Source organism: Rhinatrema bivittatum, chromosome 9 (assembly GCF_901001135.1).
Source record: "Rhinatrema bivittatum chromosome 9, aRhiBiv1.1, whole genome shotgun sequence".
NCBI classification, from domain to species: Eukaryota; Metazoa; Chordata; class Amphibia; order Gymnophiona; family Rhinatrematidae; genus Rhinatrema; species Rhinatrema bivittatum.
Genome location: NC_042623.1, coordinates 265,820,178 through 265,892,266, shown reverse-complemented (window position 1 = coordinate 265,892,266; position 72,089 = coordinate 265,820,178). Strand labels below are relative to the sequence as shown.

Here is a 72,089-nt window from a genome sequence, read left to right as displayed (position 1 = left end):
TTCCTTCAGAACTCTGGGGTGTATACCATCTGGTCCACGTGATTTACTACTCTTCAGTTTGTCAATCAGGTCTACCACATTTTCTAGGTTCACCGTGATTTGGTTCAGTCCATCTGAATCATTACCCATGAAAACCTTCTCCATTACGGGTACCTCCCCAACATCCTCTTCAGTAAACACCGAAGAAAAGAAATCATTTTATTCTTTCCGCGATGGCCTTATGTTCTCTAAGTGCCCCTTTAACCCCTCGATCATATAACGGTCCAACTGACTCCCTCACAGGCTTTCTGCTTCGGATATATTTAAAAACATTTTTACTGTGAGTTTTTGCCTCCACGGCCAACTTCAAATTCTCTCTTAACCTGTCTTATTGCCAACGTTTATGCATTTTCCTATTTTCTTCTGTTGGATCCTTCTTCCAATTTTTGAATGAAGATCTTTTGGCTAAAATAGCTTCTTTCACCTCCCCTTTTAACCATGCTGGTAATCGTTTTGCCATCTTTCCACCTTTCTTAATGTGTGGAATACATCTGTACTGTGCTTCTAGGAGAGAAAGGAAGGATTCAAGTGGGAGGCTAGGTGGGAGAGGATCAGAGAAGGGACTTCAGGAGAAGCTGGTAAGAGGAAAGGTACTCTGGGAGGGATCAAAGGTGGGGGAAGAAGGGCAGGAGAGAAGGCTTTCAGAAAAGGGCCATAAGAGGAGAAGACCAGTGAAGAGAACCACAGGGAGAGATAGCAGGAGGGAAGGCACTAGGGATGGAGTCATGGGGGAAAGGCAGGAGGGAGAGGTGAATGCGATGGGTCATGAAGACATGGGGACAGACATCTGACATGGTCAAAGAAGGAGGTGGGAGGGATGGACCTTCATCAGTGATAGTTTTGAAATCCGTGCATATAAAGTCTGTGGTGCCACCAGCCCATGATTGTTCAAAAGTACAATCTGTGGGGAATGTCCCTTTCAAAATTCACTTGCAGGTTCATGGGTGCAAAATATAATAGGTTGACTGCTGGAAAGGGAGAGAAACTAAAGGAGTGTGTGAGAGACGGGTAAGTTAGCAGCTATGGGGGAAAGAGGATAGTGAGAAGGCACTTGCAATAGTGAGAGAGACTGGTGGGAAGGGCTTGGGGAGAGACCAGTATAGGTCTGGCAGGAAGGGGAAGGAGAGTGGTGGAGAGAGAGACAGCTAAGGGAAAGTTTGTAAAAATGCATTGGGATGAGAGAGATTGGGGGGAAAGATCTGGGGTTGAGATACTGTTGGGGGTGGGGCTGGGTGGAAGTGGGAAGGGAGAAAATTATGTAGAAGGGCTGAGACAGAGAGCCTGGGGGAAGACTGGTGATGAGGATGGACTTGGGGGGGAGAGGAATTGGTGGAGGGATTGAGGGAAAGAGACTGATGCGGAGTGACTGGTGGTGGGAAACAAGACTATGTACAGTATGGAGCTCCCTAAAACTTTAGGATGTTGAAAAGGGCTCCCCATACTTAAAAAGGTTAAGAACCCCATCCTAGTGAATGGCATTTTAACCACTGCTAGAGACAGAAGTAGCAGCTGTTGAAATACTTATCTTTATATATAGTACTTCTGGATATACACAGTACTGTACAATGAAGATACATATTCAGGTATAATATATCTCTGCTCCATACAGTTTATAATCTAAGTGGGTGCCTGAAGCAATTGGAGATATATTGACTTGCCCAAGGTTGCAAAGAGTGGCAGTGAGAAAACCAGGATTTGAACCTTGCTATTTTGGTTCTAACCCATTACTTCTAACCACTAGGCCAATCTTTCTTCTGTTGGGAGGACCTTGGAGTCTTAACTGGCTCATAATATTGAAACAGATTTGTAAAATAGTTCAGGCCAAATATGTTGAGACAGCATGTTTGTTTACTATAAATAACTTCCGTAGACAGCAGGATGAATTAGCTATGACATATAGTGACATCATCTGATGGCACCAAACTGACCTATTTCTCTAAACCCAATAAAGTGTTACTACTGAACATTTGTGGGATATCCTGTGTGCCCACTGCCTCATGAGTGAGCTTAGCTTTAGTGAGATATCCGACTCTCCATGGAGGCAGGCGGGTATTAAGCATGGCTAATTCATCGTGCTTTTTATAGAGAATCCTGTTTACGGTATATAAAATTGCATTCTCTGTGGATAAGCAAAGCTGAATTAACCCTGACATGTGGAGAGTCCCATGCTGAGGGTTATGTGCGGAGCCTGTTGTGATGATTTTCAGTTTTTTTCAGGTCTCTTTTTATGACTTCTCAACCATCTCTTTTCATAAAAACTGCTGCCTTAAACTCAGTACCTGGCTCCACCCATTTAAGATGTCGCCTGCCTGCCCCTATCAAATAGAGCCGTATGGATGCCTGGAATTGAAAGTACTTTGTGTGAAGCATGTTTTGATGATTTTCTGTTCTTTGCAGGTCTGTTTTTATCATTTCTCAACCCTCTCCTTTCACAAAACCGCTGCCTTAGTTGAAATCTATCTCTGCCCATTTGTGATTTCAACTGCCCACCCCATCAAATAGAACTACGCCAATGCTGAAGGCACCAGGCACTGGAGTGGACTGTACCTCTGTCACACACCAAATAGCACAAAAAAGGAGCATGCTCCTTTGCGCGCACCTCCATGCAAACTTTAGGTGGACTTTATCAGTCTCTTTTCATTCACTTTCAGCTAATTCTGCAGCATCAGTCTTTTTTGTTCTTGCTTTCTCCAATGTATTATTTATTTATTTATTTATTTTATTTATTTAATTTTATATACCGGCAACCGTTTGCACATCGTGCCGGTTTACAGATAACTTAAAACAAGGATATATATAGGCAAAGCCTTTACAAGGAACATTGTTTAACCTAGAACATAGTAACAGATCAATAACTAAATAAATAGGGGAGGGAGGGGAGGGGGTGGTCGAGACAAAAAGGGGGGGGGGCAGGGGGGGTGAAGACGGAAACGTGAGGAGAAAATATGTACAGGGAAACAATGAACAAGTGGTATGTACATAGGTTGTGTGCAATATTTGAAAATGCGCAAGGGCAACAGTGAAAGGGGTAAGAAGATATGTACGGTGCTAATAAGAGATAGATTATTGTGTGCATGATAAGTGAGGGGTTTGTGGTTGTCTTGAGGGGATGGGTGTAGGTCCTGTGGTAGGGGTGTTAGTACTAGTACTAGATGGAGGTTGGGTTAAGGTGTTTATAGGTGGTGAAGGTGATTGGGGGTATGCTTGGAGGAAGAGCCAGGTTTTGAGTTTCTTTTTAAAGGTGGGTGTGGAGGTTTCGGTGCGAAGGTCAAGTGGCATGGAGTTCAACAGGGAAGGGCCTGCGAGGGAAAGGGCCCTATTGGTGGTGGAGATGAGTCTTGTGGATTTTATAGATGGGGGGATAAGAGTTCCACGAAGGGAGGAGCGTGTAGGTCTTGTGGAGGTACGAGGGAGGAAAGGTGGGCTTAACCAGTTGTAGTGTTCATTAGTAATACTTTTGTGGATGAGGGTAAGGGTCTTGTATAGGATGCGTGAATGGATGGGCAGCCAATGGAGGTTGATGAGGGTGGGGGTAATGTGGTCTTTCTTCTTGACATTAGAGAGGATGCGTGCAGTAGCGTTTTGAAGGAGTTGGAGAGGTCTGAGGTGGGTGGCAGGGAGTCCAAGTAAGAGTGCGTTACAGTAATCGATTTTTGAAAAAATTAGTGATTGGAGTACTGTGCGGAAGTCATGGAAGTAGAGGAGGGGTTTGAGTTTTTTGAGGGTTTGGAGTTTGAAATAGCAACTGCTAACGATAGATTTGATATATGGTTTGAAGGTTAGTTGGTTGTCAAGTATAACACCCAAGTTTCTTGTGTCGGAGATAAAGTTAGGAGTCTGAAGCGTGGAGGGACAGGGTATGGGTGCATGTTTGGAGGAGATGAGGAGGAGTTCAGTTTTCTGAGGGTTGAGGGCTAAGTGCATGTCGGTGAGAAGTTGGTTAATGGAAGTGAGAATGGTGTCCCATCTAAGTAGAGCAGTGAGTACAGTATCTGTGAAAGGAATGAGTATTTGCACATCATCTGCATAGATGAAGTGTGTAATACCAAGGTTAGAAAGGAGGTTTGTGAGGGGGAGCATGTAAATGTTGAATAGCGTGGAAGAGAGGGAGGATCCTTGGGGGACGCCACAGTCGAGATTAACAGGGGGGGATGTGAAATTATCAATGAGGACTGTGTAGGTGCGGTTTTGGAGGAAGGACTTTATCCAGGAGAGGGCAGTACCTGAGATTCCTATACTGGTGAGAGTGTTGATAAGGATGTTATGATTTACAGTATCGAAGGCGGTGGAAATATCTAGCATGGCAATGAGATAGGATTTACCGGCATCCATTCCTTTGATGATGGTGTCTGTGAGGGAAAGGAGTAGGGATTCGGTACTCAGTATTAAGCCTGCCTTTTCTTTCTCTTTACCTAACTTGACCTCCTGTTACAATGCTTTTCCTTCTCAAGTTAAATGTGCCTTTATTAATGCCAGCTCAGTTGTTAACAGATCTTCTTTGATATTGGACCTCTAAATCGCCCACGATTTACATCATCTCTGTATATCAGACACCTGGTTGTAACCTGGTGACAGCAAGCATGTCCATCTAACTTTTTTTTTTTGTTGCATGTGGAAAAGCCTAGGGTATTGCACTGTTCTCACATGTGTCTCTAAACGTAAGGAGCTATCTCTGAAAATATACACAGTTAAGGAACATCAATTTCTTCAGCTACACAAGAACTCCAATTGTAATTTATTATTAATTTCCCATCCCCGTTCCAATGACCAGTCAATAAGTTTATGACTTGATTCTTCTGATCAATGAAGGAGCAATGTGACGCACCCATTTGCTTCTTCTGGGCAATTTCAATCTGCATGAAGATGACCCAGAAAATTCTATTGTGTCTCAGTATCTTTCATCTCTGACTCAGTAGCTACATAAGGAAGATCTCATTTTGGACCTAATTTTTTCCTCAGACAAGATTAAATTATTGACAAATATTAAGGGATGGATTTTAAAAGGGTTACGCGCTTAAGTTAAGCACGTAACCCTTAAAAACCCCCTTGCGCGCACCAAGCCTATTTTGCATAGGCTCGGCAGCGTGCGCAAGCCCTGGGATGCACGTAAGTCCCGGGGCTTTGCTAGGGGGGCGTGTCGGGGGCTGTGTCGGGGGGGGGGCAGCGCAACGTTCGGGGCGTTCTGGGGGGCGTTCCGGGAGGCATGGTGCCAGCTCGGGGTCATTCAGGGGGGTGTGACCGAGGCCTCCGGACCAGCCCCCGGGTCGGGTGATGGCGTGGCAGCGTAACTTGTGCGATAAAGGTAGGGGGGGAGGTTTAGATAGGGCCGGGGGGTGGGTTAGGTAGGGAAAGGGAGGGGAAGGTGTGGGAGGGTGGGGGTGGTGGAAGGAAATTTCCCTCCGAGGCCGCTCCAATTTCAGAGCGGCCTCAGAGGGAACGGGCAGCGCGCTCAGAGCTTGGCGCGCACAAGTTGCCCAAATGTGCACCCCCTTGAGCGCGCCAACCCCGGATTTTATAAGAGACGCGCGGCTATGCGCGTATCTTATAAAATCCAGCGTACTTTTGTTCGCGCCTGGTGCGCAAACAAAAGTACGCGCGTGCGCTGTTTTTTAAAATGTACCCCTAAAGCTTTTACTTCTAATACTTGGACCAATCATGTCGCAATCATATTTTTCTTAAATTTTTAGCATCTCAGACCACACATGCGCTGAAAGGAAAATACCATTTAGAAGGATTCAAGATCTAAATCTTGATGAATTAGCTCCTGCTCTTGATTTTCCATCAGATTTTGCAAACCTCTCTTCAGAAGAAACATGGAACATGAGCTAAGTAAGGCACTGGATTTACAGTAATTGTCCTGATTAATACATAACCTGCAAGCAAGATAACGAATCCTCTTGATATTACCCAGGCTTGAAAATCCTTAAACAGCATTTTAGACATTCAGAGAGGAACTGGTAAAGTCATGTTTCTTGAGCATGAATTTATGGTTAAGAGCAATATCAAGCACTATCTTCTTTCCATCAAGAAAGATAAAAAGACATTTTTACAATAAAACTGATTCCCAAATTACAATATTAAAATAGCTTGAGAGACACAAATCCAGTCAAGTACAACACACTTTTATTATAAATTCTTCAACATTAAGAAACCGTTTTATTAACATAAATCAGTTTTAAAACAAATATCAATTCAGTTCTGTAAAAAATACCTACAGCTTTTCTATTAGAGCTCTCTATGTATACACACCATAAAACCACTTCCACAGCTTTAAACTTCACAACTTAAACATTCACACTACACCCAGAACTCTCCATACAACAAATAAAAAACATATTTAATATTACAAATACAATCGTGATAATGTTGAGATTACTTACCTGATAATCTCCTTTTCCTTAGTGTATGCAGATGGACTCAAAACAAGTGGGATATAGTGTGCTCGTGCTAGCAGTTGGAGACGGATCTGACGTCAGCACGGGTACATATAACCCCACAGGAAGTGTAGCAAATCAGTAATCTTCCTTGCAAAAGCTTTTATGGATATATGTGTGACTGACTGATCGTTTAAATGAACAGGATTACCCATACCAATTGATGGTAGCTGGAGACCGCCAGTGTTCTCAACCGGAAGGCGTCAAAACCCGGCAGGGTGGAAGCCCTATATAAGCAAACATGGCTTACCGTGAGTCGGCGAATCCCCATGTATACCGGCAGCCGGGCGGGATGCTGAGTCCATCTGCATACACTAAGGAAAAGGAGATTATCAGGTAAGTAATCTCAACATTTCCTAGCGTGTAGCAGATGGACTCAAAACAAGTGGGATGTACAAAAGCTACTCCCGGACTGGGTGGGAGGCTGCCCTCGCAAATGCTGTGTCCTCCCTGGCCTGAACGTCCAGATGGTAGAATCTGGAGAAGGTATGGAGGGAGGACCACGTCGCCACTTTACATATCTCTGCAGGTGACAGCATCCTAGTTTCTGCCCAAGAGGCCGCCTGCGCTCTGGTAGAATGAGCCTTGACCTGTAGAGGCGGTGGTTTTCCCGCCTCTACGTAGGCCGCCTTGATAACTTCTTTGATCCAGCGGGCAATGGTTGGCCGTGCGGCCGCTTCCCCTTGCTTCTTCCCACTGTGAAGGATGAACAGGTGGTCCGTCTTTCGTACTGCTTCTGACATTTCCAAGTATCTGGCCAGTATTCTGCCGATGTCAAGATGACGCAGTATTCGACCTTCTTCTGACTTCTTCAAACCTTCCGTGGTAGGCAAGGATATGGTTTGGTTGAGGTGAAATTGGGAGACTACTTTGGGTAAGAAGGAAGGAACCGTGCGAAGATGGATAGCCTCAGGAGTGATTCAGAAGAACGGATCACGGCAGGACAGTGCTTATAGCTCTGAGATGCGGCGTGCGGAACATACAGCCAGCAAGAACACCATCTTCAAGGTTAACAAACGGAGGGACAGGCCTCGAAGGGGTCTGAAGGCGGATTCCGCTAGAAATTCCAACACTAGGTTGAGGTTCCACAGGGGCACCGGCCACTTCAGTGGCGGGTGAATGTGTTTGACTCCTTTCAGGAAACGTGAAACATCTGGGTGTGTGGCGATGCTGTTGCCATCACTCCGGGGACCGTAGCAGGATAGCGCTGCCACTTGAACTTTGATGGAACTGAGGGACAGACCCTTCTGAAGTCCATCTTGCAGGAAATCCAAAATGGTAGGGATCTTAGCAGCATGTGGATTGTGCCGTGAGTTTCGCACCAGGCTTCAAATACTCTCCAGATCCTTATATATGTTAGTGATGTGGAGAACTTGCGTGCTCGGAGGAGGGTCTCTATTACCAGCCCAGTTTCTTCAATCTAGCCCTCTCAAGGGCCAGACCATAAGAGAGAATTGAGCTGGATCCTCGTGGAGGATGGGACCTTGCCTCAGCAGGTCCCTGTGTGGAGGCAGGGGTAGTGGATTCTCTGCCAGTAGTCTTCTCATGTCTGCGTACCAGGGTCTTCTTGGCCAGTCCGGTGCCACTAGAAGAACTAGGCCTCTGTGCCGCTGAATCTTGTGTATAATGGTGCCCAGCAGGGGCCATGGAGGAAAGCCATATAGCAGGATTCCCTGAGGCCATGGCTGTACCAGGGCATCGATCCCCTGGAATAGAGGATCCCGCCTGTGGCTGAAATAACTGGGTACTTGAGCGTTGGACCTGTCCGCTAGTAAGTCCATGCCCGGCGTCCCCCACAAATCCACAATCATCTGGAAAGCTGAGGGCGACAGCTGCCATTCCCCTGGATGCAGGCTTGCTCTGCTGAGGAAGTCTGCCGCGGCGTTGTCCTTCCCGGCGATGTGGATGGCGGATATGTCCTGGAGATTTGCTTCCGCCCAAGTCATCAGGGGGGCTATTTCTAAGGATACCTGTTGGCTTCTGGTTCCACCCTGTCAGTTGATGTATGCCACCGTGGTGGCATTGTCTGACATCACTCTGACCACTCTGTTGCGAAGTCTGTGGGCAAATCGCAGGCACGCTAGCCTGACTGCCCTTGCCTCTAGTCAGTTGATGTTCCACCCCGACTCTTCTCTGTTCCACCGCCCTTGGGCGGTGAGTTCTTCGCAATGTGCTCCCCATCCGTTCAGGCTGGCATCTGCAGTGAGCAGGGTCCAGGTTGGGGAGGACATTCTTGACTCCCGGCTCATGTGGCCGGGCTGCAACCACCACCGTACCTGATTCCGCACTCTGGCTGGTAGAGGTAGGTGTGTGGTGTAGTTCTGTGATCGTGGGCTCCACCAAGATAGGAGGGCGCGTTGTAATGGTCTCATATGAGCCCGCACCCATGGTATCACTTCCAGAGTGGATGCCATAAGGCCTGTAAGTGGGCCGGGTGGCGCTCAGCAGGGCTTTTAGACGATTCCGGAGCTTTGATCTTCTCTTGGAGGTCAGGCTGACCCTGTCTTCCTGGGTGTCGAATCGGACTCCTAGGTATTCCAGCGACTGAGAAGGCTGTAGGGAACTCTTGTTCAAGTTTACAACCCATCCTAGGCTTTCCAGAAGAGCTATAACTCTGTTGGTTGCCTGGCGGCTCTCCTCTGGTGACTTCGCCCGGATCAGCCAATCGTCCAGGTAGGGATGGACGAGGATTCCCTCCTTCCTGAGGGACGCTGCCACTACTATTATGACCTTGGTAAAGGTCCGCGGTGCGGTGGCTAACCCGAAGGGTAAAGCTCGGAACTGGAAGTGCTGATCCAGGACCTTGAAGCGTAAATAGCGCCAATGATCCCGATGGATTGGGATATGCAGGTAGGCTTCCGACAGATCTAGGGATGTGAGAAACTCCCCTGGCTGTACTGAATTTTTGACAGCCCTCAGAGTTTCCATGCGAAAGCTGGGGACCCGTAGGTATCGGTTGACTGACTTGAGGTCCAGGACGGGTCGGAAAGTGCCCTCCTTCTTGGGAACGATGAAATAAATGGAATAATGCCCAGAATTCATTTCCCTTGCAGGCACTGGTATTATGGCTTTTAGGGATAGGAGCCTCCGCAAAGTGACTTCTAGGGCCGTCCTCTTGATGGGCGAACAAGGAGATTCCACAAACCTGTCCGGCGGAAGCCGAAGAAAATCCAGGTAATACCCCTCTCGGATGATGGCGAGGACCCACTGATCTGAGGTAATCGTGGCCCACCTGTGGTAGAAGAGGTACAGCCTGCCCCCTATGGCTGTGACCCCCGGATGGGTCGGCTGATTGTCATTGTGGGGTACGGCCGGGACCCGAACCTGAGCCGGTTCCCCTCTTGTTGTGCTTAGGCCGAAAGGACTGGTTCCTGGCCTGCGAACGAGGTGCTTGGTAGCGAGTCCTGTAAGGGTTGAAGCGCTGAGAGTTTCTACCTCTGGATGGTCTGGGGAAGGGGCGCTGGTTCCTCCTTGACCGGTCTTCTGGTAGACGGGGTAATGGAGAGACGCCCCATTTATTGGCCAGTTTCTCAAGGTCACTGCCGTACAGGAGGGATCCCTCAAAGGGCATTCTCCTTGACAATAATAACATACTGTACCCTTCACAACACGGCTTCCGAAAACACTACAGCACTGAGCATTACTTCTCTCACTAACAGACAACATACTAAGAGGTTTTGATAACAGTAAACATTATATCCTTATAATGCTCGACTTATCTGCAGCCTTTGATACAGTAAACCACAAAATACTACTAAAAAGACTTGAAGAAATTGGATTATGTGACAAAACAATAAACTGGTTCAGATCCTACCTAAACAACAGGTTCTTTCAAGTCCAGATAAAAACACATTATCAGAAAAATTTAAACTTGAAACAGGAGTACCTCAGGGTTCAGCACTGTCTGCTACCCTCTTTAACGTATATATGCTACCCTTATGTCATCTGCTGGCAGGCCTAGGGATAATACATTACATTTACGCAGATGACATTCAATTAATTCTACCAATAGACGACACAATTGAAAAAACATTAAGTCTAGCTAACATGTACCTAGACATAATTAAACAACTACTAAACCAGATGGAACTGGTTATCAACATTGACAAAACTGAATTTCTTCACCTTGAGAGAAAACATACTAAAATCATTCAAACACCGATAACCCTAAGAAATAACCAAAAAATTGAGCTAGCCGAAAAAGTAAGGAATCTGGGAGTAATAATGGACCCAGAAATCAACCTGAAGCAACACATATCTATAAAAGTAAGAGAAGGCTACGCAAAACTTATGGTCCTCAGAAGATTGAAACCATTACTCACACCTGCCCACTTCAGAACAGTATTGCAAACACTTATCTTTTCTAGCACTGACTACTGCAACGCACTCTTACTAGGACTCCCAAGCACATCGATAAGACCACTTCAGATACTTCAAAATACTGCAGCCAGAATACTAACGGGAAAAAAGAGGAGGAACCATATAACCGAAACTCTAGCAGACTTACATTGGTTACCCATCGAATACAGGATAAAATACAAAGCCTTATGCACCATACACAAACTAATATATGATAAAGAAGCAGACTGGCTAAACACAGCCTTACGAGTACACGTTCCACAAAGAAACCTCCGCTCAGCAAACAAAGCACTACTAACAATCCCTTCAGTAAAGTCAGCAAAATTAACCCAAGTGAGAGAAAGGGCTTTATCATTGGCTGGGCCCATACTATGGAACACAATGCCACCCAAACTCAGATTACAGAATAATCTCAAAACTTTTAAGAAAAATCTAAAAACATGGCTCTTTAAAAAAGCCTTCACTAAAGAGTGTGTAGGGTAGAGAATGAAAGTACAAGGTATTGCAGATGAGAATGAATTTACTCAATCCTACATTTAAGAAGTAATATTTCAAAGCGATAGTAACTCAATAATATACCTGGACGTGACCAACATTACTCAAATAATGATTTTATTTTTGAAATTGTAACCGAACTTTATTGGCACCTGTTAGAATGTAAGATATCCTACATTTACTTACCTTAGTCTATGTGCCTATTTGTAAACCGTTGCGATGGTATATAACTTAGCGACGGTATAGAAAAGTTTTTAAATAAATAAATAAATAAATAAATTCTCGTGAGGCGCGTCTTGGAGGAGGAGTCGGCCGACCAATTACGTAGCCAGAGCTGTCTCCTGGCCGCCACTGAGGATGACACTCCCTTGGCTGCCGTACGGACTAGGTCGGAGGCTGCATCAGTGAGGAATGAGAGAGCTGATTCCATTTCTTCTCCCGGGGTGTGGCTCCTAGCCTGTGATAAACAGGAACGTGTCACCACGGTGCAGCAGGTCGCAATCCGTAGGGACATGGCTGCTACCTCAAAGGCTTGTTTCAGAATGGTGTCCATGCACCGGTCATGTGTATCCTTGAGGGCCTTTCCCCCCTCCACCGGAATGGTGGTGCGCTTCACAATTGCGCTAACCATGGCGTCTACCTGGGGGCACGCCAGCTTTTCCTTGGTTGCCGGGTCTAAGGGATACATGCCAGCCAAGGCCCGACCCCCTTTGAATGAGGCCTCCGGCGTATTCCATTCCAGATCGATTAACTGCTGAGCTACTTGTAGGAGGGGAAAATGGTGAGACGTTTGGCGCAGGCCCTCCAACAGGGGGTTCATTTTCGGTTCCTCTGGGGCATCGTGGCCCGGAAGAGCCAGTTCCGACAGGCATTGAGAGATCAGGCCTGGGAGATCCCCTCTCAAAAAGAAGCGCCTCATGGTCCGATATGGTTCAACCCCCGAGGGAAGTTCACCCTCCTCGGGGGACTCGTCGTCTTCCTCAGGGCAATCTGAATCCCCATAAGTGGGGGTTTCGGGTGGCGCATGGCCGTGCCTAGGCCTTGAGGGTCCAGGAGCCGGGTCATCCGGTATGTATGGATCCGCTCGGGGAGCAGCCTGCATTGAGACAAAGGCATGAATCCCCTTGAATAATTCCACCCAGGAGAGCGAAGCAGGATCTGGTCTGAGGGGTACCAGGTCCCTCGGGGTCCTCGGCTGCTCGCTACTGCCGGCTAGGTCCGGGGTGTTCCCTGAGGAACTGGCAAGTACACTGGGCTGTGACCGGTTCTGGCCTGGCACTCCCAGGGCCTCTTCACATTGGGCACATAGGGAGTCTGCTTCCTCGCTCTGTGTGGCTCTGAGGTTGCATGCCGAGCAGAGGCTCATGCCTGATGTTGGAGGGGCCAACTCCGCTGATGCCTGGGCTCTCTTACGCTCCATGTGCGTCTAGGAATGGACGCTTATCAGCGGGCGCCTATGACCGTGCGCCTAACAGCTGGCGCCTAACGCCGTGCGCGTAACAGCGTGCGCCTAACAACGAGCAGCCAACCAATCAGGCAGAAAAATGGCGACCTCCGTGGCGGATTGCCACCTAGGCAGACTCTGCAAAGCCTCACTTCCTCGGAGACCAAGTAAAGATGTACGCCTTACCTTGTCTTCGGCGCTTCCCCGTTGCGACCCGGGCGGTCTCTGGCTGCGGAGGGAGAGGGTAAGTACCGTCACTACCGCACTCGAGGAAGTGCACCCGCTGCCTCTGGGCCGCACTTGAACTCGTCTCGCTCCGGGGCCAAGTCCACGCCGGGACCGAGGCTGCCTCTATGCCACGCCCGACCCCTTCTCACTCGGGGGCTAGATCCCTGCCGCGAGCCGGCCACCGGACCGAGGCACTCACCTCCGAGGGACCCCGGAAATCGCCTCAGGAAACTCAACTGGGGGAGGGACCGACTGGTATCACCGCAGGAGTGCGGGGCTCGTCTTCAGGTAGGTTTCTTCTATGAATTTAGTCGTTAGAATTTGGAAACACGCTCAGCGAGCGTGAGGTAGCTCCAAACTGCTTTGGAGACGGAAATTACTGAATTGCTACACTTCCTGTGGGGGTATATGTACCCGTGCTGACGTCAGATCCGTCTCCAACTGCTAGCACGAGCACACTATATCCCACTTGTTTTGAGTCCATCTGCTACACGCTAGGAAATGATGCTATACAGTACCCCAACAGAGGTCACTGTTTTACCATTAAACAGCTACTTCAGGGGACTTTTATGAACAGAAAAATACAGTTGAACAATAATCCTAAAATATGTTTGTTTTCTAGAAAAGATCTCAATGAAACATGTTCAGGAACATTTATCATACTTCTTTAAAATGTTTGACAGGCATCAATGGTGCCTGCTTGCTGGTGTAAACGCAGAGGATGATATATTATAGCGAGACGAGATTATATTATAATCATAATTTGAAAATTAAATATTAATATTTACCAATTGGTAATCTCGTCTCGCTATAATATATCATCCAGTGCGTTTATGAAATTTTACAGGGAATAAATTGATTCTGTTTATACATTTAGGTTCTTTCAACCATCTCTGACTTATTACAGCCCCCTGATGCAGCCGATTAAGTGAAACTACGCCAGAGTTGGGCGTTTTATCTAATAACTTTACTAAAGACTGGAGGGAACTTCCCTATCACCCTACCCTTCCTACCTTTTCCCCTCTCCTCCCTGACCTTAATCCCTACCTAGTTAGTTTACATTTTTTTGATTTATTACTTACTGCTCCTTCTGAGCAGAAGTATCTTTGGCACACGCTTGCCTGGAGCAGAGCCTAATGGCTGTTGTCCTAGCCGCCGCCCCTCCCTGCCCCTCCCCAGCCCACCCAGACCCTGCCCCCCTGGCCCATCCTTTGTCTATGGCTTGGCACTTCTGCACTTCGGGGAAAATTTGTTTTTCGGGTTAGTGCAGGGGAGGGGCACATTTATTTAAAAAAAACCACCCCAACCCTTCAGTTTTACTTTCTTACACCCCCCACCATCCTGATCCCTCCCCAAGACTTACTAAAACCCCTGGTGGTCCAGTGGGGTCCCGCGAGCGATCTCTCCCTCCATGCCGTTGGGCTGTTGGGCCTGCTATGACTCAAAATGGCGCCTATAGCCTTGCCCTTACGATGTCACAGGGACTACCAGTGCCTTATTGGTCAGCTCCTGTTACATGGTAGGATCATGTGACAGGGGCTGACCAATGGCAACGATAGCCCCTGTGACATCGTAAGGGCAAGACTATAGGCGCCATTTTGAGCCATAGCAGGTCAAACAGCCCAACGGCATGGAGGGAGAGATCGCTCGCGGGACCCCACTGGAACACCAGGGGTTTTAGTAAGTCTTGGGGAGGGATCGGGATGGTGTGTGTGTGTGTGTGTGTGTGTGTGTGGAGGGGGGGGGTTATAAGAAAGTAAATGTGAAGGGTTGGTGTGGGGTTTTTTTCTGATTCGTGGTTTTTTTTCCAATTCGTGTTTGTTTTTTTTATTCATTTTCCGATTTCTGGTTCGGGTTCCAGTTTCGTTGTTGGCGAAAAACGATCCGTGGAAAAGCGCCCGAAACCGAAACCCGACCCGAGCCAGAAATACGAAGCTCATCAGAGTGCAAGGGAGCTGACCAGAGAGCTCTAACATTCCTCCTGCTGGTGAAATCCAGGCTGTTCAAAATGGTAAGGAATCATTCTGGAGAAATAGGAATGGGGGTTGTAGGGCTGGCCTTATCTTTACTGGGGCAGAGTATGCCCTTTACTGCAGATTATTTGAATTGGATTCTGTCCTGGATGGGGGGTGTCCAGCTTTTTATGGGGGTTGCTTTGACAGGGAGCAGATACCTTAGGGGTAGATTTTCAAAGGGTTACGAGCATAGGTTACTCGCGTAACCCCCGAAAACCTACCCCAAACCCCCCCTGCGCATGCCGAGCCTATGTTGCATAGGCTGCCGGCGCACGCAAAGCCCCGGGATGCACGTAAGTCCCAAGGCTTTCCTGGGGGGCTTGTTGGGGACGTGTCGCGATGACGCATCTTTCGGGTGTGTGACGGGGGCGTGTCGCGGCCTCCGGACCAGCCCCTGGATCGGACCATGGTGCGCCGGTGGCCTGCCCGGCGCATGCAAGTTACGCCTGTCTTGGGCAGGCGTAACTTGTTCAACAAAGGTAGGGGGGGTTTAGATAGAGCTAGGGGGGTGGGTTAGGTAGGGAAGGGAGGGGAAGGTGTGGGGGTGGAAGGAAAGTTCCCTCCGAAGCAGAGCGGCCTCGAATGGAACGGAGGCAGGCTGTGTGGCTCGGTGCGCGCAGGCTGCCAATTTTGGGCAGCCTTGCACGCGCCGTCCCCAGATTTTACCAGATACGCGCAGCTATGCGCGTATCTATTGAAATCCGGCGTACTATTGTTTGCACCTGGTGCGTGAACAAAAGTACGCGCATGCGTACTTTTATAAAATCTGCCCCTTAGTGTGGCTGATTTAGCCTCCTAAATTCAAAACAAAGGGCCAGATTTTAAATCTTATACACGCGGGGTACATTTGTGCGTGATCATTTGGAAATTGATCTCTTAGCAATTAGGCATTTCTAAATTTTTTCTTTATGGAGAACTGCTTATAGTATAGTAACTGACTATACTGGAGTTCTGGGATGATTAATCTTATACACTGCTCTTTTGTTACTTTATCTAGCCCTGGCTTGAGGTTATAGCCAAGGATCCTGGCTCTTCCATGCTGATATGGTGCAAGTAACAAATCTTTGATTTGCTGTGGATCAGTCATGCCCTCTCCTTGGAGACATGTTCTAGCCAGCTCCTCCCGCCTCTTATGCAGTTTCTTCACTTCTTGCTGCATTCGTTCTCTTCCAATAGTTTGATCAATCCTTTCCCAGAAAGTCCTGTTGAAGTGAATATAGAGCTCCCAGTCCAGTTTGTTCCAGCTCTTGATCTTTTCTATGGTGTTTTTTGAAAGGGGAGTCCTCCTCCTATTACTTCTGCTATTGAGGCGGAAGTATACCACATCATCCAAGTTCCAGCACAGAGCCTCCTTCAGCAGAATCATGGACTCATCAAAGTACTCTGCAATTAGTATCAGGTCAAACATATTCTCGATTGCTTCAATGTTTAGTTGAGCATCTTTGGCTGAAGAATTGCCATTGTGGTTGAATCCAAAGTCAAAAGTCATGAGATTCTTAACAAGACCACTATGTTCGTCTGAGGCATTATAAAATTGTAAAGGCTGGTCCAAAAACTTATCCAGGGTCCTGGCCTTTTGGAAGGCTTGAGCTTCAGTGAAGTAGGAAAATGAGGATTCCATGAGGTGAACTGGATTGCGCAGGATGGAGAAATAAAACGAGTCATCGGGCATAACCTTCTCAATCTGTGAAAAGGGAATAACACATTGCTGTCAAATTTCTATCTGCATTGCAACAAAACTTCCTGAAATACAAGAATGATACTTATTCTTTCACTATATTCTTTATAACACCTCTGATGGCAAGGAGTGCCAAGGTGTATATACAACACATTTGTGTATTTATTTATATTTATATTCTGCTTTTTGCACTTTGTTTCTAGATAGATATATATATATATACCGTATTTTTCGCTCCATAAGACGCACTTTTTTTCCCCCCAAAAGTGGGGGGAAAATGTATGTGCGTCTTATGGAGCGAATATAAAAAAAAACAAACAAAAATCTAACAACCCCTCCCCGACTCCCCCAAGACCTGCCGACTTAGTTTACCGCAACCCCCCACCCTCCTGACCCCCCCAAGACCTGCCAAACGTCCCTGGTGGTCCAGCGGGGGTCCAGGAGCGGTCCAGGAACGATCTCCTGGGCGTGGGCCGTCGGCTGCCAGTAATCAAAATGGCGCCGACGGCCCTTTGCCCTTACTATGTCACTGGGACCGACCGCTGCTATTGGTCGGTCTCAGTGACATAGTGAGGGCAAAGGGCCGTCGGCGCCATTTTGATTACTGGCAGCCGACGGCCCACGCCCAGGAGATCGTTCCTGGACCGCTCCTGGACCCCCGCTGGACCACCAGGGACGTTTGGCAGGTCTTGGGGGGGTCAGGAGGGTGGGGGGTTGCGGTAAATTAAGTCGGCAGGTCTTGGGGGGGGTCAGGAGGGTGGGGGGTTGTGGTAAACTAAGTCGGCAAGTCTTGGGGGGGTCAGGAGGGTGGGGGGTTGCGGTAAACTAAGTCGGCAGGTCTTGGGGGGGTCAGGAGGGTGGGGGGTTGCGGTAAACTAAGTCGGCAGGTCTTGGGGGAGTCAGGAGGGTGGGGGTTGTTAATTTAAAGGGTTGGGATGGGGTTTTTTTGGGGGGGGGGGAAGGGGTTCCCAGAGGAAAAAGTTTTCTGATCTGGGGAGTGGACCGAAATGGCCCTCCCCAGACCCAAAAACAAAATGGGGAGGAAAAAAAAAGCTATGCACTCCCCTAATTTGCTCCATAAGACGCCCAGACGCAGAGCCGGTTTAGCACAATAAACATACACATGGTTACTGTGACTCCAACATCGCTCTAAGCTTCAACAGCAAGAGGAAATGTGGAAAAAAGGATTCGCACTCACAAAGCGGGGAGTAGCTGGCTTGTTACGGCGGTTACTACCCCAAAGCAAATAAGCCTGATACTTCACTTTCAATGCATATCCAGCATAGCTCTCTGCTTCAATGCAGGGGAGAAGAAAAATGGATGCTTCACGCATATCCAGCATAGCTCTCTGCTTCAACGGCAGGGGAGAAGAAAAACGGATACTTCACGCATATCCAGCATAGCTCTCTGCTTCAACGGCAGGGGAGAAGAAAAACAAATACTTCACGCATATCCAGCATAGCTCTCTGCTTCAACGGCAGGGGAGAAGAAAAACGGATACTTCACGCATATCCAGCATAGCTCTCTGCTTCAACGGCAGGGGAGAAGAAAAACGGATACTTCACGCATATCCAGCATAGCTCTCTGCTTCAATGGCAGGGGAGAAGAAAAACGGATACTTCACGCATATCCAGCATAGCTCTCTGCTTCAATGCAGGGGAGAAGAAAAACGGATACTTCACGCATATCCAACATAGCTCTCTGCTTCAACGGCAGGGGAGAAGAAAAACGGATACTTCACACATATCCAGCATAGCTCTCTGCTTCAACGGCAGGGGAGAAGTAAAACTAATAGTTCACGCATATCCAGCATAGCTCCCTGCTTCAACGGCAGGGGAGAAGAAAAACAACCAATAATGGCTGAATAACATAGTCTGGGTAAAACAAATAAGCATGGGTGTAGCTTGCTTATTGCGGCGGTTACTACCCCTACTACCCCTAACTAATCAAGATTGATATTTCACTTGGATGCAGCTCCATCACTGCTCTCTACATTAATGGTGGGGGTGGAAGGGAAATAGAACCAAAGAGCTAAGAGAAACAGATAAGTATGAGAAAAAATGTGTGAAGCTTGCTGGGCAGACTGGATGGGGCCGTTTCGTCGTCTTCTGCTGTCATTTCTATGTTTCTATGTTTCTATAGCAATCGGGTTTGTTTTATTTCCTCAGTAGGTGGTGTATTGGTATTCTAGGACCCAGTGTAATATTTACCCTTGTTTTTTCACAGGTAGGGTTTTTGTTTGAGTCCTTGGTGTTATTACTGTTATGTTATGATGGGATTGCAGTATAATTTTGAGTGTCTTTTTTGCGGGGTTTTTGCGGGGTTTTGTGTTAGTTTACAATGGGGTAGATTTTATAAAATTACGCCCACGCGTACTTTTGTTCGCGCACCAGGCGTAATACGCTGGATTTTATAAGATACGCGCGCAGCTGGGGGGTGCACATTTGTGCAACCTGCGCGCGCCGAGCCCGATGCGCGCTGCCTGTTCCCTCCAAGGGAACTTTTCTTCCGCCTCCCCTCCCCTTCCCCTCCCTTCCCCTCCCTAAGCCACCCCCCAGGCCCTATCTAAACCCCCCCTACCTTTGTTGGCAGATTTACGCCTGCCGGAAGCAGGCGTAAATCTGCGCGTGCCAGCGGGCTGCTGGAGCGCCGTCACCCGACCCGGGGGCTGGTCCGGAGGCCTTGGCCACGCCCCCGTGCCGGCACCATGCCCCCGGACCCGCCCTGACCCGCCCCCTGACCCTGGGCACGCCCCCGAACATGCCCCCTTCCCGCCCCTTTTACGAAGCCCCGGGACTTACGCGCGTCCCGGGGCTGTGCGCACGCCGGCGGCCTATGCAAAATAGGCGTGCCGGTGCGCGAGTGCCCTGCGCGCGTATATCCGGCCGGATTTACGCGTGCAGGGCTTTTAAAATCCGGCCCCAAGTGCCTGGCAGTGGAAGGTGTTTGTGCTGCTGTTACTGTGAGGTGACACCAGAATTTGAAAAGAAATTTTAGTATGATGAGCTGTAAGGGAAACATCTAAGCTCCATTGTTTGGGGGAATTTCAGTGGATGCACAGAGTTAGAGAACTGGGGGTGCAGGATTTATATATCAGCACCATTTTGAATACTGGCAGCCGACGGCCCGATTGCAGGAGACAGCTCCAGGAACCCCGCTGGACCACCAGGGACTTTTGGCAAGTCTTGGGGGGGGGGGGGGGGGGGGGGATCAGGAGGGTGGGGTTTATTTGTTAGTGATACGTTGTATTCGTGGGGGTTCGCCGTACATTTCGTGACCCCCATGAATACAACGAATATGGCATATACGTTGCAGATTGACAATACATTACAAACGAATGCACACCCCTAATTCATGGTGATGCCAGGCAGTTTCTTGTAATATCAGCATGTAAGTTTTCAAAGTCTGTAGACATTTTCTGTGGAATAAAGGAAGTCTGCTTAACGTAATCGGAGTCCTCCATAGAAAGCAGGATGAATTAGCCATAACACATGGATGACATCTTCCAATGGCAACAAATGGACCCATCTCTCTAAGCTCATAGATTATATATTCTACTGAACATGCGCAGGAGTTCCCACAAGCACGCTGCCTTGTGACCCTCTTAGTTGATTGAAGAGTTTAGCTTTAGCTAGGTAGTTGACTTTCCAGGGAGAAGATGTCATTCACACTCCCTGTCCAGCGACTCTACCAGAGGTTTCAGTTTGTTAGAAACATAGAAACATAGAAATGACGGCAGAAGACCAAACGGCCCATCCAGTCTGCCCAGCAAGCTTCACATTTTTTTTCTCATACTTATCTGTTTCTCTTAGCTCTTTGGTTCTATTTCCCTTCCACCCCCACCATTAATGTAGAGAGCAGTGATGGAGCTGCAACCAAGTGAAATATCAAGCTTGATTAGTTACGGGTAGTAGAGGAAGTAACCGCCGCAATAAGCAAGCTACACCCATGCTTATTTGTTTTACCCAGACTGTGTTATTCAGCCCTTATTGGTTGTTTTTCTTCTCCCCTGCTGTTGAAGCAGGAAGCTATGCTGGATATGCGTGTAGTATCAGTTTTTCTTCTCCCCTGCCGTTGAAGCAGAGAGCTATGCTGGATATGCGTGAAGTATCAGTTTTTCTTCTCCCCTGCCGTTGAAGCAGGATATGCATTGAAAGTGAAGTATCAGGCTTATTTGGTTACAATTGTGTAAGGATTGGATAAGTTCTTGGAGGAGAAGTCCATTACCTGCTATTAAGTTCACTTAGAGAATAGCCACTGCCATTAGCAATGGTTACATGGAATAGACTTCGTTTTTGGGTACTTGCCAGGTTCTTATGGCCTGGATTGGCCACTGTTGGAAACAGGATGCTGGGCTTGATGGACCCTTGGTCTGACCCAGTATGGCATGTTCTTATGTTCTTATGTTCTTATAGAATTGGTGGGTCTTGATGTGAACATTGAGCATGGAGCTATGGAATACATTTTTCCCCAAACTGTCCGACAATCCAGGGTCCTTACCTAGAGAAGGTTTAGAGAAGATTCTAATCTTTTTAGCTTGTTTTAATGCGGACTCTCCCACCACTGACTGGTGTGGTAGCTGGACTATTCCAGTCCTTGAAGCCTTTTGTACTCTGTATTTCAGGGACAATATTCTGGCTACTTGGGGACTGGAGGCCATGCTGTCCAACATTCTCATTTGTAAATCCTATAGAAATGAATGAACTGGGATTGCTGCAGGCTTAGAAGGTATTTACAGAATACAAAGTAACCCAAAGATCTCGGTACGGGGATCTTTGTCCTTACGGATGTTGACTCCTAACACTTTGCCCAGCTTGTCAAGGAATCTGGAGTATGAGAGGTCTTCTGGTGGTGAAGAATGCTCCAGCAGATTAGGTAAGGAGTATGAGGGAATCCTCAAAGACCCTTTCTCAGAACCAAAAGTTGAAGGGACACTAACCCATGACCCTAATGATGATGAAGGTAGTCAGAGTAGGGTCTTCGATGGTCTTAGAATACTCTCCGGGTATGCTCCTTCCTCAGACTGGCTTGATTTCTCTGCAGAGAGGAATAGCTGGGGGGCTTGATTTCATTACAAGGACTTTGATGGGAGCTCTCAAGGCATGGAGGCAAGATGGACTCCTCCTTGAGGGACCAAATCTGCCATTCAAGAAAAGTTGAAATGTGTCCTCCTTTTCACTTGCTGCCAGCCAAGCAAAGAAAGTCTTCACCATTCAGCTACCTGGTATATGGGCTGCTGTATCCTCTTATCCAGAGTTAAGGAAGAAACTTCCTGTAAAGCTCCTGTTGAACTCCAAGAGGGAGGCCCCTCCTGAGTTTGTACTGGAGATCGCATGGAGACCAGAGGTACTACAGAACATATTGGACCTGAAGTCTACAAATGCAGTCAATGATCGAGGAGGTGGGATAGAGATAAAGACATCAACATGGAGATGTTATGTTTTAGCGATGATATGAACTCTGGGCTGAGATGAATGGTGTCTCCACCCAGAGGGAGGAGCCCCATGAGCCTCAGCATCAACAGGTGTAGCCTCAGAGATGTGGGGAAGATATGAAGATAGACTTTATTAAATCAGGAAAGAAAAGAATGTCCAGGAAGCTGGAGAGATAGTTGCACAGTCCAGAGCACTGGGAATTACCCAGAACAAGAGCACAGCTGGAGAAATTCAGTAGTGGCCCGTGGAGTGGGGTATGCCGGGGACACCCTCTGACGAGTATAGGCAACTCACAGGTACAGGTCAGGTAGTGTCCCGCAGAGTGGGGTATGCCGAGGAAGGCTGTACAGTAGATGTTGAAGGAGTAGGTGAAGGTGCCGAAACCTGGAAGTGGCTCCCGAATTTGGTAGGTCAATACTCTGTAGTGCAGAATGCTCAATAGCTTCTACGGGATGAAGGCAGTAGTGGCTCGAGGGACGGGGTACTCCACGGGAATCCTTCACGCAGTTCAAATGTAGAAGCCCGTAGAGTTACTCACATTGGATGGTTCCAGGAAAGGAAGAGTGAGATCTGAGAAGCAAGTCTGGTAGCAGTCAGACAGGAAGGCCCTCCGAGGAGCGGATAGCCGCAAACGCAGGGGAACCTCAGAGGAGCTGGTACTCAGAGCGTTGTATGCTATGACTGAGATCAGGAACAGGAAGTCCTTGATGAAGTGGATTCAGCAAGATGGAACTCCTTGCTAACTTTTAGAAGGCAAGGGCCAGCTGGGTTAAGTACCATAGCGAGTTGACATCATCGGGAGGGACGCCCCGATGTTCCCACCATGTCGTGGTTAATAGTAGGCCCTTGCGCGCGTGCTAAGTTATTCCAGATTCAAGATGGCGGTTGGCAGCGCCCACGCTGACCCGGGAATGCCAGTGAGGTCAGAGAAAGTTAGTAGAGACTGCCATTCTTCCCAAACTTGATGATGTAGGGAAAAAAGAGGTGAGCATGAGAGGTCGCAGCCATCTGCGACCAACAGGCATAACAGGAGAAAGGTAAATACAATGGTTCACCTTCAAGTCCCCTCAAAATCTGTTCCTACCTGAAATACATCAAGTGCACTGATAGATCTGGGGACCAGTGGTGGTTGTCCAGAGTGCAGTGTACTGACAGCTCTGAAGGATAGAGAGCCAATGGTGCAAAGGCTGGATGAATCGAAAAAATAGATGGCTGCTTCAGTTGAATCACCAAGGTCTATTGTATTGACAGTGCCAAGGGCTAGTGAGACAAAGACACCAGGTGCATCAACAGGGCTGATTCCGAGTTAAGCTTTGGAAGAGCCGACTGCACTGTTGGCTCTGAAGCATAGCACATTTCCTGGCGTGTAGCCAGATGGACTCAGGACAAATGGGATAGTATCCACGTGCTAGCAGTTGGAGACGGATCTGACGTCAGCACGGGGGCGTGTATATATCCCCACAGGAAGCGCAGCTGTTCAGTAATTTCCGTCTCCAAAGCAGTTTGGAGTGCCTGCACGCTGGTTCAGCATGCTTTCCAAGACTACTTTCATTTTTGTTTTCTTCTCTTCTAGATTCTACTTTACCTTTCTTCAACACCTTTTTGAGCCCCGCGCTCCTCAGGGGCCGTTCTGGCCGTGCCCCCCAGTTGAGCTTCCCGGGGTGACTGCCGTGGTCCCCCGGAGGTGAAAGTCCTCGGTCCCGCCGAGGCCCTCGCTCCCGGCGTGGACGAGGTAGCGGGTGCAGTACCTCAACCGCGGCGGTGAAAGGTATCGGCCCTTTCCCCTCGCAGCCGGAGACCGCCTGTAATCCTGCCCGGCAGCGCTGAAGATTTGGTACGGCGTACGTCTCTTCACCCAGGTCTCCGCTATCTAGAGGACCAGCGGCGTGGCAAGCCGTGGAGGACGCCATTTGTGGCCTTACTCAGGTATTCCGCGCCTGTAATGGGCGCGGCTTTCTTTCCTCCTTGTTCTTGCTTATTGGCTGCCACTGTGAGTATGTGCCGCATATTGCTGCTGTATGTCTATTGACTGCCATTATGTGTATATTGCTACCTGCTTAGTACTGTGTGCCTCTGGCCGTTGCTGGTGGTTGCCGCAGCCTGTTGCTATTGTGCGCCTATTCGGCTCAGCGCCTATTGCTGCAGCACACTGTTGCTATTGTGCGCCTATTCTGCTCGGCGCCTATTGCTGCCGCACACTGTTGCTATTGTGCGCCTGTTCTACTCAGCGCCTCTTGCTGCCACAGCCTGTTGCTATTGTGCGCCTGTTATTTTCAGCGCCTATTGCTGCCGCATACTCTTGCTCTTGTGCGCCTGTTTTTACTCAGCGCCTCTTGCTGCCGCTTACTATTGCTATTGTGCGCTTGTTTTGCTCAGCGCCTATTTGCTGCCGCTTGCTCTTGCTATTGTGCGCTTGCTCTATTCAGCACCTATTGCTGCTGCTTCCTATTGCTATTGTGCGCCTGTTCTATTCAGCGCCTATTACTGCCGCTTACTATTGTTATTGTGCGCCTGTTCTATTCAGCCGATTGCTGCCGCATAAGTAGCGCACGCTTGCTATATTTTGCTAATGGATCAGCTCGCGGCTGCGGCCGCAGCGGCGCCGCCGCTTGCCCTAGACGTTTCAGCTCTAGGCCTCTGCTCCGCATGCCACCTTCGTGCCACGCGCAGTACTGACCCCGACTCCCTATGTACCCAATGTGCGGCGGCCGGGGGACCCTCCGGCCAGGACCAATCTCAGCCGCAGTTTTTTGACAGTTCACCTGCGGCTACACCGGATTTGGGAGGCAGTCTCGACCGCTCAGGAATCCCGGGGGAGCTTGTACCCCGGCGTTTTGAGGCTGCTTCCATTTCCTGGGTGGATCTTTTTCAGGGAATTCATGCCTTTGTCCAGATGCAGACGGCTTCGCGTCCAGGCCCTACGGTCCCTGCTGCGCCTGTTCTTCCGGCGGTTGCTGCGGTTCCTGCGGTGGCGGCGTCTATGGCGCATGCTGCGGCTGCCACCATGATGGCAGCCCCTAGGGATCCTGTTCCTGGGCCCTCGCAGCCTTCTCGGGAGCGGGACCTCCCGCCACTGGACAGTCCCGATCAGTCGGACCAGGAGGTTTCGCCGGACGAGTCCGAACTCCCGGACGAAGGGGACCTCCCCCCGGGGATTTCGCCATATAGGACTATGCGGCGCTTTTTCCCTAAGGAGGACCTCTCGGACCTCGTGTCTCAGTGTCTGGCGGAGTTGGATATCACTGGTCCCAGTGCTTCGATTCCTTCTGCGCAGAACCCCCTGCTGGAAGGTCTTCGTCCTACAGCCCGCCATTTTCCTTTCTTGCAGGCGGCTCAGCAACTCATTGATTTGGAATGGGCAGCACCAGCGGCCTCATTTCAAGGGGGCCGGGCCCTGAAAGGCATGTACCCATTGGCACCGGCTCTCCAGGACCTCCTGGCCTGCCCTCAGGTGGACGCCTTGATTAGCGCTGTGGTCAAGCGCACTACCATTCCTGTGGAAGCGGGTACGGCCCTCAGGGAGCCCCATGACAGGCGGATGGATGCCATTCTGAAGCAAAATTTTGAGGTGGCAGCTCTTTCTTTGAGGATTGCAGCCTGTTGCACGGTGGTCACTCGTGTCTGCTTGTCTCAGGTCCGGAACAACGCTCCGGCGGCTGACATGGAGCCCGCTCTTTCCTTCCTCACCGATACCGCATCGGATTTGGTTCGAACCACGGCTAAGGGGATCTCGTCTTCCGTGGCCGCCAGGAGACACCTATGGATCCAGCCATGGTCCGCTGATACACCTTCGAAGTCTCGCCTCACCAAATTGCCTTTTCAGGGCTCGTTTCTGTTTGGCAGTGACCTTGATAAGCTAGTCGCTACCTGGGGTGCCTCTCCTGTGCTTCGCCTACCAGAAGACCGGTCCAGGAGGGGACAGCGCTCCATTCCACGGCCCTCCAGGGGCAGGGGTTCACAGCGATTTGTTCCATATAGAGGGCGCTATCAGACGCCGTGTCCTCCGGCCAGGAATCAGTCCTTTCGGTCCAGGCTGCGCAAACGGGGGACCGGGCCGGGCGTGGGTCCCGGTCGCATCCCACAATGAGAATTTGCCGATTCATCTGGGGGACGAAGCCATAGGGGGCAGGTTGACCCTCTTCTACCCCAGATGGGTCGAGATCACGTCGGACCAGTGGGTCCTCGCAGTTATCCGAGAGGGGTATTATCTGGACTTTCATCATCTTCCTCCGGACAAGTTTGTGGAGACTTCATGTTCCCCGCTCAAGACGGCAGCATTGGAGGCCACCCTGACGAGGCTCCTGACCTTGAACGCCATCCTCCCAGTGCCTGCCTGGGAAGTGAATTCTGGACACTATTCCATTTATTTCATAGTACCCAAGAAAGGGGGCACTTTTCGGCCTGTTCTGGACCTCAAATCCCTCAATCGGTACTTACGGGTACCGCGGTTTCGCATGGAAACTCTGCGCTCCGTCAAAGCCGCAGTCCAGCCCGGAGAGTTCCTCACGGCATTAGACCTGTCCGAAGCCTATCTTCATATTCCGATACATCCAGATCATCAGCGCTACCTACGCTTCAAGGTTCTGGATCGCCACTTCCAGTTTCGAGCTCTCCCCTTCGGGTTGGCCACCTCCCCAAGGACATTCACCAAGGTGATCGTAGTTGTGGCGGCGGCACTCAGGCGGGAAGGGATCTTGGTCCATCCCTACCTAGACGACTGGTTGATCAGGGCGAAATCCCGAGTGGAGAGCCTGCGGACGACCGACAGGGTGATCGCCCTTCTGGAAAGCTTGGGCTGGGTCATCAACCTCAGCAAGAGCTGCCTACAGCCTTCCCAGTCCATAGAGTATCTGGGGGTACAGTTCGACACTCGGGCGGACACGGTCAGTCTTACGACCAAGAGACAGTTGAAACTTCGGCAGCGTATCCAGTATCTGTTGGGAACCAGTCGGCCATTAGCTTGGGATTATCTGCAGGTTCTGGGTCTCATGGCATCCACCCTGGATGTGGTGCCTTGGGCACGGGCCCATATGAGACCACTTCAGCATTCCCTGCTCTCTCGCTGGAGCCCCCATCACCGAGCCTATTCCACGCACCTCCCTCTACCGGTCCGTGTTCGGACCCGGCTGCGGTGGTGGTTGCGGTCTGACCACCTGAGCAGGGGGTCGAGGATGTCCGCGCCCACGTGGATCTTGCTCACCACGGATGCCAGCCTAAGCGGCTGGGGAGCACATTGCGAAGAACTCACCGCGCAAGGGCGCTGGAACAGGGAGGAGTCCACATGGAACATCAATCGCCTGGAAGCCCGGGCAGTCAGACTGGCCTGCCTTCGTTTCGCTCCACGGCTGCGGCACAGAGCTGTCAGAGTGATGTCCGACAACGCCACCACGGTGGTCTACATCAACCGTCAGGGCGGAACCAGAAGCCGACAGGTATCTCTAGAAATCGCCCCACTAATGGTTTGGGCAGAGGCGAATCTGCGGGACATCTCTGCCGTCCACATTGCCGGGAAGGACAATACCACAGCAGACTTCCTCAGCAGAGAAAGCCTGAATCCAGGCGACTGGCAGCTGTCCCCCACAGCTTTCCAGATGATTGTCGATCACTGGGGGATTCCGGACATGGATTTACTGGCAGACAAGTCCAATGCTCAGGTACCCAGATACTTCAGCCGCAGACGCGACCCGTGCTCGCACGGCATCGATGCTCTGGTCCAGCCGTGGCCTCCGGGGACTCTCCTATATGCCTTTCCCCCGTGGCCTCTACTGGGTGCCCTCATCCACAGGATTCGGTCACACCAGGGCCTAGTTCTTCTGGTGGCCCCGGACTGGCCAAGAAGACCCTGGTACGCGGACCTCAGACGCCTACTGGCAGGGGAGCCTCTCCCCCTGCCTCCTCTCCGGGACCTTCTACGTCAAGGTCCCATTCTGCACGAGGATCCGGCTCAGTTCTCTCTTACGGTCTGGCCATTGAGAGGGCTCGACTGAAGAAAAAGAGTTACTCGGGGCCTGTGATTAATACACTCCTCCGGGCTCGCAAGTTTTCCACATCCCTCACCTACGTACGGATCTGGAGAATTTTTGAAGCATGGTGCGACTCTCTTGGCACCAGTCCACAGGCCGCCACTATTCCTATTGTGTTGGATTTCCTGCAGGATGGGCTTCAGAAGGGTCTCTCCCTCAGCTCCATCAAGGTTCAGGTAGCGGCACTATCGTGCTATGGGCTCAGGAGAGGTGGCAAGACCATCGCCAAGCACCCTGATGTTTCTCGTTTCCTGCAAGGCGTCAAGCATATTCGTCCGCCACTAAAGTGGCCTGTACCCTTATGGAACCTTAATCTGGTTCTGGATTTCCTCGCGGGATCTACCTTCCGACCCCTTCGGGGCTTGTCTCTACGGTCTCTAACCCTGAAGTTGGTATTCCTGCTGGCCATATGCTCCGCACGCCGCATCTCTGAACTACAAGCACTGTCCTGCCGTGATCCCTTTCTACGTATCACTTCGGAGTCTATCCATCTTCGGACGGTTCCCTCCTTTCTCCCTAAAGTGGTTTCACAATTTCATCTTAACCAAACCATATCCTTGCCTACCACGGTAGGTTTGAAGAAATCTGAAGAAGGCCGTTTATTACGCCATCTCGACATCGGCAGATTGCTGCCCAGGTATCTGACAATGACTCAAGACCTGCGGAAGACAGACCATCTGTTCGTCCTACACAGCGGGAAGAAGCAAGGTGAAGCGGCCTCTCGGCCCACCATTGCCCGCTGGATTAAAGACGTTGTCAGAGCCGCCTACGTGGAGGCTGGGAAGGCTCCGCCTCTACAGGTTAAGGCTCATTCTACCAGAGCCCAAGCGGCGTCTTGGGCTGAATCCCGGATGCTGTCACCAGCGGACATCTGTAAAGCGGCGACATGGTCCTCCCTCCATACCTTTTCTCGGTTCTACCGTCTGGATGTCCAGGCCAGGGAGGACTCGGCTTTTGCGAGGGCGGTACTACATGGTCCTCAGGCAGCCTCCCGCCCAGGCGGGGTGTAAAGCTTTGGTACATCCCATTTGTCCTGAGTCCATCTGGCTACACGCCAGGAAATGTTGAGATTACTTACCTGGTAATCTTGTTTTCCTTAGTGTAGACAGATGGACTCAGCATCCCGCCCAGCTGCCTGTGTACATGGGTTTCACCGATTCCAGGTAAGCCTTTGACATTTGTTTTCCTAAGAGCGTACACTCTGCCAATGTCCACGCCTTCCGGTTGGGAAGGCTGGCGGTCTCCAGCCACTGTCAATCGGTCAGGGGAGGCCTGTTTTTCACTTTTTTCTTTACTTTTCACTGAGCGTCAGTACACACATCCATAACAGCTTTTGCAAGGAAGATTACTGAACAGCTGCGCTTCCTGTGGGGGTATATACACGCCCCCGTGCTGACGTCAGATCCGTCTCCAACTGCTAGCACGTGGATACTATCCCATTTGTCCTGAGTCCATCTGTCTACACTAAGGAAAACAAGATTACCAGGTAAGTAATCCCAACATTTTCATCTTGTGAACCAATGAGCCCCACAGGGCATATATTGAGGGGATCACGAACCTCGATTCTCGACTCTTTCATGCCTTGCTCAATCTCTGTACTGCGGCAGATTCAGGAACTGGTCCCACAGATGGGGAACTTTGCTCATGGGAGTTGGAGGAGACCCCTCTTGGGCATAGAGGGAGCCTGAGCATGTCCCATACCGAGGGGAAGGATGACCCCTGACTTTTCACTAAATTCTATCTTCCTGGCCCTGTTCCTCTGGGATCTTGGTGACAATTAATATCCACAGTCATAGAAGTTAGCTGTATTGTGATATGGCTACAGGTATTTTATAGAAATATCTTGCAGCCACACACAGAATCCTTGACGCCACTGGAGGTGACTTTCTTGGAGCCCAGCATCCTTTTTCATATATAATTTTGTAGCACTGAAAAGTGCTATTGAGGCCACTGGAAGCGAGTCTGAAAGTAAGAAAACCACAAAGTAGCAAAAATAGATAGAGAGAGAGAGTACACATCTGTGCAGAAACTCAGACAAAAAAAGACTGAGGGGCTCATGGCAGAATGTGCATGGAAACTCCTGTGCATACTCAGTAGAATAAAAGCTCCATGAGTGCAGAGAGATGGGTCTATTCGGGCACCATTGGATGACGTCACCCACGTGTCATGGCTATTTCAGCCCTGCTCGTTGATGGAGAAACTGATTTACAGTTCAGATCCAGTAATTTAATAGCTTGAATACACTCATTGACATTAGGGAGGTAATTTTGTAACAGCCCATATAAATTAGATAGCAAATGTTCTTAAATACATCTATACCGTAACTTACACCAATTTTCCCAAACTTCCCATGCATCATTACACTGCAATTATTTATGCAGACATTTTTGAGAAAATTTTATGTGCATACTTTTGAAAATTACCCTTTCCCTTTTTTACGTGCTTCTTTGATGTTGGGATTTACAGTATTTATTTCTTTTAGGCTAATTGAGAATTTTTTACATTTTAACATTCAAAGACTACAAGTTTGAAAAGGTCTTTCTCTCTCTTCTTCTCTGCATTCTTTGCCACTCTCACATTCTCTCTTTCTACATCTCTCCTATCTTTTTTGTTCTCTCATTCCTTTCTCTCTTTCCCCTGATGTTTTCTCACCTCTGACCGCTGGAACCTCATGTGATGAAGCATGATGTCGAATTTATTCTTCTTGTAAGGAGAGAAACCTTGTACGTATGAGGCACTGAAATAATCTGGATAAAACCAACGACTTTCTCTCTTTATTGGGAAGGCGAACATCAGGTTTTGGGCCTCACCAAAGCGGAAGAGGATGTTCATGACTGTGCTGCTGGCACTCTTGTGCATTTTGAGGAACACAATGTGAGTTTGGAGTTTGCAGTCAGGGTGGGTAGAGGAAGTAGAGAGGAATGACTTGCTCTGAATATCGCTGACCTCAGTTGACCTTGAATCAGTGAGTTTTTCTTGTAATGCCATTCCATACTTCTGTAGTTGTGCATTGGTAAGTTTTGAATTATCTTTGTTTGCCTTGGCTGCTCCTGTCCTGGTTAATCTTTGGATTAGGAGAGTATTAGTAATTGCATCATTCTTGGAAGAGTTGTTTATTCTGTTGAGAGAGAAGCATGGCCTCAAATTTATATACATTTTTTAATTCCAAGTTTCTTGAAATTTAATCATTTTACATGAAATAAAGGAAAAACAATGAATCAGGTGCATAGAAAAAAAGGAAAAAATAAAACAATGAAATGACATTATAATATCATAATTAACTCCTCAAACTGGGGGGGGGCATAGTAAACAAGCAAGAAAATTATCAAAAGGAAAAAAAAAGCTTAACAAGAAGACTTAACAGGAAATATACATTATTCCAAGTCCCCTAAGGCATCTCAGAAATAAATTTAAGTTGGGTTCATCAAGCCCAGCATCCTGTTTCCAACAGAGGCCAAACTAGGTCACAAGAACCTGGCAAGTACCCAAGCACCAAGAAGATCCCATGTTACTGATGCGATTAAAAGCAGTGGCTATTCCCTAAGTTTTGATTAATTGCAGTTAATGACTTCTCCTCCAAGAACTTATCCAAACCTTTTTAGAACCCAGCTAAACTAAATTCACTAACCACATCCTCTGGCAACAAATTCCAGAGCTTACTTGTACGCTGAGTGAAAACAAATTTTCTCTAATTAGTCTTAAATGTGCAACTTGCTAACTTCATGGAATACTCCCTAATCCATCTATTATCCATAAGTGTAAATAACCGATTCACATCTACTCGTTCAAGACCTTTCATGATCTGAAAGACCTAGATTAATTATGTTCTATGTAAACCGCTAAATGAAGCGATAGTTACTGTTCTTTGTAAACCGGGGTGATATGTATATTATACAGGAACTTCCGGTATATAAATCCTTTAAATAAATAAATAAATAAATAAATAAATAAATATCATATCCCCACCTCAGCCGTCTCTTCTTGAAGCTGAACAGCCCTAACCTCTTCAGCCTTTCCTCACAGGGGAGCTGTTCCATTCCCTTTATCATTTTGGTTGTTCTTCTTCATAGAAACATAGAAATGACGGCAGAAGAAGATCAAACGGCCCATCCAGTCTGCCCAGCAAGTTTCACACTTTTTTTCCCCTCATACTGATCTGTTTCTCTTGGCTCTTAGTAACCTTATGGTTCTATTTCCCTTCCACCCCCACCATTAATGTAGAAAGCAATGTTGGGAATGCATCTAAGTGAAATGTCTAGCTTAATTAGTTAGGGGTAGTAACCGCCGCAATAAGCAAGCTACACCCATGCTTATTTGTTTACCCAGACTATGTAATTCAGTCCTTGTTGGTTGTTGTCTGTATATAGATCCACTTTTCTTCATTCCTCCTGCTGTTGAAGCAGAGAGCTATGCTGGATATGCGTGAAGTATCGGCCTTTCTCCCCTGCCATTGAAGCAGAGAGCTATGCTGGATATGCATGAAGTATCGGCCTTTCTCCTCTGCCGTTGAAGCAGAAAGCTATGCTGGATATGCTTGAAGTATCGGTCTTTCTCCCCTGCCGTTGAAGCAGAGAGCTATGCTGGATATGCATTGAAAGTGAAATATCAGGCTTATTCGGTTTGGGGTAGTAACCGCCATAACAAGCAAGCTACTCCCCACTTTTTTTGTGAATGCAAATCCTTTTTTCCTCATTTCCTCTTGCCGTTGAAGCTTAGAGCAATGTTGGAGTCGCATTAACCGTGTGTATGTTTAATGAATAAGGGTATTATCTCCAGGTAGTAGCCATCATTCCCGCGAGCCACCCACTCTTTATTCACGTCCTCTAGACTTTATGGATCCACAGTGTTTATCCCACGCCCCTTTGAAATCCTTCACAGTTCTGGTCTTCACCACTTCCTCTGGAAGGGCATTCCAGGCATCCGCATCCCTCTCCGTGAAGACATACTTCCTGACATTAGTTCTGAGTCTTCCTCCCTGGAGTTTCAAATCGTGACCTCTGGTTCTGTTGATTTTTTCCGATGGAAAAGGTTTGTCGTTGTCTTTGGATCATTAAAACCTTTCAAGTATCTGAAAGTCTGTATCATAACACCACTGCTCCTCCTTTCCTCCAGGGAATACATATTTAGATTTTTCAATCTCTCCTCATAAGTCATTCGATGAAGATCATCCACCTTTTTGGTCGCCCTTCTCTGGACTGCCTCCATCCTATCTCTGTCCCTTCAGAGATAAGGTCTCCAGAACTGAAACAGTACTCCAGGTGAAGCCTCACCAAGGACCTGTACAAGGGGATAATCACTTCCCTTTTCTTTCTTGATATTCCTCTCTCTATGCAGCCCAGCGTTCTTCTGGCTTTAGCTATCGCCTTGTCATATTGTTTTGCCGACTTCAGATCATTAGACACTATCACCCCAAGGTCTTTCTCCTGCTCCATGCACATCAGCCTTTCTCCCCCCATCGAATACAGTTCATTCGGATTTCCACTCCCCATTGCATGACTCTGCATTTTTTGGCATTGAATCTCAGCTGCCATATCTTCGACCATTCTTCCAGCTTCCTTAAATCCCGTCTCATTCTCTCCACTCCTTCCGGCATGTCTACTCTGTTGCAGATCTTAGTGTCATCCGCAAAGAGACAATACCTTCTCCATCGCAACTATATCTTTTTTGAGATGCGACGACCAGAATTGTACACAGTATTCAAGGTCCGGACTCACCATGAGGTGATACAGAGACATTATAACATTTTCTGTTTTATTAACCATTCCCTTCCTAATAATTCCTAACATTCTGTTTTATTTTTTTGACTGCTGAAGAACTCTGAGTCGACGATTTCAAAGTATTATCCACTATGATGCCTAGATCTTTTTCCTGGGTGGTAGCTCCTAATATGGAACCTAACATCGTGTAACTACAGCTAGGTGTTGCGTCCGCCGGTCGCAGACAACTGCGACCGCTCTTCCTCACCTCTCTTTTTCCTTTTCCTTCCACTATGGGGAAGATGGCTGCCTCTGGTGCTGAGTGCTGAGGTCCTCGGTGTGTCCAACACAGCATGGGCATCCCCATCCACTATGCTGCCTCATGTTACCTCCTAGGGCGTGCGTGTGCACGCAGCCCATGTCTATCAATACATCATGGCGGGAACCTCGGAGCATCCCCACCACATGACGTCAGTACCTCCGGGTATTTAAACCTCCGCTCCGTTCCAATTCAACGAGTTAGCAAGGACATCGGTACTGCTTTTCTGACCGTCCTAAGCTGCATGCTTAGACTACTCGTTCCAACGGAAGCTCTAGGTACCCGTTCCTCAGGGGCCTCTCACTTCTACTTGCCCTTCGGGGTTACTACTTATCTGGACTACAGTGCCATCTACATCTGCTTTACCATCTATTCTACAAGCAGTATAATAAAGCTTCCTCTCTCAGTGTCTGTTCATTGAGTTTAGCCTATCGCTGTGGTTCCCCATGGGGCCCCTCACCGTGGGAGGAGTCATCTCCACATTGACCAAGAGTCCACAATATGCCATTACCACAACAGATTGCTAACTCCATGGACTCGGCTCAGCTCGCAGCCTTGCAGGCCATTCCAGGCCTTGCCCAGCGGATCACTGAGCAATAAAAGTCACTGGAAAGCCTAGCTACTGCCTTCAATCAGTTGCATGCTCAACTGAATACCTCAGCAACCTCGGTGAAAGAATTGCTGTCTCCGGTGGTGACTGTCAAGCCCACCGTACTTTTATCCATGCTTAACCGCTTCACAGGCGAAGCACAGATGTGTAGAGGGTTTGTTAACCATGCAATATGCATTTTTCTCTGCAACCTACCCTCTTTCCCACAAAAGCTTCCAAGACCACCTACATCTTATCTTTACTTGAAGGAAGAGCCTTGGCTTGGGCTTCACCTTTATGGGAATGTGAAGATCCTATCCTGAAGGACTTACCAGGATTTCTGAAACTTTTAAGTCTGTCTTTGATGATCCGGCTTGCCAGGCTGTTGCTGGATCTGCCTTGCTTAATCTCCAACAAGGAAATAAGCCGCTCACTATGTAATCAAATTTAAGACTTTAACATCCGAACTACATTGGGACACTTGATGTTTACGTGCTATCTTCATGGAAGGACTCAACTCTCGTTTAAAGGATGAATTAGTGGCTTGTGATTTGCCTGATACCCTTGAGTCTTTAATGGAACTGGCCGGAAGAATTGACGCCGTATTTGTGACCGAACTCAAGAGGCTAAGAGTCCATGGAAGTCCTTTTCAGGAGCTGCCCATCCTAAACCTGTACCTGTTGCTTCAAGCTCACTGTCTGCTCCCTTAGAAGAAGAGGAGCTTATGCAATTTGGCCGCAGTCATTTAACTTCTAAAGAAAGACGCTTTCGCAAACGTATGGGGCTATGCATGTACTGTGGCCAATCAGGTCACGCCTTCCAAACCTGTCCCATCTGTCTGGGAAACTATCAGGCCTAGGATCTTCAGGAGGACTTCTCATAGGCTTCACCTTGCCTACTCCTCCATTATCTCTACCAGTCTCACTCCTTCATGAAGGCCTCGAATTTAAGACGCTCGCTCTCATCAACTCTGGAGCCGGAGGAAATTTCATCTTAAAACGCTTAGTAGAACACCTACGGATCCCTACCATACCAATAGCTAAACAATTGCTATCGTCTTCTGTTCGTGGGGAACCATTTCCTGGAGAAGTTTAATTGATTACTTAGGCCATTGGCCTGCGCACCAGAGCCTTACACTCTGAATCCATCTCCTTTCTCATATTAGAAAAGGCCATGCATCTGGTGGTACTCGGACTACCCTGGCTACAAGATCATATGCCACAGTTTGATTGGCTGATGAAGCAAGAGGGTAGGTGGTCTAAGAACGCCGTGTGGGCAAACAGTAGATTAGACACCAAGTGTTGTCCAAAATTCTTTATTTGAATGGAGACACGATATTCATACTAACGCCCGACTCAGGCCGAGTTTCGCCCCCCACGGGGCTGCCTCAGGGGCTGTATGTAAAATAAAAGAGTGACTAAGAACTTTGCACCGAGCGGAGACTCTTTTGTTTTACAGTTTGATCTATTTAATGGTGTAGTGATTTGAGAAGCAATTTTTCCCGAATCAAACAATGCGATTGTTGACAGATTATCAGACACTTGAATTATGAATTATGATATATGAATATTCAAATCATATAAATCTACATACAGCCCCTGAGGCAGCCCCGTGGGGGGCGAAACTCGGCCTGAGTCGGGCGTTAGTATGAATATCGTGTCTCCATTCAAATAAAGAATTTTGGACAACACTTGGTGTCTAATCTACTGTTTGCCCACAGTTTGATTGGGCCATGCTGGAATTATCTCATTGGGGACCTGGCTGTCATGGTCAGTGTCTCAAGGAGGTCTCACCACTAGTGTGCATGCCCACTATGCCTACGCTACCTGGCTTGCCTCCACAATACGCCTCCTTCCAGGATGTTTTCTCTAAGCAAGCAGCAGATGTACTTCCACCACATAGAGCTTTTGACTGAACTATAAACCTGAAACCTAATACAGAACCTCCCAAAGGAAGAGTTACCCTCTTTCTGTTACTGAGACTAAGGCTATGTCCGCCTGTATACAGTAGAACCTTCAAAATGGGATTCATCAGACATTCCAAATCTCCTGCTGGTGCAGGCTTCTTTTTTGTAGGGAACAAAGATGGCACCTTATGCCCCTGCATTGACTACAGGGATTTGAACAAAATTACTATAAAGGACCAGTATTCCCTGCCCTTGATTTATGAACTATTTGATAGGCTCCAAGGAGCTAAAATATTCTCCAAACTAGACCTCAAAGGAGCTTACAACTTGGTGCGTATTCGTGAAGGAGACGAATGGAAGACAGCATTTAACACCCGCGATGGACACTTCAATAGGTTAAACTCAATGAGCAGACACTGAGAGAGGAAGCTTTATTATACTGCTTGTAGAATAGATGGTATAGCAGATGTAGATGGCACTGTAGTCCAGTGAGTTCCAAAGACTAAACAGTCTGTCAGGAAATGATCTCACCCAGATGATGCGAGGTTGGTAGTGTTCCGCAGAGCGGGATAAGCCGAACCTGAAGGGTGGTGGTGGAGAGCTGGAGAGAAGCAGTGCTTACGGAGTATAAGCAGGAACTCCTTGGTATTTGAGGTTGAAGAAGGGCCGAGACCCAAGGTGCAGAATCCCTTGTCAGGAAGGCCCTCGAAGAGCGAGTGCCAAGGAGCTGAGGAATTCTAAAACAGAAAGAAAATAGACCCCCGAGGAATGGTTGTCTAGTTAAGTAGTAACCCCGAAGGGCAAGTAGAAGTGAGAAGCCCCCCAAGGAGCGGGTACCTAGAGCTTCCGTTGGAGTGAATAGTCAGAGAGCAGAACTGATGTCCTTGCTAACACGTTGAATTGGAGTGGAGCGGAGGTTTAAATACCCGGAGGTACTGACGTCATGCGGTGGGGACACCCCCGAGGTTCCCGCCATAATGTACTGATAAATGTGGGCTGCGTGCATGCGCATGCCCTAGAAGGCCACAGGAGGCAGCATGGCGGACGGGGATGCCCATGCTATGTTGGAGATGCCGAGGCACTCGGCACCGGAGACAGCCATCTTCCCAATAGTGGATGGAAAAGGAAAAAGAGAGGTGAGGCAGAGCGGTCGCAGCCGTCTGCAACCGATGGACGCAACAGTACCCCCCTTCAAAGGGTCCCCTCCAGGTCCTCTTCCTCGTGGTCTGGGTTTTCATGGGTGTGCCAAATGGAATTGACATACCATGTCCTTGTCCATGATGTTGGCCAAAGGCTCCCAGGAATTTTCTTCTGGTCCATAACCCTCCCATGAGATGAGGTATTCCCACGTCTTGCCTCTCTTGTGGTCATCCAGCGTACTCAATGTCATCCTCTGTGACCAGATTAGTCACAGTGACTCACAGGAAAGGGTCGGACAGGTCAGCATGGATACCGGAATGCAGCGTATCTGCGCTGACATTTTGTGACATGCACTGAATGAAGCCAATCGCGCTGTCATTCACTGCTCTCTGTCTATTTTACTGATGAGCCAGCACTATATAAACATCAGCACGAGGAGCCACGCATTTTATTTCCAGCGATGCTGTGGGGAGGTGGGCTGATTTTAAAAGACCAGCGAGAGCCCACTGGACCCCAATGGAAACCCTCCACTTTAGGGGCGAAACCATTCTAGGGAGCCCTTTCCTGCGCAAAGGAACGGGAACTCTCCCGGGGTGTAGCCTGCCTGTTTCTACCCTCTGACCCATGTTGAACCGCTGTTCCATTTTGAAAGCAGCCTCTTTCTATGCCAAGCAGTACTCTGACTGCTTTCTGGCCTACCTGTCTTTTGTCAAGGATATTCTCACACTAAAATTCCTCGGGGTCCCGTGTGTAGCCTGTCTGTATCTGCCCTCTGACCCATGTTGAACTGCTGTTTAGGGGCGAACCCATTCTAGGGAGCCCTTTCCTGCTATTAGGAAAGGGAAGTCTCCCCGGTGCTGCAGCCTATCTCTTAGGATCTGTTGACCCATGTTTAACCGCTGTTCACTTGGCACCCTGCTCCATGTCGCCACGCTTTGAAGGCTCGTGCTGCACTCTAGGGGCCAACCCATTCCAAGGAAGCCCTTTCCTGCTCTTAGGAAAGGGAAGTCTCCTCGGTGTTGCAGCCTATCTCTTAGGATCTGTTGAACGATGATGAACCCCTGTTCACATGCACCCTCTTCCGCCTCAGCCTTGAAAACTCTCGTTTGTATATTCAGGTTTCATATCACGAAAATGCCAGGAAGAGTGCAGATCATAGCACATATCAAATCTTGATTCTTCTAAAGTATAATTCATCTGTATGTACTCTCTTCTATCTGTGTTGTAAGGTGCCAAGCTCACTTTATTAGTACTTCTTCTTAGCTTCGGAATAGTAAAGTTCTTCAGAGCCTCTGTTTCTACTAACACAACAGCTGACATTTGGGATTTTACTTCACTTGGTGAAGTCCTTTTTATTAGTGTTTTACCTCTGGTCGTTTCTTCCATTTTGAAATCAGCCTTTTTGTATGCCAAGCAGTACTCTGACTGCTCTCCGGCCTCCCTGTTTTTTGTCAAGGACATTCTCACACTACAGTCCCTGGGGATCCCGGGTGCAGCCAGCCTGATTTTAAAAGACCAGTGAGAGCCCACTGGCCCCCAATGGAAACCCCCCACTTTAGGGGCGAAACCATTCTAGGGAGCCCTTTCCTGCTCATAGGAAAGGGAACTCTCCCCGGGTGTAGCCTGCCTGTTTCTACCCTCTGACCCATGTAGAACCACTGTTTAGGGGTGAACCCATTCTAGGGAGCCCTTTCCTGCACAAAGGAAAGGGAACTCTCCCCGGGTGTAGCCTGCCTGTTTCTACCCTCTGACCTATGTAGAACCGCTGTGTAGGGGTGAACCCATTCTAGGGAGCCCTTTCCTGCTCATAGGAAAGGGAGCTCTCCCTGGGGCTCTTGTTTGAATATTTGCTACTATCACCAAAATCGGTACTCGCAGATGCTCCACTCCACCCAGGCATAGTTCATCATGTTTCAGGTCCTAGCACTCATGTTAGACTCCCTGGTCCCTGTTTCAAGATGGGTTGGGTGCACAGTACGCCCAGTTGACAGTCCCACCACATGCTGAGCCTCATCTTGTCTTGCCTCGTCTTTTCCTTATCAAACCACAGGGACCAGACTACCTCTTCTCTGCCATCCTGTCTTGCACCTATCAACTTTCTGCCACTCTGCCTTGCTGCCATACACCAGATGACTCGCTCAGCTCCTTGTGGTGTTATTGCCACTATCATGGTTCCTCAGAGTGTTGGTGCTAGTCTTTCTGCTTGCTATGTTCCCCCTTCATTGTGCTGTCGGATGTTGATGCCACTTGTCTTGCCACTTTGCCTGTCGTGCTGCCTTTGAGGGTTCATGCATCTGTTATCGGTGCTCTCTTTTGAAGCTGTGGTGTGTTTTTGAAACTCTCGCTGCTGCTTTGCACCTCTGTTAAAGCACTCTTGCCACTTCTGGTTCCCCTTTGCACTTTTACAGTGCCTTAGGCTATTCATGCCACTTTGGTGCCACTTTGCCACAGTCTAAGTACCTTGGAGCTCTTTTATTGTTCTGATGATTGCTCCCCAGAAGTTCCATCAAAACTGATAATAAAACCCCAATTCTACAGCCAAAAATAAGCTGGAAATCCTTCTCCCATTGACTTTAATGGGAACCAGAAAACTAATTCACATATCAACGTATCGGGGGTGCAATACGTCCGAATGCAACGGAAATGACCCCCGAAGAATACGTATCATGAATACAATGAAAATCTTTTGGCTGCCCATCCCTAGTCCACAATATGCCATTACCACAACCCTATATAACCCTATATGCAACAAGGTGTTGCATATAGGGTTATTTTCCCCTATGTGCAACACCTTGCACTTGTCCACATTAAATTTCATCTGCCATTTGGATGCCCAATCTTCCAATCCGCTTGTGATTTAACTACTCTGAATAATTTTGTATCATCCGCAAATTTGATAACCTCACTTGTCGTATTCCTTTCCAGATCAATTATAAATATATTGAAAAGCACCAGTCTAAGTACAGATCCCTGAGGTACTCCACTGTTTACCCTTTTCCACTGAGAAAATTGACCATTTAATCCCACTCTTAGTTTCCTGTCTTTTAACCAATTTGTAATCCTCGAAGGGAGATTGCCTCCTATCCCATGACTTTTTAGTTTTCTTAGAAGCCTCTCATGAGGGACTTTGTCAAACACTTTCTGAAAATCCAAATACACTACATCTACTGGTTCACCTTAATCCACATGTTTATTAACCCCTTCAAAAAAAATGAAGCAGATTTGTAAAGCAAGACTTACCTTGGGTAAATCCATGTTGACTGTGTTCCATTAAACTATGTCTTTCTATATGCTTTATGATTTTGATCTTTAGAATTGTTTCCAATATTTTTCTTGGCACTGAAGTCAGGCTCACTTGTCTATAGTTACACAGATCGCCCCTGGGCCCTTTTTTAAATATTGGGGTTACATTGGCCACCCTCCAGTCTTCAGGTACAATGGATGATTTTAATGACAGGTTACAAATTTTAACTAATAGATCAGAAATTTTTGAGTTCCTTCAGTACCCTAGGATGTATACCATCCGGTCCAGGTGATTTGCTACTCTTTAGTTTGTCAATCTGGCTTACTACATCTTCCAGGTTCACAGTGATTTGGTTCATTTTGTCTGCCTCATCACCCTTGAAAACCATCTCCAGAACTGGTATCTCCCCAACATCCTCATTAATAAACATGGAAGCAAAGAATTCATTTAGTCTTTCTGCAATGGCCTTATCTTCCCTAAGAGCCCCTTTAACCCCTTGGTCATCTAACGGTCCAACCAACTGCCTCACAGGTTTCTTTCTTCGGATATATATATATATATTTTTTTTAAATTCTTTATTTATCATTTTCCATAGATACAAACTTATCACGTTTGCATACAAGAAAAAACGTAGATAGAACATAGAAATAATTATACAATTATTTTTAAACATTTCAATGTCATTTTATCTATACCACTAATCATATCAAACAACATGGAGAGCAATGTTTAGTGAACAAAAATTCCAAAGGGGAGTTTCCTTAGAAATATAATTAACCATAATACATAAACCTGTAATATATATGTCTGTTGTTTACCTTAATTGGTCACGGGGGACGACGTTGGGATCTGCTCCTGAGCCAAGAAATTTTTTAATTGTTCAGGTATAAAGAAGATATATAGGTCTTCCTGTTTTTTAATTACACATTTGCATGGAAAGCGTAAAGTAAATGTATATCCCTTAGAAATAACTTCTTGACGGAACGTTAGAAAAGCTTTCCGTCTAACCTGAGTAGACACAGCTAAGTCTGGATAAATTTTTACTGCACTTTCTAGAAATTTTATGGGGTATTTATTGAAATACTTTTTCATAATTAAATTTATCTCTTCCAATGAAGAGAACGTAACCAACAAAGTCCCCAATTCAATAATTTGTGCTGAAGAATCTTCTAAAAAGTTTGTTAGATTCCCTTGAAACATCTCAGCTCTATTATCAACTTGCCTTGGTTTTGGTAGGAAGTAACAATTTTGTACTACAGGAGAGTCACTAAGAGTATATCCGAGCGCTTCTATCAGAAATTTTTTTACAGTAATTAATGGAGCTTCCCCTACAAGCCTGGGGAAGTTAAGAAATCTTAAATTACTGCGCTTGGCATTATTCTCCAGTGACTCCATTCGCCTTGTTAGTATGTCCCTATCTTTAACCACAAGGGTATTAAACTCCTGAATCTTCTTCTGATTTTCTTCTAAATTTTTGATTCTTTCAGCAGAGTCTTTAATTTGTTTTTGTGTGTGTAAATGATCTCTTTGACTACCAGAACTTAGAGACTCTACTTTTTCTTCTAAACTTTTCATATTCGAAAGCATACCCGCCATCATCACCCAAAGCGTGTCCAATGTTACCACCTCCGGTTTAACCAGTGGTATAGATGATGTTATTTTTGCTGAACGATCTTTTATATCTGTAGAGCTAGATTCCCCTAGCTCTACTATTCCCTCCACTAGGGGCAGCTTATTAGTATTGAGGGCATCATCTCCTCTTGATTCTAGTTGGCGGGTTGAAATATTTCCCACACTAGAATCATGGGTGATGTTATTTGAGGAGGACCCTTCTAAATACTCCTCACTGGTCCTCCGGGCTGGTGGAAGCCCCAAATTTGGGCTCAAAGAGGCCTCCTCTGCCAGGCTAGGCTGCTCTCCCTGGACAACCAGCACATCAGACTCATTGTTACCTCTACTTTTTAATACAGGGGAGGCCAAAAAATGAGTTATTTCTTGTTGTATGGGTGACGGTAGAGGAAGGGCTGGAAATATCCTCACCCTCCCCTTTCTCTTGGGAGGCATATTTACGAAAATTCAACCCCAAGTTGCAAGAATATCCCTATTTTGGGTCTCTTTGTATAATCTATGCCACTAAACACAGAGGATGTTATCATGTAAAAACAGCATAACTTTCTATAAGATAACTTTTATATATGAGAGAGTTCAGGAAAAAATTTTCTTACTTAAAGTCCAGGCGATTGAGGCGATTCCCGGCGAAGCCCGGCAAAGCCTTTCCGGCGCGAGCGGCTTAAGCAGCGCGCCGGTGGCAGCTGCGCGCCGCAGCTTGCCAGATCTTATAGGCCCCTTCCGGGTTCCACCTCGGGTCCGCCCTCTGACATCACTCTCCCAGCAGCCGGAGTTCACCGTCGGGGAAGGCAGCAAACTCACCCCCCGGACTCAGAACAGCTGCAGCACAGGTAGGGTAGATGTTTTCCAGGTCTCTGCTCTCAAAAAAGAGGATTAAGTCAGCGTTCTTATAGGCCACTTCCGGGTTCCACCTCGGGTCCGCCCTCTGACGTCACTCTCCCAGCAGCCGGAGTTCACCGTCGGGGAAGGCAGCAAACTCACCCCCCGGACTCAGAACAGCTGCAGCACAGGTAGGGTAGATGTTTTCCAGGTCTCTGCTCTCAAAAAAAGAGGATTAAGTCAGCGTTCTTATAGGCCACTTCCGGGTTCCACCTCGGGTCCGCCCTCTGACGTCACTCTCCCAGCAGCCGGAGTTCACCGTCGGGGAAGGCAGCAAACTCACCCCCCGGACTCAGAACAGCTGCAGCACAGGTAGGGTAGATGTTTTCCAGGTCTCTGCTCTCAAAAAAAGAGGATTAAGTCAGCGTTCTTATAGGCCACTTCCGGGTTCCACCTCGGGTCCGCCCTCTGACGTCACTCTCCCAGCAGCCGGAGTTCACCGTCGGGGAAGGCAGCAAACTCACCCCCCGGACTCAGAACAGCTGCAGCACAGGTAGGGTAGATGTTTTCCAGGTCTCTGCTCTCAAAAAAAGAGGATTAAGTCAGCGTTCTTATAGGCCACTTCCGGGTTCCACCTCGGGTCCGCCCTCTGACGTCACTCTCCCAGCAGCCGGAGTTCACCGTCGGGGAAGGCAGCAAACTCAACCCCTGGACTCAGAACAGCTGCAGCACAGGTAGGGTAGATGTTTTCCAGGTCTCTGCTCTCCTCGGATATATTTTTATAAAGTTTTTATTATGAGTTTTTACCTCTATGGCCAACTTCATTTGAAATTCTCTCTTCGCCAGTCTTATCAATTTTTTCACTTAACTTGACAATGCTTATGCTTTGTCCTATTTTCTTCAGATGGATCCTCCTTCCAATTTTTAAAGGATTTTTTTTGGCTAAAATAATCTCTTTCACCTCACCTTTTAACCATGCCGGTAATCGTTTTGCCTTCCTTCCACCTTTCTTAATCTGTGGAATACATCTGGACTGCACATCTAGGATTGTATTTTTAAACAATGTCCATGCCTGTTGAATACTTTTAACCTTTGCAGATGACCTTTTAGTTTGTTTCTAACTATTTTCCTCATTTTATCAAAGTTTCCCTTTTGAAAATTTAGTTTTGGAACTGTAGATTTACTTATTGTCCCTCTTCCAGGTATTAGTTTAAATTTGATCATGTTATGATCACTATTGCCAAGTGGCCCCACCACTGTTACCTCTCTCACCAAATCCTGTGTTCCAGTAAGAATTAAATCTAAAACAGTGCCCTCTCTCGTTGGTTCCTGAACCAATTGCTCCGTGAAGCAGTCATTTATTACATCCAGGAACTTTATGTCTGTAGCAAGTCCTGATGTTACATTTACGCAGTCAATATTGGGGTATTGAAATCTATAATCTTATGGAGAGTCTAAATGTTGCCCAAGGAAGTAAAGTCATCAAGCAAAAAAAGGGAAACTCAAGAAATATATAGATATAGATAGCATAATTGAAGGTGTCTGTGCTTCCCGGCCAGTCCTGCTCACCTCTCCCGTCAGTCTACCAGCCCCAGGCTCACTCCCTCTGCCGCCGCTGCAAGTTTGTGGCATCCCCGGCTCCCTGCTCACCATCTCTGATGGCAGCCTCACAGCGGAGCTCCCGCAGGGGCTCCGCATTCTCCTGTTCCTCGGCCCTGCCCCTAGGCATGCTTGCGGCTGACATCCTCCATTTTGAAGACCCAAGCGTGGGAAACCCAGGCCCAGCACTCATCAATGACATCACGACTCCCTAGTATAAAAGGGAAGGCCCGTTCCCTTGAACGGTTCCTTGGCAATCGGGTCGTACACTCTGGTGTCTCTACTTAGCCTTCCTGCGTTCCAGTGTCTTTGCTCCTGTGTCTGCTGTTCTACTGTCTTTGATCCAGAATCTCCTGTTCCTGCGTCTCCTGTGTCTCCTGTTCCAGTGTCTCCTGTTCCTTCGTCTCTCCATTCCTGGTAGTACCCTCTGACTACTCCTGATTGCTGCCTGACATGACCTCTGCCTGAATTCCGTCTACTCTTGATCGCTGCCTGGAACTTGACCCTTGCCTGTATCCTGACTACTCTTGATCGCCGCCTGGAACTTGATCTCTGCCTGATCTGACTATGCTCGGATTGACCTTTCTTTAGCTGACCATTCTGGACTGATACTCTGGCTTTGATCCTCACTATACACTCGGACACTCTCTTCTGGCCTCCTGCGACCTCTGGACCTTCCCTGTTTGGCCACTGACCACGCACCCTTGTTCATGGTGGGCACTCCCTTGAACTTTCTCTCTAGGAGACCCTGTGAGGCCCACCTAAGACCAGGCAGCTCGGGTAACCAAGAGCTCAACCTGAGGGAACCCTGGGTTGTTATTGGCGAAGCTCCAGCTAGCCTCTGTCTCCTCCTGTGCTCCGCCTCCTGGTGGAAGGCGCTCTCCAGGTCCGACCAGAGGGCCGTACCAATCCTGCACCAGGCCAAGGGTCCACCTCCAGTGCAACAGTGTCAGCAAACCAGATGTTGTGCAAATATAAACCAACCGGTCTTTTCAATCATTCTTCTTTAACTTTATTTTGAAAAAAAGAGTGGGGTCCAGGAGCCATCCCTTCAATCATACCCTCGGTGCCGGTGCTGGAGATTTCAAAATGGCGCCGATCGCCTTTGCCCTCACTATGTCACAGGGAGCGACCGTCGCTCCCTGTGACAAAGTGAGGGTAAAGGCGATCGACTGCCAGTATGGCGCCGATCTTGTGCAAAATGGCGCCGGCCGTATGGCCGTATTGCCGTATTGCAATTTGCAATACGGCAATACAGCCATACGGCCGGTGCCATTTTGAAATACGGCCTGAGTGCAGGGAGGTCGCTCCTGGACCCCCGCTGGACTTTTGGCAAGTCTTGTGGGGGTCAGGAGGCCCCCCCAAGCTGGCCAAAAGTCCCTGGGGGTCCAGCTGGGGTCCGGGAGCGATTTCCTGCACTCGTGACATCGGGGGACAGGAACCTATTAACGCAGCCGTGGCCCGAGAATGGAAGATCACACCGGGACCCCCCCCACTGGACCCCAGGTAATTTAAAACATTTTGGGGGGATTCGGGAGGGTGGGGGATTTATTTTAAAGGGTCGGGGTGGGTTTTAGGGTTGTTTTAGTGTGCCGTTTTCCCGCCCTCCCCGATTTACAATTTAAACGATTTAAAAAAAACAAAACAAAACCGCGACTATCAGATTCCCTCCCCCCCAAGCCAAAATTGATCGTTAAGACGATCGATCACACGATTCACATCTCTAATACCAGCACTAAATCTCAGGATTCAAACAGCAGCAAGCTTACCTATGAAATGGCAGCAAAGCAAATATTATAGCAGGCCCTAGAGCATTAAATACACCACCTATTGGGATAACAGAACAAGCCGTACTTCTACAAGTCCCTACATGCTAACAGAAATACTGCACCTCAGTCACATACGCAGAACACAGATCGATCCTTACCTAATACAGAATAAGGGACTGCAAATTAGAAACAGAAACATGCAAACAAAACTGAAATGGAAAGCCCAAGAAACCTGACTCCGAACAGTGGAATACTGACGAGCAAACAAAATACTAATATATATTGCACATTATTAATTTTTTTTAACTTAATTGTATGATATTATTTTTCTAATTGGTTTGGCCTGGTCTCTTTTTGCTGAGTTCCCTTTCTCGTTCTTTTCCTAATTCTTTTTTTATGGTTTCTTTGTTTCTTATCTCACTCACAAACATACAGGCTCTAACTCGCACAAGCTATCTTTCTCTCTCATATTCACACATACTCAGTCAGGGCCCGGAACTTCTCTTTGCCTCTAGGCCTCCTCCTTGGGTCACTGTGGGATGAGATCTGCAGCAGCCCTACTGCTGAGCATCCTCTTATCAGGCTGCCATGGGATGGAGTCTGTGGCAGCCCTGATCATGTTGGGGTGCCATAGGATAGAATATGAAGCAGCCCTGCTACATGGTAGCTTCTTTGACCACTGCCCACCCAGTGGCTACATAGACACTGCCACCCCTTTTCAGCATGGGTCTGATGCTCTCTGATGCTCCTACTCCTTCCTGCCTGTGCGACTTCTGCAAACTTCTTTCTGGGCTGTATGATCAGGAAGGAGCACCCAGAGTTTTGGATGTTGGCCTTAGGTCCATCAATTCTTCCAGAATTCTGGATTCTCCAGGCCAAATCCGGAGAGTTCCCAGGTGTTCATGTCACCAGCCTACGTGGATCCTGAAAGCTGTGCCATTGACACATGTAAGTCAGGAGGAGGAGGCAGTGGTATCAGAGGAGCAGCTGAACAGATGGGAGGGTTGGGCCTCTGGCAGGAAGATGGAATGTGCTGGGGTCGGGGAAGTGTGTGAGCAGAGGCAGACTTCTGAAATAGGCAGAATAGGCTGCCCTGCCACCAGAAGTATACATCAGCAGCCATCGTTGTGTGGCTGTATCATTACACAGGGATGGCCAGCTGATGTATCATCACAAAGACCTCTCCAGGTTACAATGTCACAGGGGGATACTTCCTGCCATCCCACCCTCTCCCGCCTGCAACATCTGAGTAGGAGAGCTGACTGTCTTAAATCCACCACCATACGTGAGAGACAGACTGAGAGACAATATGTGTGTGTCTATGTGCATGAGACAGAGTGTGTCCGGTGGTGGTTGGAGGGAAGAAAGACAATTCATGCATCCACCCTTGGCTGCTGCTAATCCCTGAAAACATGGATCAGGTAAGAGAGAGAGAGACATTTGTGGATGCACCTCATCTTCCTCTAGTCTAACCAAATCCAATCTGAGTTGAGAGGTGGGAAGGAGTTTGTTTGCATCCATCCCCCTCCCCTCCAGTCCTCTTGACCAAACACCACCATTCTTAGGTGCAGGAGGGAGGGCTGGAGTATGTGTGTCCTGCTAACACTGCTCATTGATACCAACCTGAGTCTTTGGGGGAAGGGACTGAGAAATGGTGTGTGCATCCCTCTCACCTCTGCTAATCCACACCAATCTTAGGGTGACCAGAATGCTTATGTTCCCAGGTATATTATTTACATTTAAACATATCCTACCCGTTTTGCTGGAGGATTCCATTGATTTGTAGCGTGTAAGTGACAATCCCGATGATAATGAGGAAACTCCAGAGATGTATCCCCTGACTATGGAGCATCTTCAACAGCTTCCTACAGAGAAACAGAAAAGGACTTCTTGACACCCATCCATGCCAGCATTAGGGTAAGAGGCAAGAGCTGTCAGATAGCCTGATAAGTCAGTATTTATCTGGTTATCTGGTACAGTTTACCGCTTCTTAGCCAGATAAATACTTATCCTGTGCTAGATAAGTATTTACTTATCCAGCTAAGTGCAGCCGCTGTCATCACTTATGGCCTATCATGATGCCTTCCCCCCTTCCCGAGTTAAAATATGCATTGGACCTGTGCCAAATGCACATTTTATTCTTAAACGTTCCTTATTTTAAAACTCACAATACATTTGCATTTCATTAGCTTACTTCATCGGGGTTTAAAAAAAAATGAATCTGGGTGTTAAAAATGTGCGCTAAAATCCAGCACACAGTTTCTGAAACCCTAAATTACTGCATGAGTCTGATAGTGTCTGATAGCGAAACTATCAACCAAGGTCTCCCTCCTGGTCAGTGCACATGAACTTCAACATACTGCTCTATTGTTCCCTAAGAGGATAACTTTAAAACACGTGTGCTCCTATACACGTGCATATCCGGATGCGTGAAATCTAGTACTGTATTTTGATAACCTGTGCGGATATGATATACACAGGTCATAAAATGTTAGGGGTGTTCATTTGTTTGCAATGTATTTGCAATCCGCAACATATAGGTCCATATTCGTTGTATTCGTGGGTTCACAAAATGTATCGCGATTCCCCATGAATAAAACATATCATACGTTTTATTCTTTTGGCGCGTTCGCAGTGATTTCTAAGCGGCGGTTTGAAATAGGAGAACGCCATTTAGGTGTATCCATAGCCAAAAACCAGTCCTTTCCTGTGAGTCATCAATGACCTCACAGCCCTGTCACAGAGTGGGTTGGACAGGTTGGCAAGGAGACTAGAATGCAACATATCAGCGGTAAGAATTTTGGCAATGCAGCCAATTGCGTTCTCACTCAGTGGTCGGTGACGCTTTTGCTGATGGCCCTGCACTATATATACTTAAGCACGTGGTGTGCCACGCACTTTCTTTGCAGGGGTGGTCTGGGGAGGTGGTCTGTGGAAGGTGGCTGCACTCAGAGCTAGTCTGAGTTCTCAAATCTGTATTCAATTGCTAGCTAGGCTAGCTACTTCGATAGAAAAACATATTTGTTCTGCATTTGGCTGCATTTCACTGCAGTGCCAGCTACTAGCTCTTTTGTTTTTACTGCAAATATTCTTATGAGATGGTTTCTCTGTGCCACTGAGAGAAGCTGCTAGCACTAGCAGTGGAATTTTGCTGCTTATTTTACCCCCTGGGGTTGGTTGCAAGCAGCATTTGGGTGTTGTAGGTGGGAAATATATTCAATTTCTAGCTAGTTTGACAGAATTGCTATTGGAAAATATATTTCATCGATTTTGTTGTTGTGCCAAGCAAGGGTTTTTTGTTAACTGCAGTTTTTTTTTTTAAATTGAACTCACTATCTCTCTGTGCTCTTTTAATCAAAGAAGGCACTGGCAGTGCACTGGGCATCAGTGGCAGTGGGTACTGGGCACTGGGCAGTTTTGCAGACTCACATATATTGGGACAGTGGTGCTCTGTGAAGCCAAATGCCCAGTGGGCCTCTTTTATAGTTACAATCTTGATGTCTGCATATATATTACATTAGTGCACACAAAGGCACTGTGCCTGTGGCTAGGCAGTTTTGTAGACTCCCTTATATTGGGACAGCGGTGCTGTGAAGCCAAATCCCCAGAGGGCCTCTTTTGTAGTTACAAGCTTGGTGTGTGCACATACATTACATTAGTGCACACAAAGGCACTGTGCCTGTAGCTAGGCAGTTTTGTAGACTCCCTTATATTGGGACAGCGGTGCTCTGTGAAGCCAAATCCCCAGAGGGCCTCTTTTGTAGTTACAAGCTTGGTGTGTGCACTACATTACATTAGCACACATCAAGGCACTGTGCCTGTGGGCAGCCAGTTTTGCAGACTCATGTATAATCGTATATTGGGACAGCAGTGCTCTGTGAAGACAAATCCCCAGTGGGCCTCCTTTGTAGTTACAAGCTTGGAATGAGCACAATCAATACATAACATTAGTGCATATCAAGGCACTGTGCCTGTGGCTAGGCAGTTTTGCAGACTCACGTATATTGGGACAGCGGTGGTCTCTGAAGCCAAATCCCCAGTGGGCCTCTTTTGGAAATAATTATTTTAATTGAAATTCCTAGTAGGCAGGGACATTAAATTCATAATGTCAGGGAAAGCTAGACGTGGTCGAGTGATTGGGACTCAGAGAGGAGGCACCTCAAAAAGGAGTGCCAGTCCCCCATTAAAGTTAAAAAGGGATCTGTTCCAAACTAAAATCTTTGGAGGGGCAGCAGTTCCATCTGGCAAAAAATTAAATCTGAACATGATGCATTGCCACCACCTGTTTCTGACCCTGTAGTTTTGGAGGTGAGGGAAGGGGAGGCTGAGTCATGCAAGACAAAATGTCGACACCCAAAAGCAGCAGTGGGACAGCAGCCTCGACTTAGCATTGACAATGTAGTGCAGGCACTGTTTGGCCAGCTTGGGGGGGTCAGGAGGCCCCCCCAAGCTGGCCAAAAGTTCCTTTTGGGTCCAACGAGGGTCCCGGAGCGAACCCGTGGGGAATCACGTGACGTCAGCGTCACTCTGACGTGACGCCGACGTCACGTGCTCCTCGCAAAGGAGTTCAGAAATGGCGTCCTGACTCCCCACTCGACCACCAGGGAGTTTTGGTAAGTCTTGGGGGGGGGGGGGATTAAGGAGGGTGAGGGGTTTAAATTTTTATTTAGGATCAACAATCGCGATTTCCAACGTATTCAACATAGCTATGTTGAATAAGTTGGAAATCCGATCGTTTTTGCCTCATCACTTTTTTAAGTTAAAAAACAAAAATAAGTTGCGTTTTACCTATAAGTTCAAAACGAATGCACACCCCTAATCTGATGTAATGACTCTGGAAGTGAGTTCCATCACTTGGGGCATATTATAGAAAACATTTCTCTTATTTGCGTTAGGTGTGTTTTCCAAGTAGAAGGTACCAATAGAAGTCTTTTGTTTTGTGATCTTAGGTCTCTCTGTGGTGTGAAGTGTTGAATTGTCACTCCTAATAAACATGGGTTAATATTGTTGATGATATTGAAAATTAGAGTTAATACTTTATAATGAATTCTGGATTGTACAGGAAGCCAGTACAGTGTAATCAGCGAGGGGGGTGATGTCTTCAAATTTCCTTGTCCCTAGTAAGAGTCTTGCAGAGCCATTTTGAAGTAACTGTAGTAGTTTTAGAGGTCCTGAGGGTAGGCCTAGTAAAAGGGAGTTGCAGTAGTCTAAGTTTGAAAATATTAGTGTTTGTAAGACAGTGTGGAAGTCTTGTATTGTTAGCAAATGTTTAACTTAAGAACATAAGAATATAAGAAACTGCCATACTGGGTCAGACCAAAGATCCATCAAGCCCAGCATCCTGTTTCCAATAGAGGTCAATCCAGGCTATAAGTACCTGGTAAGTATCCAAAAACTAAGTATATCCCATGCTGCTGATGCTAGTAAAAGCAGTGGCTATTTTCTAAGTCAACTTGATTAATAGCAGGTAATGGACTTCTCCAAGAACCTATCCAACCCTTTTTTAAACCCAGCTACACTAACTGCATTAACCACATCCCCTGGCAACAAATAACAGAGTTTAATTGTGCGTTGAATGAAAAAGAATTTTCTCTGATTAGTTTTAAATGGGAAGGAGTAAACAAAACTGTTTACAGAAGAGAACATATGGAAAGATTTAGGAAAACTGAAAATAAACAAAGCCATGGGGCTGGATGAGGTACATCTCAGGATACTGAGGAAGCTCAGAGATGTGGTGGCTGGTCCACTAAAGGACCTGTTCAATAGATCCCTGGAAACGGAAGTGGTGCCACCAGACTGGAGAAGGGCAGCGGTTGTCCTGCTTCACAAAAGTGGGAGCAGAGAGGAGGCTGGAAACTACGGACCGGACAGCTTCAACTTGGTAGTAGGAAAATTAATGGAGACTCTGCTGAAGGAAAAGGTAGTGAACTAGCTACAATCCAGTAGGATGCTGGACCTAAGGTAGCATGGATTCATCATGGGAAGGTCCGGTCAGACATATCATTGATTTTTTTTTTGATTCGGTGATTACAGAATTGGATCAAGGAAGAGCAATAGATGTGATTTACTTGTATGTCAAAGCTTTTGATATGGGCTCACACAAAATGAAAGTTTGGGTGTGGATGCCAAGGTGGTAGAATGGATTATAAATTGGTTGACTGACAGGAGACTGCATGTAATGGTAAATGGAGCCTACTCTGAAGAAGGAACAGTGTTAAGCAGGGTGCCACAGGGACAGGTTCTATTCAATATCTTTGTGACACTGTGAAAGGGATAGAAGGTAAAGTTTGTCTATTTGTGGATGAGACTAAGATCTGCAACAAATTGGACATGCTTGAAGGAGTAGACATAATGAAAAGTGATTTAAGAAAGCCTGAAGACTGGTCAAGGATTTGAAAGCTGGGATTCAATGCCAAGAAATACAGAATCCTGCATCTGGGATGTGGTAATCCAAAAGAACTGTATGCGATGGGGGTGAAAAGACTGAGGTACACGGAAATGGAGAGGGACCTTGGGGTGATAGTGTCTGCTGATCTGAAGGCAGCGAGGCAATGTGACAAGGCAATAGCTAAAGTCAGAAGAATGCTGGGCTGCATAGCAAAAGGAATAACCAGTAAGTAAAAGGCGGTAGTGATGCCCTTGTATAGGTCCTTGGTGAGGCCTCACCTACAGTACCGTGTTCAGCAGCGGTTCTCAACCAGTGTGTCACCAAGAACACAGTGTGTGTCACCACACTGCCTGGTCCCCCGTTGACCCTGCTGCTCCCCCTACCCAAGCGAAATAAGTCCTCTGCCCGGGCTTAAAATGCTGATAGCTCAGGCAAAACGAGGCAGGACAGCTAGAGTCAGCATCATCGGCATGCTCTCTTCTTCCTGCCCCTCCCCCCCTCAGCTTGGCATATCCTGTTTTGATTAATTTGCTTATATGCTTTTTCATAGTGAAGTTCTTGTTGGGTTTGTGGCATGTCGCAGTGGTGATGACTCCTCCCATGGGGAGGGGCCCCGTGGAGAACCACAGCGATAGTATAGACTCAAAAGAGCAGACACAGAGAGAAAGCTTTATTGTACTGCTGTAGATATGAGATACTTGCAGGAGCAGATAGCTCAGTAGTCTGGCGAATTCCAGTATACTCAGACTGTCCCAGTTGTAGATGATCTCACCCGGATGTAGCAAGGTTGGTAGTGTTCCGCAGAGCAGGATAAGCCGAACCTGAAGGGTGGAAATGGAGAGCTGGAGCGTAGAGGTACTCACGGAGCGACAGAACAGAATACTCCTTAGTAGTAGATGAAGAAGGGGCCCGAGGCCCGAGATGCAGAATCCCTTGGCAAGATAGGCCCTCTTGGAGTGAGTATCTAGGAGCAGAGGAATCCTAGAATAGAAAGGATAAGACCCCCGAAGAGCGGTTGTCTAAGTTAGGTAGAGAAACCCCAAAGGGCAGATAGAAGCGAGTTACCCCCGAGGAGCGGGTAGCTAGAGCTTATGGAGGAGCGAAGAATCCAAGCGAGCAGCTTAGAAGCAGTCAGAGAAGCAGAACCGATGTCCTTGCTAACTCATTGAAGCGGAGCGGAGGCTTAAGTACCCGGAGGTACTGATGTCATTCGATGGGGACACCACAGAGGTTCCCGCCATGACATGTAGATAAGCTTAGGCGGTGTGTGCGCACGTGCCCTAGGAGGCCACAGGAAGAAGCATGGTGGACGGGGACGCCCATGCTGAGAGGGAGACACCGAGGGTTATGGCACTCGGCACCAGAGGCAGCCATCTTCCCCATGGAGGTGGAGAAAGGAAAAAGAGAGGTGAGGCAGAGCAGTCGGAGCCGTCTGTAACCGACAGACGCAACAGTTCTTGTTGATCTGAATACCTAGGCCTCATACTTGATCTGAGAGAGTAATATTAGTAATTCGTAGGTCTAGGGTGTTACGAGCGCGCGCGGGTGTCTCGAGCTGGTGGTGAGCCCTTGGGCCACGGCAGGACTCAAGGAGGAGCCCCAAGCCACACCGTGGTAGGTGAGCTGGGCAGGCATGGTGAGCCAGGCGGGTACAGAAGCAGGCACAGAGTCTGACCCTCAGCCGGACCTGCACGCCCATGGTAGCCAACACTGGGAAGTTGACTGATGAACAGTCCTCCGACTGTTCCCGGCCCTTTCGGACCTGCCGCAGGGAACAGCAATGGGCAGCAGGCCGGACAGAGGCGAGGGCAGACAGAGTCCTTTACACTGAAGACGTCAGACGGGGGCTGAAGCAGACATCCAAAACAGGCTGAAGCAAGACGTTGGAGACATCAGGGCAAAGGCTGAAGCAGACATCGTAGACAAGGCAGGTGCAGACATCATAGATAAGGCTGGAAGGAAATATGGCACTGTCCAACAGGGCGCCCTACTCAGCCCACCCACGAGACTGAGTCGCGGACCACCCCGTCCCAGACGCGCCCTACACAGCCCAGGAAGGCTGGTCGTGGACCACGCTGAGGAAAGGAGGGTGCAGGAAAGGTCCAGACGAGCAGGAACTCCGATGCTGGGATACTGACATCCGAAGCCCCTTCGGCTGGCAGGCAGGGAAGCTCCAGAGCGCAGGGAAGAATCCCACCTGTTGGCCACTCCAGGGCCCAACAGGCCAGAAGGCTCAGGAGCCAGATGGGACGCAGGGCAGAACAAGCGGAACTGGATCAGGACATCAGGAACACATCAAGGCAGAGATCAGGATAAGACAGAACAAGGCACCAACAATACATGGAGGACCTGGATCAGCAAGGTTACAGGCGACTGTAATGCTCAATCCGAAGGCCCGTTGCAAATGACAAGGAAGTCTTTATATACTGGAGGTAGAAGGCAACTCCCTAGGAGGAGCTTGCCAGGACCGCCCCTCGCTGGTCCTATAAGTAAGGTGGAGAGCTGCGGGCCAGCCCCTAGGGAAACGGGCGTGGCTGGAAACCAGGAAGTCCAAACAGCCAAGCAAGCCACAGGAACAGCTAGGCCTCTCAGGCCCTGGAGCAAATCCCGGATGGAACACAGGCGAAGCCCTGGCTTCGGAGCGGCCTCCGGTGGAAGGTGAGAGACCACCTGTAGCGCAGCAACAGGGGGGGGATCGTAACAGTACCCCCCCCCTTAAAGAATCCCCCCCCTCTCAGGAGAGCCAAAACCCAAAACCCAACACCACAACAACCACAGGCAAGCAAGCAAAACACGCACCACAGGCAAGCAAAACACGCACCCCAAACAAGCAAGCAGACACGCACCCCAAACAAGCACGACGAGAGACCAAGAGCATGAGACCGAGGGAACAAGGGACGACGTGAACACGAGACCACGGGAGCAGCGACCGCTCGAACAGAGACCGCGCAACCGAAACACACAAATAGAAAAGAGGGAGCAAGGGAACGGAGAGCGAGGGAGCAGTGAGCAAGGGAACAGAGAGCGAGAGAGCAGTGAGCAAGGGAACGGAGAGCGAAGGAGCCCAGGAGCGAAAGAGCAAAGAGTGAGAGAGCGGAAAGCGAGGGAGCGAAGGGTGAAAGAGCGAAGGGCAAGAGACAGGAAGCGGGGGAAACAAAACACGGGAACGAGGAAGACGGGAGCCCACAAGCGGGAAACAACAAGCGGGAACAGAACAGAACAAACGAGCAACACAGGGCCAACAGCACAAACGAGCAACCACGCGGCGCACAGCACAGACGAGCACACCCAGGCACACAGCACAAACGAGCAACCACGCAGCACACAGCACAAACGAGCAACCACAGCAGAAGCAAGCAAAAGCAAGAAACAAAAACAAGAGCAAGAGCAAGGGGGGGGGGGGGGAGGGCGGGCAGAAACTACAGCAACATCAGGAGGAGCGCAGGCGCCTCCTGCAGGTCGTGGAACTCCATCCTGGGATCAAGGAAACGATGGTTTGGGCGCAGGCGCCTCCTGCAGGTCGTGGGAACCCAAACAGCTGGCGCCTCCAGCAGGTCGTAAGCAAAAGCAGAAGCTGGCACCTCCAGCAGGTCGAGGAACAAAAGCAGACGAAGAAAAAATCCTGGAACCAGACAAGTCCATCACGAGCACAGCTCACCGAGCTCATGGCCTTCGGATTCTGTTACGAGCGCGCGCAGGCGCGGGCGTCTCGAGCTGGTGGTGAGCCCTTGGGCCACGGCAGGACTCAAGGAGGAGCCCCAAGCCACACCGTGGTAGGTGAGCTGGGCAGGCATGGTGAGCCAGGCGGGTACAGAAGCAGGCACAGAGTCTGACCCTCAGCCGGACCTGCACGCCCATGGTAGCCAACACTGGGAAGTTGACTGATGAACGGTCCTCCGACTGTTCCCGGCCCTTTCGGACCTGCCGCAGGGAACGGCAATGGGCAGCAGGCCGGACAGAGGCGAGGGCAGACAGAGTCCTTTACACTGAAGACGTCAGACGGGGGCTGAAGCAGACATCCAAGACAGGCTGAAGCAAGACGTTGGAGACATCAGGGCAAAGGCTGAAGCAGACATCGTAGACAAGGCAGGTGCAGACATCATAGATAAGGCTAGAAGGAAACATGGCACTGTCCAACAGGGCGCCCTACTCAGCCCACCCACGGGACTGAGTCGCGGACCACCCCGTCCCAGACGCGCCCTACACAGCCCAGGAAGGCTGGTCGCGGACCACGCTGAGGAAAGGAGGGTGCAGGAAAGGTCCAGACGAGCAGGAACTCCGATGCTGGGATACTGACATCCGAAGCCCCTTCGGCTGGCAGGCAGGGAAGCTCCAGAGCGCAGGGAAGAATCCCACCTGTTGGCCACTCCAGGGCCCAACAGGCCAGAAGGCTCAGGAGCCAGACAGGACGCAGGGCAGAACAAGCGGAACTGGATCAGGACATCAGGAACACATCAAGGCAGAGATCAGGATAAGACAGAACAAGGCACCAACAATACATGGAGGACCTGGATCAGCAAGGTTACAGGCGACTGTAATGCTCAATCCGAAGGCCCGTTGCAAATGACAAGGAAGTCTTTATATACTGGAGGTAGAAGGCAACTCCCTAGGAGGAGCTTGCCAGGACCGCCCCTCGCTGGTCCTATAAGTAAGGTGGAGAGCTGCGGGCCAGCCCCTAGGGAAACGGGCGTGGCTGGAAACCAGGAAGTCCAAACAGCCAAGCAAGCCACAGGAACAGCTAGGCCTCTCAGGCCCTGGAGCAAGTCCCGGATGGAACACAGGCGAGGCCCTGGCTTCGGAGCGGCCTCCGGTGGAAGGTGAGAGACCACCTGTAGCGCAGCAACAGGGGGGATCGTAACATAGGGTTGGTGGTTTGATTATCGTTTTATCTCTCCTTGACCACACAATTTCAGTTTTATTTTAGTTTAGAGTTAGTTTCAGTTGAAATAGTTTTTGTTGTATGGCCTTCATGTATGTTGACAGAGACGATACAGTTTTTTTCAAATGTGCCCCCAGTATTACTATATCTAATATTTCTGAGGTTTTTGTCTCTGTCAGGATAAGGCAATCTTTGTTATGGAGTCTGATCTTTCCTTAGACACATCTAGTTCTTTGAACATTTTTCCAACAGCAATAAAGTCCTGTCTGTCACTTAGTATGTGTTGCGTTCGTGCCTGTTTCTCGCCCTTGCTCCACCCTTTTTACTGCTGTGGCACTCCCTTTGGGCCTGATGGACGGCTTGCGGCCACGGCATCTCCTTGCCGCTTCTCTTCGGAATCCTCGGGCTGGCCTGATGCTGTGCATCCACCATGTTCCTGATGACGTAAGGGCGCGCACGCACTCCAGACTTATACCAGCAAGGGTGCGAACCTCGGGGGCGTCCCCCGTAGTGACGTCATCCGCTTCCAACATAAAAGGTCTTTGCAACTACGAATTGAGTTAACAAGGTCTCGAATATTTCTTCTTTGATCCGATTCGCCCAAGCTACACTGCCTCCTTGTACTCCTTAGGGTGCCAGTTCCTCGGGCGCCAGCTCTCTTTCTCGCTTCTTGATTTCAGATATAGGACGGGATCCGGTACTCGCTTCTCGAGGGCCTACGTTCCTGAAGACTCAGAAGACTCCTATTGCCTGGAAGCGATCGCAGACGTGAACACTGTGAGTTCTATTCAATTAGGAACTGGTACTCGCTCGACGAGTGCCTACGCTCCTAATCCCAAAGACTCCTTTCTGTCTAAAACATTATCGCAGGTACGGAGACAGTGAGTTATTGCAAATTGCAGATAGGAACCGGTACTCACTCCTCGAGGGCCCATGTTCCTAAAACCCTTCACAAACTCTCTTCTATTCCAGAAGTCTTCCTATACACAGTTATTGTGAGTTATTTTTTCAGACTGCTTACAGGAACCGGTACTCGCCTGTAGAGATGTGAATCGGAACCGGAATTGGTTCGGATTCCGGTTTCGATTCACATGTGGGTTTTTTTCCATCGGGCCCAATCACATTTTGTTTATCGGCTGCGCCCCAGCCGATAAACAAAAAACCCACCCCGACCCTTTAAAAGTAACCCCTTAGCTTCCCCCACCCTCCCGACCCCCCAAAAAACTTTTTACAGGTACCTGGTGGTCCATTGGGGGTTCCGGGAGCGATCTCCCCTGATCTCCCGCTCCGGGCCGTCGGCTGCCACTAATCAAAATGGCGCCGATGGGCCTTTGCCCTTACCATGTGACAGGTATCCGTGCCATTGGCTGGATCCTGTCACATGGTAGGAGCACTGGATGGCCGGCGCCATCTTGTGCTCCTACCATGTGACAGAGGCTGACCAATGGCACCAGTAGCCCCTGTGACATAGTAAGGGCAAAGGCTATCGGCGCCATTTTGAATACTGGCAGCTGACGGTCCGAGTGCAGGAGGTCACTCCCGGACCCCTGCTGGACTTTTGGCAAGTCTTGTGGGGGTCAGGAGGGTCCTCCAAGACTTTCCAAAGCCTCTGGTGGTCCAGCGGGGGTCCGGGAGCGATCTCCTGCACTCGGGCCATCGGCTGCCAGTAATCAAAATGGTGCTGATAGCTTTTGCCCTTACTATGTCACAGGGGCTACTGGTGCCATTGGTCAGCCCCTGTCACATGGTAGGAGCACAAGATGGCGCCGGCCATCCAGTGCTCCTACCATGTGACAGGATCCGGCTAATGGCACGGATACCCGGTCACATGGTAAGGGCAAAGGGCCATTGGCGCCATTTTGATTTAGTGGCAGCTGACGGCCCAGTAGCTGGAGGATGGCCCGGAGCAGGAGATCACGGGAGATCACTCCCGGGACCCCCACTGGACCACCAGGTACCTGTAAAAAGGTTTTGGGGGTTCGGGAGGGTGGGGGAAGCTAAGGGGTTACTTTTAAAGGGTCGGGGTGGGTTTAGGGGTTATTTTTGTGTGCCGTTTTTCCCGCCCTCCCCCAAAACAATAAGGGAACCCCCACGATCAATATCGTGGGGTTTTCCTCTCATTTTAGGGGAGCCCCCGATTTCTGACAATTTTGAAAATATCGACGATATTTTCAGTCGTCCGAAGCCCGATTCACATCCCTACTCACCTGTGGCTCCTGTTCCTGAATACTGAAGACTCTCTGTTGCATAAGAGGACATTACAGACATCTACAATTGTGAGTGTATCATCCACTACTGGTTATGTATCCAGCATACCCTGTCTACTCACTACCTATAGTCTCTCCTTACAGCTCAGCAACTCAGAGATCGCAATTCCAGTATCTGAAGGACTTCAGCCCGGCCAAACACATCAGCTCACTACTGCCACCTTTGGTGGTTCTACTTCCAGTCTAATAAAGAATTATCTGTGTTTGTCTCCATACTCTAGCCTAGCCGGTGGTTCCTCTCAGGGTATACTCCTGGGGGCGCTGTCATCTGCCATCGGCCCAGGGATTCACCAACTTCATGGGGTGCTCTTCCCATACTACTAGAGCTGTATTATTACGGATTGTCTCTCTGTGGAGAACCAACCCACTACAGATCGATAACTCCGCCTAAGGAGTATTACAAATTGCTAGCTCCTCCCCTTGTTGGAGCAGCATTGAACAGTATGTTTCCACATATTTCTAGACCTTCACAGCCCTTTCCGCTGCTGCCGCTCCACCCGCACAGGTCCCTCACTGCCTGGCCGCCTAAGCCCGACGCAACCGGCGTGGGAGACCCATCGGGGTCCGGGCAGGACAATAAATCGAGGCCGAGGCTGCGGCCTGTACCTACCCGGCTCCCGATTGGCCCAACGCTGCCTGCGACGACCGCCGGACCGCCCACAGACGACGGCACCGCCCACGCTCGAGGACCTACTCACCAGGTAGGCCGCCCTCTGCGAGCCCTTTCCGCCGCTGCCGCTCCACCCGCACGGGTCCCTCGCTGCCCGACCGCCTAAGCCCGACGCAACCGGCGTGGGAGACCCATCGGGGTCCGGGCAGGACAATAAATCGAGGCCGAGGCTGCGGCCTGTACCTACCCGGCTCCCGATTGGCCCAACGCTGCCTGCGACGACCGCCGGACCGCCCACAGACGACGGCACCGCCCATGCTCGAGGACCTACTCACCAGGTAGGCCGCCCTCTGCGAGCCCTTTCCGCCGCTGCCGCTCCACCCGCACGGGTCCCTCGCTGCCCGGCCGCCTAAGCCCGACGCAACCGGCGTGGGAGACCCATCGGGGTCCGGGCAGGACAATAAATCGAAGCCGAGGCTGCGGCCTGTACCTACCCGGCTCCCGATTGGCCCAACGCTGCCTGCGACGACCGCTGGACCGCCCCACAGACAACTGGCACCGCCCACGCTCGAGGACCTACTCACCAGGTAGGCCGCCCTCTGCGAGCCCTTTCCGCCGCTGCCGCTCCACCCGCACGGGTATCTCTCTGCCCGGCCGCCTAAGCCCGACGCAACCGGCGTGGGAGACCCATTGGGGTCCGGGCAGGACAATAAATCGAAGCCGATGCTGCGGCCTGTACCTACCCGGCTCCCGATTGGCCCAACGCCGCCTGCGATGACCGCCGGACCGCCCACAGACGACGGCACCGCCCACGCTCGAGGACCTACTCACCAGGTAGGCCGCCCTCTGCGAGCTCTTTCCGCCGCTGCCGCTCCACCCGCACGGGTCCCTCGCTGCCCGGCCGCCTAAGCCCGACGCAACCGGCGTGGGAGACCCATCGGGGTCCGGGCAGGACAATAAATCGAGGCTGAGGTTGCGGCCTGTACCTACCCGGCTCCCGATTGGCCCAACGCCGCCTGCGACGACCGCCGGACCGCCCACAGACGACGGCACCGCCCACGCTCCAGGATCTACTTACCTCCCACCAGGCCCTCGGCGTCTCGCGCCGGGCGTCTCGCGCAGAAGGAGCGCGACTAAGGAGCCTGCCCCTTAGTGCGCCCCTTTGTGCTCCCCCTGTATCCCCTTCTCAGACCCCTCTGACTGTCCAGCCATCCGCACTCACTCCATTCCTATTATCAAACACTACCCCCCCACACCACGACCCTTCCCCCCCGCAAAACCTGTGGAAGGCCACAGAAATCTCCTCCCCATCATAGCCACCCCTTTCACTCAAATCCTTGGCCTCACGACATTCACAATTCTCCTATTAAACGCTCAATCTATCATTAAAAAATCTGCACTCAACAATGACATTCTCCTCGACGACAGCCCTGACATCCTTGCCATCACCGAAACGTGGCTAAAAGAAACAGACACCGCCCTTCTCAACCAACTCCCAGGGGAAATCTATGACATCTTCTCCATTCCCAGACCGAAAAAAAGAGGCGGTGGCCTACTCCTGGCATCTAAAAAGGCCCTGAAACTCATCAGGAAACCTATCCCTACCCCCCCTAAACTTGAAATAAGCTACTTTCATTCTACCAACCTCCAGATCTGTCTAGTTTACGCCCCACCTGGCCTCCTCGAAAATAACCCCTCTCTACTGATTGAATACATCTCTAAAAACATTAATATACATGTCCCGGCAGTCATCTTGGGTGACTTCAACCTCCACGTTGATGCCACCCCTGTCTCATCATCCTGTGACTCACTCCTATCTGCCCTTGAAGCCCTCGGCTTCACCCAAGCCATTTCCCACCCTACCCACAAAGCAGGCCACACACTCGACCTCCTATTCACTAACTCACACATACACACTAACCCCCCCTCATGCACACCCATACCATCGTCCGATCACCATCGCATTGACGCTACCTGTACACTGATCAGCAATACCGCGCCCACGCAAACTAGAAAAACCATACACTTTAGACGCAACTGCAAACAAGATGATCTCATAGCTGCCATTACCTCCGACATTAACACCCTTGACCTATCAGATGCAGACACGGCATTTGCGTCCTGGAACCACATTACCACTGACATTGCCAATAAAATCTGCCCATTACAAGTGCGCAATATCAACACTTCTAACAAACACAAACAACCTTGGTATACCCCAGAGTTAAGAAGCATGAAACATACCCTGAGAAAGTTGGAAAGAAATTGGCGCAAAGATCCCTCGCCAATCCAATTGAACAGGTTTAAAACATACCTACACACTTACCGTACAGCAATTGATAAAACCAATAGAGATTATTACTCACAACAAATCCATCACTTACAATTCAATTCAAGAGCCCTATTCCAGTTAGTAAGCCGCCTTACAAAACCCCTCTCCACACACACTATTGACATAGATGAGCAGTCCAAATGTGAACACCTAGCCTCTTTCTTTCACAAAAAAATAGATAACATCATGGCTCGATTCCCATCCTCACAATCACCCTCTGACCCCCTGCAATGCCTGTCGACTGCCAGACTCTCCACATTTGAAACCACCTCTACCCTTGAGATCACTGCCATCTTAAAAAAAATCCGACCCTCGACACACCCCTCAGACACCATCCCTACTAAAAACCTCCTCTCCATTCCTGGGTGCATTGCGAAACCTATCTCTAGCATCATCAACCAATCCATCGCTCTTGGCAGCATACCCAAAAGCCTCAAACATGCCATTATTAAACCCATCTTAAAAAAACCCTCCCTTGACCCAGCTGATCTCACCAATTTCCGCCCTATCTCAAACTTGCCACTGCTTACAAAGGTCCTAGAGAAAGTAATCAACAAACAACTTTCAGAGTACATGGACGAACACAACATACTCACTCCCTCTCAATTCGGCTTCCGCAAACACCACAGTACTGAGACCTTGATGTTATCCCTCTCCGACTGTATCCTTAAAAGCTTGGATAGAGGCCTCTCACACATCTTAATTCTCCTTGATATATCCGCTGCGTTTGACACCGTCAACCATCACATACTTTTGCAGCGACTCACTGACATTGGCATCTCTGACTCTGCCCTTCAATGGTTCCAATCATACCTCACTGACAGGCAATTTAGCGTGCAAATAGGGAACGCCATCTCCAAACCCTATGACCTTGCACAAGGAGTACCTCAAGGCTCATCTTTATCCTCCACACTCTTTAATATTTACCTCCTACCCCTCTGCTACTTACTATCCAAACTAGGCTTTCAACACTTTATCTATGCTGATGATGTGCAGATACTGATTTCAGTTTCTGACACAATAAACAAAGCCATGCAAACCTGGAACACTGCACTCTCCTCCATCAGCACCTTACTAGCCAACAATTTTCTCGCTCTCAACACTGCTAAAACCGAACTCATCCTCCTCTCTCCCCCCAGCATCACCCATCCCCTAGCACTGTCCACCCCTACCACTATATCCTTCCCTCTACATATACGCAGCCTTGACAACCAGTTCAACTTCAAAAAATTCATCAACACCATCATCAAAGACTGCTATTTCAAACTTCACACACTCAAAAAACTCAAACCCCTTTTGCAACTCAACGACTTTCGCACTATACTCCAAGCTCTCATCCTATCTAAGATTGATTACTGCAATTCCTTGCTCCTGGGCCTACCTAAAAACACCCTTCAACCACTGCAACTCCTACAAAATGCGGCAGCCCGCATCCTCACCAATACACACAGAAACGACCACATAACTCCAGTACTCAAACATCTGCACTGGCTGCCTGTATCAGCTCGTATCACCTACAAAACGCCTACCCTTATACACAAATCCCTACACAACCAAAACTTACATTGGTTCAAAGAAGACTTCACTTATCATAACAGCAACAGACCCACCAGGAAACAATATCTCGCCACTCTTCACATCCCAGCTCCCAAACTCACTAAACTGCGCTCCACCAAGGAAAGAGCCTTATCCCTTGCTGGCCCCTCCCTCTGGAACAAGCTACCCACCTCACTCCGCCAAGAAATCTGCCCCAAAATTTTTAAACAGAACCTGAAGACCTGGCTCTTCACCCACTCCTACACATAACCCCCCTCCTCCCCATTCCACCACCCCCCTTTTTGTATATATGTACAATTATCTATTCCAGCTACATATGATGTAAACGCCACTGCCATTTTTGTAAATATGTAAAATTGTCGAGTATATTTAGTTTGCCTTCCCCTCTACCCTCCTCAGTTCCTTTGATGTACCTCCTCCCTCCCTCACTTCCTTGTTTTACTGGTTACTTGTTACATGTAAAGCCTGTTGCTTGTTGCGTTCTCTGTAAACCGACGAGATGTTCCCAATGTGTGTCGGTATATAAATGCCTTTAAATAAATAAAATAAAATGAAGGAAAAATGTTTTCTATGTGACAAGAGGGGCAAAGATTTGGGGTCTTTTTTTCTTTTCAGTACCCAGCTAAGTGTAAGCTGGTCTTCAAAGTGTTTACACAGCAGTTGCCCTACATAAATAGAAGATTTATCATCTCTCTGAAGGCCTGCAAACTCTTCATTCCTCTTAGCTTTTTGGTGTTCCCTCTCTCTTGCCTCCCACCTCTACCATCTGTTATCAGATGTGAATGTACTCAGTGCTCTGCTTTTAGTTATTCAGCAACTTCCCTTTTGATCTGAGGTCAGAGCTTAATTATCCAAGATTCCAGAAAGGAATGAAAGCTTGGCTTTACATTCAAGTTTTTGGCCCTTAGACTCTTTTGCCTTTTTGCTTTTATTGTTGTTGATGTTTTAAGTTATTGCTGTTTATTTTTTAGTAATTTTATTTATTTATTTATAGACTTTTCTATACTGATATTAGTGGAGACATCATATCGATTTACAGCAGAACTATAGTAAGGAAATTACAATGAACGGGTATAAGGAGAGGGATTACATAGGAACAAAGAAGACGGCAAAGAAGTAAGAGAGAACAAGTGCTTGTTATTTTGATATGTTTTATTTGATTTATGTTTTTATATCCTTGTATTGTTTTTGTTTGTGTAGTGCTTTTATATTATATTGAAACGTAGTTAATCAAAACAATAAACTAAAAAGATGGTTTATATTTTATATGAACTTGACTGGTTGGAAGATTTCATTACATAACATAGATCAGATGCTGTTCAGGAGATCTCTGCCAAGTCACATACCTCTTCTGAATTATTATAGGAGGCTGTTGGGGCAATTTTCATAACTACCTGTACAGTTTTAAAGACTGCGTGTACAATCAATGGTGCCAATTTTCAGAGAGAAAGTTATCCCAAGAACACAGACATTTATACCTGCCTTTTTTTTTCTGTAGGTGCTATTTACATTGGAAATAATGTACATAGATTTGAAAGTAGTTTATTTCCTCACCCTAAACACACCTCTAGGACCACCTACATCTTATCTACCTGAAAGTAGTTGATCCCTCTATATACTCTTAGACAGGTGGGGAGATAAATGGTTCTGAAAATTGCCCCCTCATCTTCATGCATCTTCTTTTTCTTTGTTAGAATAATTTTATTTTCTTCACATCTATGATTAGATTATTATATAAATGTTTTTTCATTTATTTTATTTTCTTCTTTGATAATAGTCTGTACATCTTAGATCCTAAAATAGAGGGCTTACTTTGCAGAACTGAGATTAATATATGTTGTCCTATTTTGAAATGTTTTTGCTTTATTTATGTTTGGGTACTGCTTATGAAAAATTATGTATTTTTTATATAAACTTTTAAATGCAATTAAAAAAACAGAGGGATAGATTGTGGTCTCATTTGAATGTAAATATTGCTACCTTACTGTCAACAAACATACAAATAAAACAATTAAATTATTTGTATCCTTAGCTACTTTTTCAGTGACAGTCAGCAACCAGAAGCACTGAACCAAGGGTAGGTATGTGATATTTAACAAAATGTAATATTTAATGTATTACTGCTGGCACATTCTTCTCAAAAAAGAAATTAATGAATCAGAAGGACAAATCCCATCATTGTTACTCATGCAGTTCATATCCGGGATCAGTTAGCTTGAAATAAAATCGTATTTACCTGTTCATTTTGCCTCTCCCATATAAAACTGCTAATTTCATGTAGAGCACGTAACAGCCCTTAAGTACTTTAAAATGGCAGATGTGCTGCTTGCAATTCATAAAATAAGCCTCCAGCTAGCTGTTGAAATTTAGTGAAATCAATGGTGATTTTCCTGGTGTTAGGCACTCAAATATCAAGTGATCACAAACTCAATGACTACCTTCTTTGGCCACATGAACTGGAATACAACAGGTGGATCACCCTGTTGCAGTCTGCTTGTCCCAAAATTGAACTGTCTAGCTAGCACAATTGAATTGTTGCACACTGTAGACTTCCCAGTTTGCTTATTTTATTTAGTTCTCATGTGTTCAAATTAATTAAAAGAAAACCAGCATAGTGGTCAAGTAGGAAGGATAACTTTGTAAAGTAAATGAGTGCTTTAGAGAGCAAGCTTTTGGGGCAGCTAGTATTCCTTCCTCAAGCAATGGGACTTCAATAATCCTAAAAGATTGCATTTATTTGCCTTCTAACAGTACCATCTCTATGTAACCAACAACCAACAAGGACTGAATTGCCCAGGATGGGTAAACAAATAAGCATGGGAGTAGCTTGCTTCTTGCGGCGATTACTACCCCTAACCAATTAAGCTAGATACTTCACTTAGATGCAGCTCCAGCACTGCTCTCTACTAGGGATGTGAATCGTATTTCGGACCATTGAAAATATTGTACGATATTTTCAAAATCGTCAGAAATCGGGGGCTCCCCGAAACTGATAGGAAAACCCCATGATATTGTTCGTAGGGTTCTCTTATCGTTTTGGGGGAGGGCGGGAAAAATGGCACTCAAAAATAATCCCTAAACCCACCCCGACCCTTTGAAACTAATCCCTTAGCTTCCCCCACCCTCCTGACCCCCTCAAAAACTTTTCACAGGTACCTGGTGGTCCAGTGGGGGTCCCGGGCGTGATCTCCCGCTCTCGGGCCGTCGGCTGCCACTAATCAAAATGGCACCGATGGCCCTTTGCCCTTACCATGTGACAGGGTATCCGTGCCATTGGCCGGCCCCTGTCTCATGGAGGGAGCACTGGATGGCCGGCCATACTATTAAGGGCCAAGAGTAACAGATAAGTATGAGAAAAAATGTGAAAGCTTGCTGGGCAGAGTGGATGGGCCGTTTGGTCTTCTTCTGCCGTCATTTCTATGTTTCTATGTTCCTATATGTTTCTATATGTTACTATGTATACTGTGGCACTTACCTGATGATTTTTAATCTCATTCTTCTAAACATGTTGGGGTGCAGTGCCAGGGATACTTCTAGCCCAAAAGCAGAATCTTATTCCAGATAGCTTAAAAGGAAAGTTCAAAAAGTTAAACCTCAGAGAAAAAATCTATTTTACGCTTTCTTTTTCTCTGTATCATAGTAAGCCTCCAGCCTCTCCCGAGCAATTTTGGACCAGATGCAGATGCTGTGTGGAGTTTTTCACTCTATCCCTCTGACTCTGATGTCTCCATGTGTGGCTGGAGTAGGTTTGGAAAAGAGCACAGGGAAATCATCCTTTCTCCTCTGCTGTTTGTTTATACCTGAATCCCCTACTGGAATCTCTTGTGAGGTCTCATCTCTTCTCTCCAGTAGTTAATGCATCTGGACTCTGCACCTTGTTCCTTCTCAGGAATTCTGTCTGAGCTCTACGTGTTGCTTCTGCTCAGTCTTTTCTTTGGGGAGGAATAGAATCCCACCCCCCCCCCCCCCTCACCTCTTGCTGAGCTCCTCCCATAGTTTCTTTTTTTTTTCTGCCAGTATTCAGGTAAACATTAAGTGTGGCTGGATTAACTGGTTATTCACAAATAAAGCATTGTGAAGATTCCAGTACAAAAGGGTATATTTTCCTTCAGGCTCCAACCTGTCACACAGACAAGAGAGTGACAATAAATTCTGCAGAAAAAAAAAGAGATGCTATAGGAGATGTTAAGCGCCACACTATCCTTTCTGACGCTTTGTCCAGGGATAAAAGAACACTTAGATTTTGTAGAAAGTATAATTTTTTATTGATCAATATAAGTATTGGGAGATGCTGATGCCACTTCTCTGACAAACTGACCACCAACATCTCATTGTATACATGAACGGATTCTTCTTTTATCAGTAAAATACAATATAGTCATAGGTTAGAAGTGCGTGACCACCTAGAGAATCATTTACATAGGTTATCATGACAACAGCATGATAGATTATCACTAAACTACCCTGATTATTTCTCCAAGGTGCAGCCCATTTACCATCACTCTTTAGATAGTCCTTTCTTCTGTTAGAATCTTGTTGGTCAGGGCAATTATCACATCTTAGGCTGTGTTTACAGATGCCCCTGAAAATGGTGCCCCTGTAGTGACAGTCTAGCCTGAAGTTCCAATCGTTTCCTTCTGCTTTTGTGACCCTATAATTATGCATCAAAATTGTCAGCCAGCTTCAACTGCTGTCCAAATGTCCTTGGAATTCCTCCAGGTCAGGCTCAGTAAGACATTTGAAATTCACATAGCCAGAAAGGCTAAGATAGCAGTTGCCGTCTTCATGTGTTGTGTCAGAGGTGGATTCTTGGGCTGAGGTGGGGTTGACGCAACCTGTAGGCAAGGACCCACGGGTCTCCACCATCAGCAGGTGGAGTGGGCTGAAGCTAGAGGTCCTTGGAGTTTCACCTATACCAGCCCACATTCCCCTCGGGTTGAGCCTTTGGGTGCTGGGACCAACAGGACTTAGGCGGGCCTCCAGATGGGATAATGAAAGTAGATGGTTCAGCCCAGAGACAGCAGCCAGCAGATGGCGTAAGTCTATCCAAGACGGGTTAAGGAACTGGAACCCAAGCACCAGGGAACAAAGAGTGGCTGAGGGTGCTTGAGTAAAGAAAGGCCAAAGCCTTGAAAGTCCACATTCAGAGGCAGTAGTGCCACATCCAGAGGCAGTGGTGCCACTGTCAAGCTCAGATGTTGCCACTGTCAAGCTCAGATGGTGTTAGGTTTGTGTTATATTGTGGACCCTTGGTGTTGCAACCGTTATTGCCCAACGGCGTCACTCTGCATTCCTTTCTTTTTCTGCGACTCCTCCTGCTCCCTGTGGACGTCTGGCTGCCGCTGCGTCTGCCTGCTGTCCTCTCCGGTGTCCCCGGACTGGCTTGGGCACTGCCTCCCGCCATGCTTCTCAGGTACCTTAGGGTGCACGCGCCGTGCGGCCCTCATTCTTATTTCCTCTATGGCGCAAACCTCAGGGGCATCCCCCTGGGATGACATCACGCTGCCCGGATATTTAAGCCTATTATTTATTGCTAGCCTCTGAGTTAGCAAGGGGAATTCCTATGGATGGGATTCGCTCTCCGTACCCAGCTACTCTGCCTCCAACTTCTATTTGGATTCTTTGCTGTTAAGGAGGAACCCGCTCCTCGGGGGCCTCTCTGCTTCTTTCAGGTCACTATCAGGAACCGGTACTCGCTCCTTGAGGGCCCATGTTCCCTGACTCGCTGCCTGTGTCCATCTCCTCTTTTACTTGGAAGAATTTGCTACAGACAAAATCTGTGAGTACTACTACCATCTACTCCTCAGAGCTGTTTCCCTGGAACCAGGTACTCACTCCTCGAGGGCCTGCCTCCATTCCAGCACCAGTGCCATCGTCTACGGAGAACTGCTGCTGCGTGAGTACTTGCCAATGACTCTCTGTGCCCAGGGATCTGGTACTCGTTCCTTGAGAGCCAGCTCTCCCTATCTCTGGGCTTCTCCATACTGGGGACTCTGTGAATATCTCAGTGTACTCATTTTCTTAGTTCTTCTTCCTACAGCACTGCTACTGGAGAAGCCGCTGTTCCAGCGCCCTGAGGAATACTAGCCCAGCCGGGCTCCATCTTTTACTTACTACCGCCACCTCTGGTAGCTTCACAAACTGTCTAATAAAAGATATACCGTATTTTTTGCTCCATAAGACGCACCTGACCATAAGACGCACCTAGGATTCAGAGGGGGAAAATTAAAAAAAAAAAAAATTTGTGCTAAACCGGCGTCTGGGCGTCTTATGGAGCAAATTAGGGGAGTGCATAGCTTTTTTTTTTTCTCCCTATTTTGTTTTCGGGTCTGGGGAGGGCCATTTCGGTCCATTCCCCAGATCAGAAAACTTTTCTTTCTCTGGGAACCCCTCCCCCCCCATAAAAAACCCATCCCAACCCTTTAAATTAATTAACAACCCCCCACGCTCCTGACCCACCTCCAAGACCTGCCAACTTAATTTACTACAACCCCCCACCCTCCTGACCCCCCCAAGACATGCCGACTTAATTTACTACAACCCCCCCCAAGACCTGCCGACTTAATTTACTACAATCCCCCACCCTCCTGACCCCCCCAAGACCTGCCAAACGTCCCTGGTGGTCCAGCGGGGGTCCAGGAGTGGTCTGGGAACGATCTCCTCGGCTTCGGCCGTCGGCTGCCAGTAAACAAAATGGCGCCGACGGCCCTTTGCCCTCACTATGTCACTGAGACCGACCAATAGCAGCGGTCGGTCCCAGTGACATAGTGAGGGCAAAGGGCCGTTGGCGCCATTTTGATTACTGGCAGCCGACGGCCCACGCTCAGGAGATCGTTCCCGGACCGCTCCTGGACCCCCGCTGGACCACCAGGGACGTTTGGCAGGTCTTGGGGGGGTCAGGAGGGTGGGGGGTTGTAGTAAATTAAGTCGGCAGGTCTTGGGGAAGTCAGGAGCGTGGGCTCCTGACTTCCCCCACTTTTGGGGGAAAAAAAGTCCGTCTTATGGAGCGAAAAATACGGTAATCTGTGTTTGTGAGTCCAGAGCTGAGATTGACCTGTGGCCCCTCACTGGACTTTCCCCGTGGGTGTGGTCAGCTGCCACAGTGTCCAAGGGTCCACCCAAACCCTACAAAACATAACAGATTGCTAACTCCATGGATCCGGAACAGCTCAATGCCCTACAGGCCATATAGGGCC

The 72,089-nt window shown here is 48.3% G+C and overlaps 1 protein-coding gene across 1 annotated transcript; it reads right to left on the bottom strand.

Moving 5' to 3' along the window:
- Positions 1-15,731: 15,731 nt before the first annotated feature.
- LOC115098967 (galactose-3-O-sulfotransferase 2-like) lies at positions 15,732-68,697 on the bottom strand. The gene is made up of 4 exons (XM_029616164.1): positions 68,369-68,697; positions 48,615-48,725; positions 30,803-31,268; positions 15,732-16,698 (listed from the first exon to the last, which is right to left on the bottom strand). Exons 1-4 carry the CDS (start codon positions 68,398-68,400, stop codon positions 15,898-15,900), a joined length of 1,410 nt encoding a protein of 469 aa, XP_029472024.1. The 5' UTR covers positions 68,401-68,697; the 3' UTR covers positions 15,732-15,897.
- Positions 68,698-72,089: the final 3,392 nt, after the last annotated feature.

Excerpts from the sequence above, each read along its gene's own strand:
- LOC115098967 (XM_029616164.1), bottom strand. The coding sequence starts at position 68,400 with ATGTTTAGAAGAATGAGATTAAAAATCATCAG. Across the intron at positions 31,269-48,614 it reads GGAATCCTCCAGCAAAACGG|AATAAACAACTCTTCCAAGA; the intron begins GTAGGATATGTT and ends CTCTCTCAACAG. Across the intron at positions 16,699-30,802 it reads TGAGGTTCCAGCGGTCAGAG|ATTGAGAAGGTTATGCCCGA; the intron begins GTGAGAAAACAT and ends CCCTTTTCACAG.